The 72,089-nt window shown below is 36.7% G+C and overlaps 2 protein-coding genes, 1 long non-coding RNA gene and 2 pseudogenes across 4 annotated transcripts; 2 read left to right on the top strand and 3 right to left on the bottom strand.

Moving 5' to 3' along the window:
- Positions 1-904: 904 nt before the first annotated feature.
- On the bottom strand, positions 905-3,356 carry LOC147499437 (uncharacterized). The gene is made up of 8 exons (XR_015194476.1): positions 3,091-3,356; positions 2,920-3,017; positions 2,129-2,180; positions 1,883-1,977; positions 1,624-1,793; positions 1,244-1,535; positions 1,062-1,152; positions 905-918 (listed from the first exon to the last, which is right to left on the bottom strand). It is a non-coding gene; the product is annotated as an uncharacterized LOC147499437 (long non-coding RNA).
- An 8,551-nt stretch (positions 3,357-11,907) lies between these two features.
- LOC147499438 (alpha/beta-Hydrolases superfamily protein) lies at positions 11,908-17,628 on the top strand. The gene is made up of 9 exons (XM_086561233.1): positions 11,908-12,266; positions 12,358-12,434; positions 12,511-12,616; positions 13,164-13,256; positions 13,340-13,405; positions 15,532-15,677; positions 16,581-16,689; positions 16,839-16,903; positions 17,159-17,628. Exons 1-9 carry the CDS (start codon positions 12,069-12,071, stop codon positions 17,304-17,306), a joined length of 1,008 nt encoding a protein of 335 aa, XP_086417359.1. The 5' UTR covers positions 11,908-12,068; the 3' UTR covers positions 17,307-17,628.
- Positions 17,629-19,023: 1,395 nt separating this feature from the next.
- On the top strand, positions 19,024-21,276 carry LOC147499439 (uncharacterized). Its single transcript, XM_086561232.1, is given in 3 exon segments — positions 19,024-19,164; positions 19,270-20,842; positions 20,845-21,276. Coding segments are annotated over 2 exon segments (1,863 nt in total). The 5' UTR covers positions 19,024-19,164; positions 19,270-19,273; the 3' UTR covers positions 21,139-21,276.
- Positions 21,277-34,298: 13,022 nt separating this feature from the next.
- On the bottom strand, positions 34,299-49,469 carry LOC147499440 (uncharacterized; annotated as a pseudogene). Its single transcript, XR_015197004.1, has 10 exons — positions 49,389-49,469; positions 48,911-49,087; positions 48,511-48,621; positions 48,182-48,301; positions 47,795-47,953; positions 40,258-40,421; positions 40,092-40,178; positions 39,201-39,533; positions 37,111-37,192; positions 34,299-34,884 (listed from the first exon to the last, which is right to left on the bottom strand). The product of XR_015197004.1 is annotated as an uncharacterized LOC147499440 (transcript).
- A 267-nt stretch (positions 49,470-49,736) lies between these two features.
- On the bottom strand, positions 49,737-50,258 carry LOC147499441 (snRNA-activating protein complex subunit pseudogene; annotated as a pseudogene).
- Between the last annotated feature and the right edge of the window lie 21,831 nt (positions 50,259-72,089).

The following is a 72,089-nucleotide window of genomic DNA, read 5'->3' on the forward strand; positions in this document are numbered from 1 at the left end:
CTTGCAAAAACAACACAAAAATAACTCATGTAGGCTGGTACATAGTAATATATATATAGAGGTGTCTTATTGTCAACTATAAGTACCTGTGAAATATTTTCAAACTCTGGTGGGTCACGCACGTAAACCTCCAACTTTTCCTCCAGAATCTTACGCGCCCTCGACTCTTCATCAAGTCGTTGCATCACTAGTCTGAAGTTTCCATATGTTGTTTCACACTTTCTCTTTTCTTCTTCAGCAATTTGATTGTAAGGAGCTGCGACATGTACAACTGTCTTTGAAACACCAGCTCCTAATCCTCGAACTCAGCCCTTGCCATCACGACCTAAGACCTAACCAAAGAGCAAATAAATGAACAAATTCATACAAGAATTACCCTAACAATACTGCATATAAGATACTGTGCAGTTTAATTAAGCGTGAATCAGTAACATATTCGTCTTTTGATGTTTTGAATATCGATTATAAGGTCCAGTACCAATCCAGTACCAATTTCTCTTGGGAATAGAAGTGGGAATTTGCCCAAGTTCAATGCAACTTCATTTCATTGGTGTAATAGCTTATAGCTATTATACGCCGCTCAGACCTTTAACTTTTTACCTGATCGGATTGGTGTAGTAGCTTATAGCTATTATGTGCAGATTAAGCAGCGTTTAAATTGCTTAGATAAGATACATATACCATGTGATGGGAAAAAGAGTTTATACAAATAACAAGCATCATAGAAATTGAACACATGGACCTAGTGTGCAACAAGTAGGATTTAAGGAACATGTCCCATATGAAAGAAACCAAACAGTGGACTCATTTAAACATTCAAAACCAGACTCATTTAAACATTCAAAAAACTAAAGGTTTAATAGGATATACCTTTGCCACCATTATCAAATCTTTATTTCCCAAGCATTTGATTTCATCCTATAAACAAAAATTATAATCATATACAAATATACAATAATCTAAATGCAAATGACTTCAGTGTAAAGTAAAACAGGAAAACAAGAACCTTCCGAAGTAAAACATGAAAACAGATAAAGAACAATATATAAGGTAAACCTTACTAGACTAGGCTTCACTGCTGGAAAACAGGAACCATCCTCGCTTGTATGTGTAGCGATAAATATCTGCGTCCTTGTGACCTTACCATCCGGACTTTCCTTAATATAAAATGAATAAACAAACCCATAAGCATATAACATTACTGCAGTAAGTCTAGAAGATATTAGTAAATAATAAACAGTACCAAATCATCTTCAATCCTAGCACATCCATGTCTACCAGATGTGTGGCAAACTTCATATGTTCCCTAGAAGACTTGCCTTTTTCTCGCTTAATTTGCTCTTCATCCATCGAGCAAATTTCTATAAATCTTTCCCAATCTTCTTTCTTTATACGCTTTGGTATATTTTCTATACGCTCGGCATTAGTTGAATATGCATCATATACCTTTCAAAGTCTGTATTTCCTCCTTTCCAAGCTATGTTGGCTTTTAGTAAAACCCCAGCTTCCCGATCAGGTGTAAGATCATACTCATCCTTAAATATGATACATGAAAAGAGAAAAATTTCATTAAACTTCATAAGAAAAAAAGACTGGAATTTAGAAATAAAGTATTGAACTTACTGAGACGGTTTCCCAAAGGTGTTTTTTTGTTTCTTTCGTCACAGTGGGCCAATCAGCATAAGTAGGTGGACAATCCCGTCTAGCCATTTTTTCTATAAAACTGACATATTGTGCAGAACCAGGACCAACAGGTTGCCCACTACCATTGAATCGAACTTACTTTTTTGGACCTAAAGATTTAGATATATCCATGGGAGTTCAGAAATTTAAATTACCAAACAATGACAACATGTGAAACAAATGAATATCATATGGTTACCTTTGCGTTGTGACTCGCGTTCTCCAAGTTGTGAGTTGGTTTCCTCAAAGTCACTAGGATGACCAGATCCGCTTTGCGACATGATTGATTCCAAACTAAATAATCAAGTCACCAAGTAACAGACATTACCAAATATAAGTTTAGACATTACCAAATAATCAAGTCACAAGTAAAACATGATTTTAGAACAAATAAAACAACATATCATTCAAGATTATCTATATATTCAAATAAGTTAAGACTTACATGAAACCAAGTAACAGACATTACCAAAACATGATCTTTGCATTTGTACCTCCTAGTAGCAAAAAAGGAGAGAATCGATACAAAAATAGAAAAACGAAAACCAGCAAACAGACAAAAAAAAAGTAAGTTAAGTACTGAATTTGCTCCCTAATATGATTTCGGTTTGACTATCTATGAAATTTCATCGTCTTCCATAATAACAAGAAGTGTTAATCCAACATAAACAACTTTGCAAAAACAGAAAACACAAACCCTACAATTAAAAATAAATCATTTTTCATATATAAAGCATCAAAAGTATGCAAAAATTGAAAAGAAGAATTGGGTTTTAAGAAAGACCAGAAGGCGTAGGAGATAGGGTACAAGTATGCAAATCCCACAACTACTTACGTGCACTATATTTCAACTTGAAAGAAGTATAGCGCTGTTAAAGTCTCAAAATTTGATACCCTTTCATTTTGAATGAGCGAAACACACAAATTAAATTAAGAGTTCCAAAACAACATAAACAACATACCAACACAAGGTTTTCATTATCAAAAGCTTGCCCCCTAATATGCTCAAACACCATTCTAATAGCAACTTCCATAAGTACACAATTCATGGAATAATATTACTACATGATCACTTTGCATGTGCCAACCATTGAAATGGACAAACAGTTCATCCCCTCGTAAACTATATTGTTTGTTCATAACTGATATTAGTTGTATGTTACAATACACAAATTCAAACCTCTATAGTTAAAACTTCCATTATAGAACCAATATAATTCAGTTGTCGTTTATTACCTATTGGATCTGCAGCTACTTTCCCTTTTGTCATAAAAGCCTTTTCAGAATTATGAAGATTTCTTTTCAACAAGTAATCATAAATATACACATCAAGCCTGCCCAAAAACCAAAAAAGAATTATAATTTCAAAACAACAATTCAACATAATAAGTAATTAAGTTCACATACATCTTATCTGCTTCCCAATTACTCTGCACCATGATTTACTCTCAATTCCCACAACAAAACATACAAAAACTATTCTCAATTATTCACTCTTCAATCTTGCAAAATAAATCAAACCACTTCAATTCAATAACCAATTTAACCAATAAAAAAATGAAATTCAAGCTGCATTACACATGCAAACACAATTCCAACACATCAAACATGAATCAAATCAAAAGAAAAAAAGAAAAAATAGTTCAAGATTAAAATTGAAAAAAATTGTCAAATAAAACCCTAGAAAAAAAAAAATGGTGCTTGAAATAATTTTTTTGATTTCATTACCATTTTGAGATGTGAATAAAAAAAAAAAAAAAAAAGGGCCGGAAGTGGCTAAGGAAAAATAGCTTTAAATCCTTTCCCAGAAAAATTAAGCTTGAAAAATTACTTCTCCCAATTTTGGAAAAAAAAAATGTTGCTTGAAATACAATTTTTGCTTCAATACCTTGTTAAGATAAAATAAGAAGATACAGAAAAAAGAAAAAAAAAAAAAAAAAAAAAAAAAAAAAAAAAAAAAAATTGGGGTTGAGTGGCGGTGGGGGACGAAGGCTATGTGGGTGGAGGAAGAAATAGAAGTTAGAACATTCCGTGTCTTTTTTTTTTTTTTCTCCAAGTGTTTTAACTGTTGGGAGCCCTAACCCCACAATCAAAACATGTAGAACAACCGTCATGGTTAAAAAAAATTGTACCCGACGGTTTCGGCGGTGGCTCCACCCACGACCCAATTAAACAGTTAAACCGTGGCTAAAGGTATTGAAGCTACGAAATGAGGAAAAACGTATTTGCTACGATCAAAATTTGTAGGAAACTATGCAAGGGTTTATAACCCTGGCTAAAAATACTGGGAATCTATGGGAAAAAGTCGATTTTCTTGTAGTAAATAATCTTTGCATCTTTCTATAAATATATTGCATGAATATCTATGATTGTTTAGTAGTAAATTTCTGAAATCTAGGCTAGAGTACTTATTCTACAAATTCTGTGAGAATATAGCCTAAAGCCTTATATGAGCGAAACATTTGAGAATGACACAAGGGAGAAGTAAAATCCGGATAGAGAAATCACACGTCCACTTACTTAATCACTATATCATATCCTAAGTGAGAATTTAGGCCCTCTTTGGATCGATATAGCCATAAATTCAAACCTATGAATTATTTTCCGCTAATCGCCCCTTTGAGCCTTTCTTTAGCCTTTCATAAACCGCAAATTCTTTACCCTGTTACAAAAACAAAACAAAATAAAAAATCAACCTACCCATTATAGAATGAGTCTGAGAATAGGATGAGTGAAGAAAAGAGAAAGGAAAAACCTGTGTAAACAAAATTTAGTTAGTTGCTTCAAAAAAAAAAAAAAAAAAAAGTTTTCATCCAAAGAAAATAAAATAAAAATAAAAATAGAAACAAAATAAAAACTCCAAAAATAGAATAAAATGAGTCAAAAAGCCAAAATAAAAAGGTTAAGGATGGAAACAAAGTGTAGAAGCAAAAGAACAAGGGTTTCCCTAGTTACGTAATATGAAGACCCTATTATCTCAGACTTGTCCTTTTTGAATATCTATTTCCTTCCTTCTTAAACCATCTCCTAATCCCCATAACACCTAATAAAGACCTTTAGCTTAATTAGGAATAGGTTAGTGTGATAGTAAGTGGCAAATATGTTTGATCGAACCCGGCTTCCTTGTGTGTCATTGAGATTGTAAGGTAAAATGTGCCCACTGTGCACTGGAGTAGCAAACTTGAGCGGAAAAATCAGAGTGGTTTTTGTCTTGACATTTATGTGAGAACCTAGTTAAAGACACTATTCCAAGTTTTCATAAATAGACCTGCTAATGCATTTCATAGTATTACTCATTATATATATGTTTATTTGTAGATGATTGATTATTATGCATATATTAACTTAGGGTTCGACTTGATTATTTTGTATTCATTGCTAGTGAGATGTATAAATAATTGAGACATAAATAAGGAAACAATAGTTTTATTTCTTAGTGGTTGTAGTATAGATGAAGTTTGTGAGTACCTTCACTAGAAAACTCTCACGAGGCTATAACTCATCCACTAGGGAATTCCTAGTAGTTTAAGGCCTTGTTGCATATGGTCAATGCAATCGCACTCGGCGAAACGAGATTAGTTAGAACTCCATTTTTGGTCACTTATGCTAATTTCTCATATTTGCTTGAGGACAAGCAAAATGCTGTTTGGGGGTGGTTTGATAAGAGCCCAAAACTGTAGTTTTAACCCCTTCACAATAATATTTTTAGACCAATTATGCGAGTAATAAATAAGAGTTAATGTTAATTACGTGTTTTTATATATTTCAGGCATTGGAGTCAATTATGTGTAGAAATATATCACTTTTGCGAGATAAAATAGCAAGGGTTGGTTGCTAAGAAGTTCTGTGATTAAAGGTCAAGATTCAAGGAGAAAAAACCTTTTTAAAGCTCGGTCAAAGCTGAAAAGTCAAAGTCAATGCGGACAGAAACAACGCACAAAAATCAACAGAACTTTCGAAGGCCGTATCTTTGGACTCAGACCTCGGAATTGGGCCTACCTTATGTTAAAACGACCAGCTTGGAAAGAGCTTTCAAATGGTCCAAGTTTTAACCCAATCAGAGGAGAAGAAGTGGACGAAAAATCTACTAAAGTCAAATCCAGCTGAAAAGGGCTCTGTGGACTGAAGAGATTGGGTTTTGGGCTCGATTTTCCGGCCCAAAACATGGCTCCTCATCCCATGCACGAAAATATTGATCTGGTCTCCTCCATTTGAAGACAGAAAAATTAACTCTTAATCATTCTAGTTTTTAGGTAGCCATTAGCCAATAATTTTAGAGCTAGTTTTAGACTCCATTAATTAGTTTTAATAGCTTGTTTTAGATCTAGTTTTTACCTTTCAATTAATTAGTGTTAGAACAAAAGTAGATTATTATTTATAATTATTATTAGTTTTATAATAAAGTATTAGTTTTCATCTCAATTTAGTTTATTTGATTAAATTCTTATTTAGTTTTAGTTGTTTTAAATTCATAAATTAGGTTGTCTTCATTTGATAATTATTTAAATCATAATTATAGTTCAAATTAGTAAATTTACAATCTTTATATCATGTATTGCTTAAATTCATATAGAAATGATAGTTTAATTACTCAAGGCTAAACCTCCATTAGAGGGGTTTGAGGAAGCCTTGGTGAAAACTTGATTTTGTTAGTTTAGAAATCGTCGTAAGAATGTATTTAATTCTATAAAGTAATTAGTTCACCATGAGAATGGGTTTGATTGCTTCACATGCTAGTTATTATTTGGTAGAGATTGTCATGAATAATTAGGGATTAGAAATACCATTTTTGTTATGCGAAAGCATTGAAATTTGGATCACGATGAATCTTCGCTAGTTAATTAAGTCGAGTTAAGGTGGAATCAATCCCCCTAATTCCTTATCATATAGTCAAGTTTAGTATTCAGTAGTCGAATTATCATATCTTGTTAGTATAATTTCTATCGTAGTATAATTTCCATCATACTCTCATTAACTTTGGATAGACCGATAATCTTAGAAAACATTGAATTCTAAAGAACTAAAAGTGGAACGAATTCTCTACTCCAACTCTATTGCGATAGCATTGAGAGTAGAAAATTTTGATAAACCCTTAGCTGAAAATAGCTTAGTTTTATTTGCGTTTGAGTCTCGCAACTTATTCGTAGGTAAAACTATTATTTTTACTTTTATCAATAATGCTACTAACCGTCCGACTACACCCCAAGGTCCTACGGATTATCGGCCAGTCCTAAGGAATTTAGGTGACGAACAGAATAATGGTCGCACTCATGATCAAAACCATCAATTTCGAGAAATACCTCAGTGACACGATTCTTATAATTTTGAAGGATATCATACTGAAGTCACACCATATCGTCCACAATCATCTCGACACAGTCAAGATGAAGCTTCGTCGTTTCCTACTTGTCTTTTTCTTTCTAGCACATTATCTCTTATTCACCAAAAACACTAAAAACAAAAGTGACTAAGTGTCAGGAACTAAGGCAATTTTTGAAACTAAGCCTCTCCTATTCTTTTTTTGAACTGACCTTTCTTTTTTAAGTGTCAGTAGAGGTTTTGTGTTTTCACCAAGGTTATTTACCCCATGTGGCACACGCCATAGATTCTTTGGTTACCATTACTATTCTATTTTAGACCTGATGAACAAGATGGCCCAGTCACATGAGAGGGTGAGCACAATGAAAACACAGCATATATAGGTGATTTACGGAACATACCTTTTCATCCTTTTTGCGAACGTCTATTCATTCTTATTAATTGGTTTGAACATTGTAGTCTCGTCCCTCGCAGCATCATGACTTGTTGCGTCGTTTGTATCCCTTGGTTTTCGTTCGCCCTGTTTCTTGCGAAAGTTTTTCTTTTATAGAATTCACTATTTGTGCTTGGCAAGCCCACGACTAATTCTCGTTTTGTTGAATCCGTTCCATCTTCTGTTTCACTATCGCTATCGCTGCCAAATAATGCATTTTTGAGTTTCTTACTCCTATTCTCCATATCACTGTGTCTCCCTTGACTTATCAGGCCACAATTCAATATCTCCATAGTCTCTGAAATCAACAATATCATCCATGTAGCTCAGATCTAATAATCTTTCGTCAGAACATTCATCAAAGAAAAAACGAAGATTATTCTCTACTTCCTTGTCCAATTCAATTTCTGGTAATATAATCGCGATTTCTGTTCGACACAAAATAATTAATAGTAGTCAATAGGGGTGGGAATTTGGCCCTAACGACCCTAACCCGGCCCTGACTGACCCGACCCTAAGCCCTATAAAGCCCTCACAACTAAAGCCCTCACAGAGTTTAGGGCCCGGCCCTAATGCCTTCTAGGGCAGGGCTAGGGCTAAGATTCTAAAACATAGGCCCGACCCTAACCAAGCCCTAACCGGCCCTGTTTCACACTTTCACTATAAATACACATACCATAATTGTCCAACTCTTTGTTAAATATTTTCAATTAAAATAACATTGTTCTTTGTAATTTATCACTTACACCCAAGGGTACTTCCAATAACTTGTCTTATATAACAAAAACTTGTCAACTTAATGTACCATGAAGAACAATGAGCACTAGCCTAATAAAAAATAAGACTTTATTCCTTTGATCATCAAGTCAAAGTTCATAACTTATTATTCTCAATTTCTTTTCTCACTTATTTCTTATAAATTATATTTTTATTCACATCCAAGCCAAGTCTAAAACTAAAGATTTTCTTCCACACCATTAAAGCAAAATACAGAGCAGACATTTGTAACATAGAAACCAAAAAACAACCTTTGTCAGAAAAATGACATTTGTAATCTCAAACATTTTTCCATCACTTGTTCAAAAGCCAATATTTTCATTTCCATATACAAAGCTTGAATCACTTTTAAATTAGAAGAAAGATAATATTATATTTGTTTGAATCTATTATAGAAATAATTTATGATATTACAAATACTTTAACAACTTTCATGACCCTTAACCAAAACTATTATGTTTTTTCTTTATATCTATTACTTCTTCCTTTAAAATGATAATATAATTATTTGTCTATGTATTTCAATTTAAAATGTAATTTTAGTGATGTTTGAGTATAAGGAAGAACAAATTCCGAACTCTCAATGTACTTCAGTTCATTAGATTGTGGATGTGCATTTAAAATTTTTGGACTTATACAAAATTATTACTAGATTGGTTGGACTTTGAGTTTGTAGATTATTATACATTTTTGTAATATAAATGAGTTTTAAAACTGATGTAGTTAAAAAAAAGAAAATATATAGGCCCGGCCCTAAAGCCTTTAAAGAGGGCTTAGGGTAGGGTAAGGGCTTGAGGTTTAGACTTGTGACCCGGCCCGCTGACTTTAGGGCCGGGCCGACCCAGCCCTAATATTTAAAGGGCTTTAAATGTTTAGGGCCGGGCTAGCCCGACCCGGCCCATTGCCCACCCCTAGTAGTCAACAAGTTACACGTGGAATAATTTTATATACTAATTTTTTTTCTTACCTCGAAAATTATTCGGCACTTTGAACTCTGTCGGATTCCAATTCTCTCATAAATGATACAAAAATCTATCCCATCCGGTATATATTTTCAAGAACCCTTTAAATCTTCTGTCCGGATTCTTAAATTCAACTTCAAATTTTATATATCCTTTAGTCAATACGGTTTTCAGATGTATCAATGCGAATAATTTTTGAGTCCCCAACCTTTTGTTAAATTCATCTTGTAAACGGTCTTCTCTCGTAAAAATTAACCAGAACGAAATTGGTAGTTGTCCCGGTACAATTTGTCACCACTCCAATAATTGCGCAATTTCTTTGATCAACGGTATTGCCCTCACGCACATTAATGGGGAATGTGCCATTATAACTTCATCTTTTTCTACATTCGTTTCAAAATCATCGACTTCGTCCATCTCAAATTTATCAAGCACTAATAGTTGTTGTATCTCCTCAATTGAGGATCACCGCGGCCTTGTGTCTTCGCTATATTTTTCATCTTCTTTTCATCTCTTAAATTCTATCCTCGTCATATCTCTATACTTAGTTTCTTTTGTGTACTATCAGATTATTGCTTTATGTTGTTTTACTCTTGTTTAGAACGCTTCGTGGCCCTCGTGTCAGAAGCAACTGCCTTCCATTTACCCAGATCAGGGATTCCAAGATCTAGAACGGTCCTAGAATGTGTGGTCCTAATCCCCTTCCTGCCAGTTCGCTCGGGTTTGGTACCAGAACACCCACCAGTGGACCAGGCCACGATCTTTGCCAGCTTGGCAACCCGATGATCAGATTCATCCCCCTTCCGCTTCGATAGAACGCTCGGTCGACGAACCTCAAACCCGATCTCATCCAGTTCGCCTTACAGAGCAACTTGATTACTATTACCACCACCACCGGACAAAGCCTTTTACGCACCTCCTCCAAACCGCACACCACACCTCCCCGTGGGGATTCCATGAGTCCCATAACGGTTTTTATTCCTCTCCTCCCTCATGACAAGATCACTGTTCCCTCTCTCCATCACAGACTCAATTGAAGATTCACTATCAATTACCCCCCTAGCTCGCTTCTTCTAGTTCCTCCGCTTCAGACGAATCTCCCTACCTCCCCTCTCCACAAAGTAGTTCGCTACTTCTGGCAACAATGACTTCTTCTGAGGTCGGCTAAATTTCGCGAACTTCTCAATCACCCCACGACTAGTTCTTTGGGATATAACAACCTCTGCAAAATAGTAAGGTAACAGGTCAATTCCATACAACAGTTGTGCTTTAAACACGCAATAAAGAAAACAGGAACATACCAGAAAAATTACAAACCCTAGTGCTAATACTAAACCCAGGGGCACAATAATTCCAAGCCACCAGCAATGGCCTCTTCTCCCAGGGTTCGTTACTAACCCCATCTAGAATGCTAAACTTCTTAGTCAAGGTCTGTAAACTAAAGTTTTTTGCCCTAGATCACTTCACAACAAAATGTTCCAAAATATGAGCAACCTCAATCTTATACCAACCAAATTCATTCAACAAATAAAAAACCCTTAACAAACGCCACATATTGCCAACGAACTGGCAAGGCGCCTTCTCACAAAAATTCAATAAATCACAAGTTAACCTAGAAAAAGGTAACCTCATCCCAGCTCCCAACTGTCCCTCACAAACTACAACACCGTACTTCCGAGGAACGAACTCGGTGCTAAGCACATTCTTCACATGCCCTAAGTCGTAAATAGCCCGTTCGCTCACCGTTATCCCGCAAGCTTCCCTCAACTCTACGAAGCTTTCTACAACATCTCTATCTACAAGCTTAGGACCAGAGCTACTCACTACAGCCACAATAGAGTCAAATTTCATAAACTCGTCACTCTCAAACCCTACATACTCCACCATTACTTCGTTAGATCGTGTATCGTCTGAATCAGACATTCTTCGTCCTCTCTTCAAACCCACAACAACAACCAAACCAAGACTAAAACTAGCACATCCAATGGATATCAAGCATGTGTTTAGCACAAATATGAATGCAGATCGACTCTCGATCCTTGTCCTCGTAGCTCGCTTCATAGCAACTTAACTATGGTGATCGATCTGACTAATCAGTAGTCAACCGACCTGAAGTCTTCGTCACACGAGCTCGCTTCATAGTAACTCGCTACACACGAACGACCTCTCTCAAACAGTGATCTCCCAGATTCTCACTCGCACCAACGGTCAGTAACGTAAGTCTTAAATACCAACACATCAAGACCGTAGCTTCAAGCACGCTTCACCATAAATGTCCTTAACTTGTCATCATGGCGCGCGAGTAACGTGAAGACCTGGATCTGATTGGATGCACGAGAGCCGGAGGCACGAACCCCTTGCCTATATAAAGAGGATGAGGAACTACGTCAGACCTGATTCAAGTTCCTCTAGAGAGAGAACTTGATACGTAGGCAGTTTGTCCATATCAACCATTCCATTCCTCCAAATTAACCATTCCTCCAAATTACCTACACCTGTAAAGTTAGATGAAATATAACATTTACAATGCCCCACTGCTATAGTATACTAGCATAGGTGGGCATCCGATTCTGAATCACCTCACATTTTGTTTTGCAACTTTCACTTGGATAGTTGGATTTCTGATTAACTCAGTGTTTATGGATATATGGCCCCAATTCGGCCCAATATAGAAATAAGTCCAAGAACTCGTCCACGTGGCAGATTAAAACCAAACTTTGCTGTCCCAGCTGTACCTCTTTCTTTCTTCTTCCTTGATATCTCATTTGTCACAATATTTTAAACAATCCCAAATTCACCCCTGAAAAAACCTTAAATTCTCTTAAAAACCCTTTAAAAAAAAATTACCCAGTTTTAATTAATGGGGATTTAATGGACAATTCAGATTCATTGCCATGAATCTACCATCATCTTTATTTTCAAGTATAGTTTCAGTTGGTAGTAAACTTAGTAGTAGTAGTAGTAGTAATTCTAGTAACAAAATGACTAATACTTCAAATGCAAGTGATGTCAGTAGCGGTGGTGGTTCTGTTAATCCTAAGAAGAATCAGTTCCGTGGTCTTCTTTTCAAGTATGGGCCCAAATCTATTCAGGTGATCTCGTTTTCTTTTTTTCTTCATTTAGTCATCTTATATATCATTTTTATTGACATTATATGTACGGGAATTTTTTCCCATTGTGCAGGTTGCATTCAAAACTGGTGATTTTAAACAACAAGTAATTTTTCTTGGCGGATTGACTGATGGTTTTCTGGCAACGGAGTATGTTCTGTTCTTACTCAAGTAACATGCACATAATGATGAATTGTCTTAACACGAGGCTTTCTTTATTTTCCAGATATTTAGAACCTCTATCTGTTGCTCTGGAAAAGGAAAAATGGTCACTGGTGCAATTTTTACTGTCATCTTCTTATACTGGATATGGAACCTCAAGCTTGAAACAAGTAATTTATTATCTGTTATTTCTGGTAGAGTAAACTTAAAAAGGTTTCCACTTTTTGTTGCTCTATTCATTCCTACATATAGTGTAAATCATACTTTATTGCCTTTGAACATTTTACTTTTGTTATGTTTATTGTACTGACTTCAAGGTTAAGAAAGTGGAAAACAGTCAAACCACAGATACCGCACACAATGACACGATGTAAACAGAGGAACTGGAAACTATAAGGAGAATTAGTATCTCCTATCTACTTTTTCCTCTCCACATACTATCCATAGAATACCAGAATTGAGATAGAAAAGAAGGAAACACACTCATTGTCACAGAGAAGTTGTAGTCTATGTATAACTAGAGGTGTCTCATGACTATTATATTGAATGCTAGAGAGTCATGTACTTATTATCTGTCACCATAGATCACATAGTAAATATTCTTGGTTTAGTATATTATTTTGGAGATGTTTGTAGGAGTTTTGATAGGTTATGTGTTATTTTTTTTCAAATATCAGTGGTATGCTGCTTTTAAGACGTTTATTATATTTCCTCCAGGATGCTATGGAGCTTGATCAGCTAATCAGTTACCTAATCAACAAGGAAGATTCTGAGGGTGTAGTGCTGGTTGGGCACAGTACCGGCTGTCAAGTGAGTGCCTTAAGTAATTTATTTATAGAAAATTTACCAAAGTTGGATTTCAAAATCCTAAATTAGTACCCATCTTCGTTTAGGTTATTGTGCACTACATGAGCACAAATGCAGCATGCTCCAGAGCAGTACGTGCAGCCATTTTGCAGGTAATTCATCCGTGACATGAATTATTCACCCGTTTCATCATATATAAAATGTTTCAGTTCTTTAATCTATGCACAAGCTCAGTCTGTGATTTTTTTTCTCTCTCTTTATATACATTAGAGTCAGGCTACCTTGACATCTTATTTTGATATCCAAAACCAAAAAGTGGACTTGCACATTGAGCTAAGGGCTGATTTTTGGTAGAGTGCTAAAGTTGGATATATCTAGCCTTATCAAAAAGAGTGCTAAAATTGTAGACCGTTGAATAAATATCGAACTTGACCACAACTTTTGACAAGGTTTGGCATGTACAAATGAGCAGATTTTTTTTGGAGATCATCTCCATTGTATGGAAAACATAATCTCAGAAAATCAGCTCTTAGTTCATTGTGTAGGTTGTGGATGTCAAAATAGGTAGCCTGACTCATGTATATGACTCGACTCTGTTTCTTGACCTATTTTTATTCACACGGGGTGAAATAGTAGAGGTTTATTGGTGAGATGATCTCAGTTCTCATTAAGCCAGAATATAAAGGTCTTTCATTGATTAGTAGAATAACCTGTGTTTGGAGGCAACTTAGTTACTTCCTGATAATTTATAATTGATACTTTTTATTTACGAATTAATTCTACTAAAAAAAATAGCTTTTAAATGCTTTAAAGACTTTCCATTACCACATATAGTATTCAGAGTGAATATATAACTGTATAATAGATGATTGTAAGAGAGTTCAATTCTTGACAAACTTTCCCTTTTCTCCCCAAACGGTCCCATTGTAGTGTTGAAGAATCCATCATAGATGAGAGTAGGGCCATAAACTGTGCAGTATGCAATAAGCATTGGGCATGGGAAAGAAATTAAAGAAGGATATGTAATATATTTTCCTGCAATCAGATTGAAATGGAAATTGAAGAAAAAACTCTTCTTAGGTTGTCCGATGTTATATATGCACTCTTGGGATTTTCTTTTTATGTAGTTTCTTGAATAAAAGAAGTGAGATGAATGATTAAGTTATTATCGTACCATACCCAGTTGCTAAAAAGATGGACTAGAGTCCAGGTTACGACAAGCATCCCCGCCCTTGTCATTATTTGTTACTTTACCATACACAGTGTCTTATAACTTAATACACTCCTTTCAAGTTTTTGGATGTAGAAAGTTGGTCATATCTTGTACCTTGAAGATCTCATTGCCACCATTACTGCCTTCGTTGCTGGGCTTATCTGGCTGTTTTCCACCTTGATTCGCGTGTTTCTTGGGTGTGTCTGGGACAGGGTGTTGTACTTGCTTAAAAGCGGGTCTTGGTCCCTTCTGATCCTCTGGTTGCCACCTTGGGATATTATAACCTTTTCAGACTGTTTTCCACCTAGAGTCTAGTGTTTCTTGGGTGTGTCTATACGGGTAATTGACTTGCTTAACAGTTGAGGTCTTATCCCTTTCTGATCCTCTGGTTACCACTGTTGGAATTTGTTACCTTTCACGATCTTGTAAGGCATCTCGTTGGAGTAGAACTGCGTGAGTTGGAGGGTATCTCAGTTACACAAGAGGATCTTAGTTCTATTGATAGAGGCCTTTGTTTTCTATTGGTCCAAAGTGCTCAAGGCATTTAGATGGTGCTCATATTATTCAGTTCTTTCTTGTCCAAGTGAAAGTTGAAACCCGCATAAAACTACCTACCTAACCCGCATAAAACTACCTACCTCACAGTGTTCTCTCCACCCCCTAGGCGAAAGAGTAGTGTTTCAGGATTTCTTGTGTTGTGTTACCCATTCCCACGTATCCTATATATTCAATCAAGGTTGTCACTGCGAAGCTATAATCAAGGTGCAGAGGGTCTTACCATCTAGATTCTTTTGTTGCTAGGTGGGATCGACTTTTAGTTTATATTCGTGGGTACGAGGTGTATCTGTGTATGTTTGGGTTTTCTTTGGATGACTTGTTCTCTTGTAGCTGTAGTCCTTTCTTAGCCTTCTAGCTTTATTAATTTAAATTTGACTTTTACTTAACACCCAAGAAAAAAAATCAAAACAAAAGAAAACAAGAATGTTTGAGCTCATGATTTCACATGCGTGATCTCTTAAAGTTTATTTGCAGCTAAGATAACAACACAATTATAATGGTTTTCAGGCTCCAGTTAGTGATCGGGAATATAGAGCAACCCTTCCGGAAACAGCATCTATGATTGATTTGGCATCAACTATGATAGGTGAAGGTCGAGGGATGGATCTAATGCCTAGGGAAGCAGATCCAGAGGCACCAATGACTGCCTATAGGTTTGGATCCTACATTGTCTTTTGTTACCCACCCCTCACAGGCAATGCAAATTGAAGATAAATAAAGAAAAGAAATCAAACTTCTATTTTAATTACTTAGTTTTTTCGTAGAATGTTTTCGGTCTATTAGTCAGATAGCCTAAAATCGAAAAATGCTGTTAATTTGTTATCACAGGCAATGCAAATTGAAGATAAATAAAGAAAAGAAATCAAAATTCTATTTTAATTACTTAGTTTTTTCGTAGAATGTTTTCGGTCTATTAGTCAGATAGCCTAAAATCGAAAAATGCTGTTAATTTGTTATGTAGTAGTATAATTCTGTTTGTGTTTAGAATTGTACAAAATATGGGTGGATTTACTAACAACTATGAGCTTTATGAGGATGTTATTTTGCTATTTTACTAGTAGGCCCATCCCCAATACCCACCCACCCCCCACCCCCAAAAAAAAAAAACGAAACCTGTATGGAACTATTCTTGTTAGCATCACCGATCAGCGTTGAATCATTTTTCTGTTCGGACTGATCATGTCGTACAATATCAAGATGATAACAGTGAAAAGGGGTCTAAAACTTTATATTAGTTAAATATGGTGTTTAGGGAGCAGAATGGCCTTACTGAAACTCAGGGTCAGTTAGTAAAATTTGAAAGATGCATGTGGTAGGCTGTGCCTCCCTGTGTACTTCAGTGCCTTGCCAAGATTGCAGTCGCTCAGCGTTAAGCTTGTAATACTTGAATATTTAATGTTAAGAACTTAAGATTATGGACAAGACTTCATTGGCCTTCTTTTTTCAAATATGCAAAAAGGTAGTATAACTAGATGAATGGTAGATAGGCCATTGTTACACCTTCTGTGTGCATGTGTAGTCCTGGCTTCCTGACTGAAATCGTGGGTGAAATATAGGTATCACTCCCTCTGTGCTTATATGGGAGATGACGATATGTTCAGTTCTGATCATAGTGATGACCAATTGAGAACAAGACTTGGGCATATGTCAAGCACGCCTTGTCAGGTATGTGAATTTGCACGTTCTCCTCTTCCTTGTGTTTGTGCCTGTGTATTCGTGTGTTATGAGAATGCAATTGGGCTCCAGTTAAGTTTATTTCCTTCATTTTTGCTGGGTGAATGATTCTAAATTCTACTACTGTGTGCTAACTGCAGGTTATATTTTCCATGGCTGATGAGTATGTGCCTGAATACGCTGATAAGAAAGCCTTAGTTGAAAGGTATGGACGCTTTTAGCTGATCATGTTTATCCAAACAGAAGAGCTAGAAAATTTAGTTTATGTACTATACTTTCGATGTCTCCACCAAATGTTATCCGGTTATCCGGACCTCAGTAGATACTAGACAGTGAATGCACGCACAGGAAAACAACAAAAGTATTTTTAGTCATAACTGCAAATTCATGATCTGCTTGTATGTCCTCTCCTTGTGTATCTCGACAAGTAATGATTAGTTTGATTGTTGGTCATTTGTAGATTGTGTAGAGCTCTGGGAGGAGCAGAGAAAGTTGAGATCGAGTGGGGAAATCATTCTCTATCTAATAGAGTTGAAGAAGCAGTGAAGGTCATAGTAAACTTCATTAAAACTGAGGGACCAAAAGGTTGGGATGATCCATGGAGCTAGCTCGATGTGCCGTTTTATTCTTCTGTATTATCACGTATTTTGTCATTTCCAATCATATTGATTAAATTCTATGCCTTCCGTGTATCATTTTTCATAAGGAGCTCGTGTGCGTTTGGGTTCGTGGTCTGATAATTCATTTTTTGATGTCTGCTACAGATTTTATATTTTTTTTTGCTTTCAAAGAGTGGTATTAATAGGATACATGGTCATTTGATTGGTGTAAATATTACCTGACAATGACCACAACTATCGGCTAAGCTCCGAATATGTATTTTTTTCATTATTTTGATATTTTTTATTTAATTCTATTTTTCGGGTAAAAGCTAAGCTCTAAGATAGGTTTGGACTTTGGACGTTTGGTATACATTGCACTCTACTAAGATTTATATTGTTTTGTCACTTTAACACTGTTTTGAATGTAATATGGGTTGCCTTTGATAATCGATTTGGTACTTTGGTAGTACGACAGTAGGACCTTTAACAAGATACAAGCAAGAGCTCTCCAAACATTTGTTTATAAATCTTACATTTTTAGTCGGGAAACTTTTGCTTCAAACGAGTGAAACGACAGCCTTAAGGATTATAGTAAATTGAAGTATTGAACCAAATGTTTGTCTTCAAATGCCTTGGATTTGGTTGGCGTAGATCGAATTTCCAAATATCAGGCTGGACCAGCTCACCAACTTACTATCCAACAATCCAATCAAACCTGCTCCGAGTCTCCAACAAGAGCTGGTGAAAGTTGCTTTCTTATTTATTTTGTACGTGAAATCATGAATAAAGAGTATGTAGGCCCATTTGAAGACAAAATCGTGAAATCATGAAAATGCTCTCTTAGATTCTGCTAAGTGCTAACTATCTTCTCATTCCAATTAATATAATCATTACAACGTCGAAAAAAGTAGGCCAATAATTGAATTAAACAGGATTTTAATTGTTAATCACACGAAACATTGCAGTGTGTAAGGACTGGTAAACTTTTGAAATATAAACCAAATGATTTGTTTTCACATAACTAGCCAATCACTTTTTCACTCTGCATTATATTTTCTACTTTCGAAGTGGAACAATTCTTTGACTCTACTTTCTCATTATGGAATGTGGATTGATTGACTTCCAAATTCTACACGTGTACACTTCTAATACATATTATTTCGGGGCATTTTTGTTTATTGCTACATGAAAGTATGAAACCATCACCACCAATAAGTGTGGAGTTTGGACTATTTAAAGCAGTGTGAGTGTATGCAGTGTTAAAATTATTTGTGTATACTTGTATTCCAGCTCCTCAACAGCTTTATCACAATCTTATTATCACAACCAACAACAACGAAATAAACACACATGGTATGGCTAAAATAGTTGGCGGGTTATGCATTAAAAGCACCTCTCTGACAAAATACCATAAATATCCGTGTCGGTGCTTTTTTTCTTATTCTTGTTTTTTCTTGGATAACACAGTCATTCTAAATTCCAAATAGAGGACATTCTCGTAATTTAACACTATCCTCCTTCCCTCCTGTCTCTCTAAACTCATGCCAGATATTGCTAACTTTAGACTTCGGTTAAAAAGCTAAAAAAAAATAAATAAAAAAAAAAATTGGATATTTTGAAGCTTTTGGTCTGGAAAAAAACTTACATGTTGTGTTTTTGTACAAATTGTATTCAAGGTGTGAAAAAAGTTGATGAAAAGTGTTGTGAATTAAAACAGTAGCTGTAATACAAGGAGAGAAAGAGAAGTACAACCTCTTCACCCTTCGTTCAAAACATTACCCTTTAGCTTCAAAACGAGACAAACAAAAGGAGAAGATTGGGAAGTGAAACATTGGTGAAAGAGATTCCACTTTGTAGCAAACCAGTAAGTGTTTTTCTTTTTTTTGTTAGAATAATTTGTGTAGTTTTGACAATGTTATAGAAATTTGGAGTGTTTTTTTATGATGGGCTTTGTTGAATAATGATACAGATCGATGCCAGAAAAAGGAGCGAATCCCATTACATTATACATTTCGCGGTCGAATTCATGGTTTACGAGGGGGTTTCCAATCATTACGCTTGTTATATTTCTTGGTATGTTGATTATTTGGAGCATTGATGGAAGTACTATTAGAAGTAGTTTGAATGCATGGAGAAATGGTAGAGATTATATTTCTTTTAAGCTTCACAAACCTGTAAATTTTACCCAGTATGGTTCTCCTACACCGATAAATTCGACAAAATTTGAGCTTAGTTTTATCAATTCTACGCGACAAAATCTGAATACTTCCAAGTTAGAGGGGAATTTTACCACCCAAGAGAGCTTACCTTCATTAGTGAATGTGAGTGAAGTTGAGCCTGTTTTTCCTAGCAAGTTGAGTTCTATTGTTGATGAATCGAAGTCCTTATTAGGAACTAGTTTGAGTTGGATCTCAGCGGAATTAGAACCAAACTATTCGTCGAATCTGCTGTCTAGATGGTTAGCTCCTGGGGGTGAACCATGTCGTGATTCTAAGACAGTGGAAATCTCAATCCCAGCTTTTGATGTAGACAATTCAAAAGAATTGAGTACTGGAGAAATTCATGAGATTGTTATTCAAGCTTTGGATGATTCTGGGAATCGTCATTGCTTGGGTGGGGACTACTTTGAGATTGATTTGTCAGGAGAGTCATGGAAAACTCGCCCACCCTTAATTGATCCTGGTGATGGATCTTACTCTTTCAAGCTTCAAGTTCATCCAGATTTTGCTGGAGAATATAACTTAACAATAGTCCTTCTGTTTCAACATTTTGGAGGGCTCAGGTTTTCACCAACGCGATTTGTCTATTGGAAGGAACTCCGCCGAATTCCGATCAAGTTCTATAAAAACTCAGTTCAGCTACCTGAGTTGTCTATTTGCCAGAAATCCGATTTTCTCCAAGATGTCTGGTCAGGTAGGTGGACTCGGCATGGCAGAAATGATGAGTGTGAAATTGATAATGATGGGCGTTACCGATGCTTACAGGCTGATTTTCCTTGTCAGAACTCTTGGTGTACTGGTTCGTTAGGATTGTTAGAGAGCAATGGTTGGGTTTATTCAGCTCATTGTTCATTTAAGATCTTCTCTGCTGATTCTGCTTGGGAATGCTTGCAAAACAGATGGATATTCTTCTGGGGTGATTCAAACCATGTCGACTCCATCAGAAACCTCCTCAATTTTGTCCTTGGATTGCCTGATATCCAATCAGTACCTAGACGATTTGATATGAACTTCACCAACCCAAGCAACACTTCTCAATCTGTTCGAATTACAAGCATTTTCAATGGGCACTGGAATGAAACTCTGAATTATCAAGGCTTGAATTCTCTTCAAAATGAAGACTACAGGAATCTATTGAAAGGGTACTTCCTTGAACAGACAGTGCCTGATACAATTATCATGAATTCAGGACTTCATGACGGTGTCTACTGGAAAAATATAAGAGCATTCATCAAAGGTGCTGAGTTTGCAACCAAGTTTTGGGGGGAGGTTCTTGAATCAGTTAAGCAAAGAGGATTTCAAGTTCCACGATTACTGTATCGCATAAACGATTGCAAACTGGAGGATATGCAAGGAGCTTAGCATTCAATCCAAACAAAATGGAGGCATTCAATGGAGTAGTTTTGGATAAATTGAAAAGTGCTGGTATACTATCTGGTGCTATCGACGACTTTGACATGACGTTCCCATGGCATTACGATAACAGGTGCAATGATGGAGTGCATTATGGAAGAGCACCAGCTAAGGCGAAATGGAGGGATGGCAAAATTGGGCATCAGTACTTTGTCGATCTCATGCTTGGGCATGTGCTTCTCAATGCCCTCTGTGCAAGACACTGATAGTGGTTAGTAGTTAATATGGGTTTGGATCAATTTCGTTTTAAAACCACAGCGGAGTTTGGCAAAGCACTGCTTCAGAGCCAATCCGTTTTGCACTGGCATCAACAAAGGCAAGTGAGCGCCCTGAAATATACATGCAGAGCCTCAAAACAGACCCAAGCTCTGTGCCTTAGTTGTGAAAGCGTTTCTTGCTTGATTTCGAAGGGACAAAGTCACAAAATGTTTGAACTATTAATCTAGCATGACAGCTTAAGTTTTGAAGGTACACGGAAGAGGACATGTGAGTAGGATTTCGTTATTTGTTAATAGAATTTATTATTGATTGCAGTGTTGAACAAATGTAGTTACATTGCTTTTGATCATTACAATTTTAAAGTGCGTATAACTCAAAATAAGCTAGTGAGGTGTAATTATATGAAGACCGCCCAATGATCCCATGACTCCTTTATTACAAAAGTTCTTTATTGCTGAATTTAGACCATGCTTGTCTAGAGCTATATACACTTCGCAAATTTTGGAACTCAAGTTTGAAAAAAGTACACTTTGCAAAATTTGGAACTCAAGTTTGAAAAAAGTTTTGAAATTTTTGATGGTTAGAAACCTTGTTCTCTATAACATTTCTAAGAAAGTGTGTTTAATTTTTTTTCCTAATTTTTTTTCACTCTAAATGGACAGAAGTTGTTGTTGTAAAGTTAGTGTTTCAATCATATGAGTAAAACTTCAATTCCCTCCAATATTTCAAGATTTCAATCATCTTTGTTAGTGATGACTTTAGATTTTCTTTTGAGAGCATTTGCATTTAGTTTTCTTCTAGAAAATAAATAGAGCTCAGGCCTGTATTTACCATGAAAAAGAACACAATATCCGTGACAAAAATTGTCATACCAAAAAGGAGGACAAATTTAAAATGGCCTCAAACCAGAATGACATGTAAATGGTTTCCGTGTGGCTATCTAAAGTTCTTGTTTAGCTGTTAAGATAATAAAGCAAGAGGTAGACCCTGTTGGTGTATACATAGATTTGGATGTTTTCAAATCAGTTTAGGAAACAAGCACCGCAAGTCCACACCAATTGGATTTAGGAAATGAAACGAATTCCTTCTCCCTTGGCGTGGTTTTGATAATTTCAATTTGTAGTAACCAAAAAACAAGATAATTTCAATTTGTGAGAGAAAATTTTATTAGTAATTCATTAGTTTAATTCTCCTCTATTGTATTAGTAATTTAGAAAAGATAAACAAATATAACACCACATAAAACAGTAGCACGCAAACTATAACACAACAAAAGATAACTCACTCCAAACAGAACGAACCCAAACGCCAGGGTATCAAATTCTAATTCTGTCAAAGAACTGTCCAACTTGGAACTTGAAAACCAAACTATCTAGTCACCAAGGGAAGACACATCTTAAACCTCAATTTTTTACTGTTTTATTTTAATCTCCAACAAGTAGCAAAAAATAAAATCAAAAGTGAAATAAGAACACATCAAGAACAAGAGGTGGCCAACAAGGCCATTGGTAAGGAAAGTAGTTAAACTCCTTAGTATGCAGACCAAAAAGGCCTCACAATCAACTCCACTCTTTTGTTTTTCATATCAAACAACATAAGCTCTCCTTTGGCATATAGCAATACCAGTGCTGAATTCATTGGGTGGAATCAAAATCACGTTCAGTGCACGACGGAAACATCTCAGGCATGCTGATAGTGTAGTTCAAACACCATCTCCAACGACCATCTCTATTGAGCTCCCAAATCTCAAACGTTAACAAGTTGTATCTCATAAATTGAATGAATCCCTGAGACTGACCCAAGTATCTTCAGATCCTGGAGGTAATAATACCTGTTGTTGCTTGATGTTCAGGTTTACATCAAATAGTAGTAAGAAGGGCATTCCAAAATTAGTAATTGCACCCAAGTATATCGTTCCTCTTTCACTAATGACTGACTTCTCAGACACTTCAAAACGAATCGGGGCAGTGACTGGGAAATTCTCCTTTTAGACATCGTACAATACGGTAGTTCACACGTTCTAAGAAGGGTAACAGATAACTTGACAAGGAAATCTTATATTATTTTCCCGCGAACTCACCATGGCGGGCACAGAGAGTGTGTGGGTTTCGTTCCAAAAATGTGTGGGTTTCGTTGACTACTTGACTCATGGCGTTTTACTACACGGCACCGAGAAGTGAATGGATTATAATTTATAAAGGAAGTATACCCCCAAAAATGTGTCTCATCCACCAAGTTGCAAGGTATTGGGTGTACTGGTGTAGTCGAGACTAGAGAGTAGAGTGTAGAGAGTAGATGGGAGTGAGTCATGCACAATTTTGGAAGGTTTCATTGAAACAGTTAGGCGTATACATCCACAATAAGAGATGGGATATATAACCCATTGAAATTAAGCATCCACGGGTGAAACCCTTAAAAGCAATGGGATAGTATTGGTGGGTTAGCATTTTGACGCACTATTGGATCAGAATTTCCGTGATATTTGGTGTTTTGCCGCTACAAACAATGGGATATAAAACCCATTATTACATCACATAAACCAGTAGGAAGCAAAATCATAAAATAATTCTGTCAAACAACTGTCCAATACACCAACTGACCAACCTGCAATTCGAATATCAAACTATCAACTCACCTAGGATAGACACATCATAAACCTCCTCAACTTGAACTGTTTTATTTTAATCACCAACAAGAAACAGAAAAAAAATGAAATTAGCACACATCAGAGAAAAGAGGTGGCCAACAAGGCCATAGGTAAGGAAAGTAGTTAAACGGCGCAGTATCCGTCAGTGACCAAAATGGCTTTACAAGTACTCCACCCTGTTGTTTTGCATATCAAACAGTATAATCTTTTCTTTGGCATTTAGCAATACGAGTGCCGAATTCAATGGGTGAAAAGCGAGAAAGTAGAAATCATCTTCAGCGCACGATGGAAACATCTCAGGCGTGCTGATGGTGTATTTCAAATACCATCTCATACAACCATCTTCGTTGAGTTCCCAACTCTGAAACACTAACGAGGTGTATCTCATAAGTTGAATGAATCCCTGAGACTGACCAAGCAAGTATCTAATGCTAATCCAGCTTCAGCTTCACCTTCTGGAGGTAATAATACTTTCTGTTGCTTAATGTTCGGGTTTAGATCAAATAGTGCACAGAACGGCGTCCCAGAATAAGTAGCTGCACCAAAGTAAAGCGTTCCTCTTGCACTAATTACTGACTTTTCATACACACGAAAAGGAATGGTGCAAGTGATTCGCAGCTGAACCCACGGACCTGTCTGCGACGAGAATATCTCAACATCTAAACAACTGGTGCAAAGCTTGGGGTACTCTGCTTGTAGACATCGAACAACTTTGTGAACAACTTTGTAGTTGGCGCACTCTAAGAATGGGTAGCTGCCGACTTGACATAAGAATCCCTCTACAACGCAATGCAATTCAGTCGTCCTCTTTGGCGGGTTCTCAAAGAGTGACAGATTGTTTTGTGATTGGATTGCAAACTGTAAAACTAAACACCTAATTAAAGAGACAAAACACAATGATTTATAGTGGTTCGGTGCCAATGCGGCGACCTACGTCCACGGGAGAAGAAAAAGATATTATTGCTTGGTTGGTTTTGTTTTTGTGTTACAGAGATGTTTATATAGCACAACATGAGTGCATATTCGTGTCTATAGTTTCCAAAATGATTGGAGACTTTCCTTTATAGAAAACATACGAATCTGGCAAATCTCTGTCAAAACCGACTAGGGCACGCCCCGCGCTCGACTTGGGTGCGACCCACGCTCTTGCCTTGGTCGACCTCCAGTACTTTCAGCGCGACCCGCGCTCTTCTCTTTCTTCTCCCACACTCCCCCTCAAGTTGGTGTGAAAATATCCAGCGAACCCAACTTGGAGAGAATATCATGGAACTTGGAAGCTGGAAGTCCCTTGGTAAAAATGTCTGCAAGTTGTTGGTCACTTCAAACAAAGGAGGTAGTGATAATGTTAGACTGTATTTTTTCACGCACAAAATAACAGTCAATTTCGATATGCTTAGTTCTCTCATGAAACACCGGATTTGCAGCAATGTGCATAGCGGCTTTGATTATCACAAGAAAGTGTAGTTGGCGGATGCAACCCAAAACACAAATCCTTCGTAAGAGCGAACCCATATGATTTCACTCGGTGGTGGAAGCCATAGCCTCAATACTTTCGGCTTAGACTAGAACGAGCCACTACATTCTCGTTTCTTGCTCTTCCGAAAGTGACTAAATTACCTCCCACAAAGGTACAATAACCGAAGTAGACCTCCGATCAACCGGACATCCCCTTGTAATCAATCATCATTGTAAGCGATAATAGATGTATGCCCATTTTTCCGCATCCAAATATTACGCACGGTGACCGCTTCGGATCTTCCTAAAGATTCTAGAAACCGCATTCATATGTGGAGTCCTTGGAGCATGCATAAAACGACTAACCAAGCTCACTACATAAGAAATATATGGTCGGGTAATAGTTAAATATATTAGTTTACCAACTAATCACCGATAATTGACCAATGTCGATAAAGAAGATCACCAAGTGTTATCCAACTTGGCTCCAATCGTTAGTTGGAGAATCGGATGGTTTTACCCCCACTTTCTGCTCACTCAAAAATATCCAACACATACTTTCTTTGATTTAGAAATATACCCTTTTTGAATAAGCAATTTCGATCCCAAGAAAGTACTTCATAATACCCGGATCCTTGATGGCAAACTTCTTGTGCAAGAACTCCTCGAGCTTAGAAATCTCGATAAGGTCATCACTTATGATAACTATGTCATCAACATAAATAAGAACAATAACCAAGCCTAACCTCGCTAGATTTAACAAATAAGGAAGGATCGATCACTTCGTTTAAGGTTTGGTCATAGCTAGAATGAATCGAAGCTTGGCATACCACGCTCGTGGAGATTGTTTAAGTCCATAGATAGCCTTTTTTAACTTGCATACTAATCCGACCTTAGTCTCCTTCGATGTCCGTGGAATGCTCATATACACTTCTTCTTTAAGATCTCCGTGATAAGAATGCATTTTTCACATCCATCCGAAATAATTTCCAGTCTTAATTCACAGCCTAGAGATACAAGAACTCTAAACGTATTCATCTTTGCAACCGGTGCAAAAGTCTCCTTGTAGTCCCTCGGCCCATAAGTTTGGATGAATCCCTTGCAACAAGTCGAGCTTTAGACCTCTCTAAGGAACCATCATCGCTTGAACTTGTTTCAACACCCACCGACAATCAACAATTTTTTCTTTCCATACGGTAGCATAACAATATCCCAAGTGTTATTCTCGCCTAGAGCACGGTTCTTCTTGCATCGCCTTTCTCCATAATGGGACGAGAGTTCGCTTCTAAAGTTCTTGGGTTCTTGCACGCCATCGACCGTACTTAAGAAAACATGATGAGATAAAGTGATATTGGCATACATTATATACTCCTCAGAGGATATGTGACATCATGCAGAGAATAAAAATTCATGTGAGTCACTGGAGGATGCCTTTCTCTATCAGATTTATAGTAATCCTTGAGAATTTCTGGAGGTCGTTTCTCTCGTTCAGATTGTCTAGAAACTGGAGGAGTTGGAGAATCACCGAGGCGCCGCAGTTCGGCTTCGACCTGCAAAGCGCCCTCGCGCCCATCTCATTGGAAGTTGTGGATCACCGTGAGCCCAGCACCAGTTGCTTCGACCGCAAAGCGCCCTACTCCCCTTTACTTCAAGCGCCCAGCTCTTCAAAGGGAACTATACCTTCACCAACTATTGGGACAGGAACAATGCCTTCACCAACAGCTGGGAGAGGTGCCAAATCTGCCAAACACTCCCCACGACCGATTCGAACAAATTGAATCATGAAAGAAAGCTTCAGATTCCACAAATCGGACATCACGAGAGACAACCAATTTCCTTGTCACAGGATTGTAACATATGTAGCCTTTCTGTGTGGTAGAATACCCAACAAACACACATTGAATAGCCCGAGCATTAAATTTATCTCGATGAATAGCTGGCTGATGCACATAACATACACACCCAAACACTCGCAAGTGAGAGAGATCCAGCGGCCTGGCTTTTAGCACTTCCAATGGGGATTTAAAACCAAGGACCCGACTGGGAAGACAATTAATCAAATATGCGCAGCTTAAGACACCATGAAACCAAAAGTAGTGCTTAGGAACATTCATGCCCAACATAAAAGCACGAAAGTGGTCTCCAAAAGGTGTCCGCTCTTTCTTCACCATGCCATTCTCACGAGGTGTGCCAACACAAATAGTTTGATGAATTATCTCACCTCGCTACTTAAGATAATCGTGTAACATACCTTTACAAAACTTCGGTGCCATTGTCGATCTAAACATCTTGATATTAGCACCAAATTGGTTAGTAATCATAGTATGAAAATCCTTGAATACTACAACCTCAGTTTTTATTTCAATAAATATAACCATGTAGCACGAGATTTATCATCAATGAACAACACAAAATACTTATAGCCATCATAGGAATTAATCGGAGCAGTCCCCATAAATCGAATGAATTAACTCAAACAATTTATTTAACACAGAATTCGAGTTTGGAAATGATAAACGAGTTTGTTTAGAAAATTGACAAACATCATCAGAGTTTAAAGAAGCATGCGGAAACAAATTTGACAAGACATGACTAGATGGATGCCCAAGTCTTTTATGCAAAATACGACTCTCAAGTAAATCACTAGCTTGATACGCCTTTTTATGCGACTTCAACAAATAGAGTCCATTAGAATAAATTCCTTCACCAATCGTCCTTTTCGACTTTCGATCCTGAAAGACGACAGAGTTAGGAGACAAAAATGACATCACAATTTAAAGAATTGATAAGTTTTCCAACAGATAGAAGTTGAACAGGGAATGAAGGAACAACTAGAGCATCACTCTTGAGATTTTTATCAAAAAAATTTACTTGACCACTACCTAAAATGGGAACGGTAGAACCATTTGCTATGGAAATATTATGATTTTCAGGTTTGGACACAAAATTATGGATGAGGGGGGCAATTAGCCATATGATCGGAGCCCCCGAATCAATTATCCATGAGTTACTGTTTTCTGGCATAGTAAAATAGGCATGTAAATTACCTGACACATGAGTTGAGGCAAACTAACCTTTGCTAGAAGACATGGACTTAGTGAGTTGTTGGAGAATTTGACTTAACTGATGACTAATATCCGAGTTGGACATTGATGTCTCGCAACAAAAAGAAGCTTTCTTTCTTGGGCGCTCCTTTTCCTTCTTAAGATGTGGATATAATTCCCAACAATGGTCCCTGGTGTGCCAGTTCTTTCCACAATGATCACAGTGAGATGGTTCCCTTTTTCCCTTACCCTTTTCAAATCCCTGTGACTTCTTCCTAAAATAGTTTTCTGCAAGTAATAATGATGGATTCGAGATTGAGGACTTTACCTTGGAGTTCATGGTTTTCTTTCTTGTTTCCTCCCTCTGAATAGTTGCACAAACGGCAGCAAGTGATGGAAGAGTGTTTTCCATTAGAATGTTGCTTTCCAGATTTTCATATTCTGGTTTAAGACTACGAAATACGGTGAAGATTTTATCCTCTTCACCGCTTCAACAGAGTCTTAGCATCGATGGTGTGTGGGACGATATATATTTAACTCATCCCACAATTTCTTCAAATTCCCAAGGTGTTCTGTAAAAGTTTTCTCACTTTGTTGCAAAGCACCAATTGCGAGGTGAAGTTCAAACACACGGGCAGAATTGTTCTGGTTTCCGTATAAATCTTCAATTGAATCCCACATCTCCTTTGCAGAATCAGAAAAAGTAAAAATCCCAGCAATAGTAGACTCCATAGAATTGAGTAACCACGATCGAACAAGCTGATCATTGGAAACCCAATTCTCATATTCGGCATCATCAATGGCAAGACATACATTTGCACCATTAATGAACCCTAATTTCCTCTTTCCACCAAGCGATAGCGAAACCCCCCTAGACCAAGGTATATAGTTCGTTCCATTCAAGAGAACTGATGACAGCTTCCAACCAGGATTAGAATCAATCTCGTTGTAACAGCAGACTTTGGGTTTGGATTTGGATCTGACATAATGTATTGTGTTTATCTAGATTGATTTAGAGAGAGATTAAGCGATCCGCTCTGATACCATGTAGAATTAAACACCTAATTAAATAGACAAAACACAATGATTTATAGTGGTTCGGTGCCAATACGGCGACCTACGTCCACGGGAGAAGAAAGAGATATTATTGCTTGGTTGGTTATATTTTTGTGTTACAGAGATATTTATATAGCATAACATGAGTGCATATTCGTGTCTATAGTTTTCAAAAGGATTGGAGACTTTCCTTTATAGAAAACATACGAATCTGGCAAATCTCTGTCAAAACCGACTAGGGCGCTACCAAGACTTCGACTTCTGTGCGACCAGCTCTTGCCTTGGTCGATCACCAAGATTTTTTCAAAGACGACCAGCCGTCGACTTGGCCTTGCCCAAGGCGCGACCCGCGCTCTTCTCTTTCTTCTCCCACATAAACATAATAATAAACTTTGGAGAGCTCATCATCTGCTGCTTGATATATCATTGCATTCAGTAGGAATCCATTGGAAGATCAGGTACCGTATTCCAGTGGCTAAGATTATCTGGAAGAATAGTGGGGGTACTAGCACTTAAAAAACTAAGATGGTATTCGTTGATGTCGTTGACTACCAAAACAATGACAAATGATTGTTTCCAATAACAAGTTACCAATTTTGGATAAGAACAGAGAGCGATACCTGAAGATTTAATCTGCAAATTGAAATGCATTGTGCTTGTGCCGTATTATGCGGACCTGCTTGTGACTAGACTATACAGTACTTGACCAATGGAATGGTTAGCAGACCCTGGCTCAACTTGGGGTCTGTACTTATTTATGTTGGGCGCTACACACGGTCCAGTACACCCCCTACCTAATAAATCGGAGCTCACAAAAAAAAACGATAAACCGGTTACAGCCAGTTTTGGCGAAATTAGTAGTTCATATGAGTTCGGATCAAATTCGTTCCAAAACCACAACATGTTAGAAGTAATTATTAAGCCAGATTCCTTAATTAAGTGATGATACGGTTCATTTGTATACAGTAACGTGGTTAAAGACCATATATATGTTTCATGAGATGTAATAATTGTATTAATGTATGAGTTAAACATTAGTGGGGATGTGACATATAAATAGGGAGCGTAATCACATTTCTAATTATCGAATGAATTAAACAATTTTTTCTTTCACTATTCGTAATCATTATTTGTTAGTTTTTATTTAAAAGAACAAGTTTCTTCTCTTAATCATTTGTTATCTAGTTACTCTTGTTGATAATAGAGTGGTATCAGAGCCTTGTTAAGATCCATGGCTAATTCTAACAACAATATGTTACCACCCCAACTCCCAAAGTTTAGTGGAAAAAATTATAGTCGATTAGCATACAAATGAAAGTCTTGTATGCGCCTCAAGATTTTGCGGAAATTGTTGAGTCCGGTTTTGTAGAGTCGAGAGAGTCTCATCGCTAACAACTCACCGAGTTGAAAGAAAGGCATAAGAAAGACAAAAAGACGTTGTTCTTTATCTACCAAGTTGTGGATGAAGCTATATTCGAAAGAATCTCAGCTGCTACATCATCAAAGCAAGCATGAAATATCTTTCATACTTCCTACAAAAGTGAAGAGAAAGTGAAAATGGCAAGACTACAAACTTTGCGTGGCGAGTTTGATATGTTGCGGATGAATGAAAGAGTCTGAATCAATTGAAGATTACTTCAACCGTGTAATCTCTCTTGTTAATCAACTGAGATTAAATGGAGAAAATATTGAAGATCAAAGGGTTCTTGAATAAATCCTTAAAAGCATGACTTGCAAGTATGAATACATATATCTAAAGACTTGTCTACCTTGTTTTTGGATGGTCTTATTGACTCTCTTCAATCTCATGAGTTACGATTGAAGAAGTTTGACTCTTCTCCAGTTGAGCAAGCATTTCAATCACAAACTTATTTTAGAGGGAGTTCTAGAGGAAGAAGAGGAGGATATAATCGTGGAAAAGAAAGGAGTTCATCATGGGTTGATAGAGTAGAAAGATCACTAACTAGTACCGATGCCTTTTCGAATAAAACCTCACACTCATTGCCAAGTTGTGGCCCAATCTCAATGTGTGGTTAGTGGAGGACAATATCGATACTAGTTATCCCATGGGCTTGAAGGGCAGCCCCCGGGATGATGTCCCGTGTCCTAACAAACTGGTTCTATTCGTGAAGATGAAGACTTTGATGGGACTTAAAAAAGTCTACCTTAAAGGAGGCTGTTAGAAGTAATTATTAAGCTAGATTCTTTAAGTGATGATGCGGTTCATTTGTGCATGGTAATGTGGTTAAAGACCATATGTTTCATGAGATGTAATAAGTTGCATTAATGTAGGAATTAAACATTAATGGGGATGTTGCAACAAACAATATATAAAGTGAGTGTAATCACATTTCTAATTATCGAATGAATTAAACAATTATTTCTTTCACCATTAGTAATCATTATTTGTTAGTTTGTATTTAAGAGAACAACTTCTCTTAATCATTTGATGTCTAGTTATCCTTGTTGGTAACAAAACAGGCCAAAGCCCTGTGCCTCAGTTGTGAAAGCATTTCTTGCGCAATTTCAAAAGGACAGTCACAAAGTAGATTCTTGGCAACATTCTTGCATGTTTGAACTATTAATCTAGCATGACAGGCTAAAGTTTTGGAGGTACCCGGAAGTAGACATATGAGTAAGTAGGAATTCGTTATTTGTTCATAAAAGTTTTTATTGACTGTTGAACGTGCTATTACATTGCTTTTGATCATTACATTTTTATAGTGATTTACTTATGGTGACTTATGAGTTTCTAATTGGAATTTAATAGTTTAGAAAAGGTTATAAACTATTTTAAGACAAAAATGTTTAATACATTAACATGAATCCTTTATTGCTGAAAATTTAGGCAATGCTTGCCCTAGCAATCAAGTACCCTTTGAGTTTGAAGAGTTAGGAGCTTTAGAAAATTGCTTCCAACATGTTTAATTTTTTTCCACGGTAAATGCACAAAACTTGAGGTAGTAGTTATTATTTCAGATGAATAAAACTTCAATTTCCTCCAATATTTCAAGATAGATTTCAATAATCTTTGTTATTGCTGATTTTAGCTTTTCTTTTGGAAGCATTTGCATTTAGTTTTCTTCCTGAAAGTAATCAAGGCCTCAGGGGGCTGTATTTACCATGAAAAAGATTACAATATCCATGACAAAATTTGTCATACAAAAAATGAGGACAAATTTAAAATGGCCTTAAACCAGAATGACAAAGGTAAATTGTTTGTGTGTGGCTATCTAAAGATCACGCTGAGATCGAGACACTAAGTATGTACCAACTCTCTCGTTGAGTCGTTGGTAGTTCACGTGTAATTCGAGAATTAAACACACATACCGCATTGTTGGGGAGATTTGTGTCTTCGTGACTCGTGAGCTAAAATTCTATAGCGAGCTGATGGCTATTTGAACATTTGGGCTTTAACACCAAAGAAGCGTTTGTAGGGAATATGTAAAGACTCTCGTGAGCATGTTACCTTTTGAGTACCTGTTTTACTACTTTTACTCGGGATTCAATGATTCATTGACCATAAGCAATGTTGCTGGCTTTTCTAGCTTACTGATATTCTGATCGACTTAAATTAGATATCTTGTTGATGGGATTCATGTTAATTATGTGATTAGATCAATCAGAATCAGCTCCAAATCCTAGCCGATTAGGACAATAGTTTCTAAGTTTGTCTAGTAAGTAATATCTGAGTATATTATGAATGTATAGTGATCACAAAAACCTAAGGCCCCTAATTAAGGTCTCATAAAATATGTGGTACATTTTGATTTGTAAATGTCATTAGCACTCCTTAGATTTGGGATTTCATAAAACAAAGAACACCTTTTAATTATTTGCTCATAATTTGCTTTTTGTTTCCAAAGCCTTCAAATAAAATCTATTTCTTGACCAAAAGCTATCAAAGACGTCAAAGTTATGGTGAACAGCCACTAAACTTCAGCAATATTCGATCTATCGCTGCTGTGTTTCCAGTTAGAGTTTAGACATCAGAAATTGTGACCGACGACTTTTACATGATGCCGCTCCCAATTGAATTATGATAAAAACTAAAATAATGAGCAGTATCTCAGTAAATTGGGGGAATTGTACGACCATATGTGCAAAATGGAGTAATAGTGTAATTGGATATTAGTACTTTGTTAAATGCTTGGACATGTGCTTTTCAATGCCCTCCATGCCAGATGGTGAGGTTATACAGAGTTTGATTCAAGTTTGTTTCCAAACCACACTGGATAGCAATACTTCGGACCCAAATGCTTGCTTCAAAAAGTGGTTAAAATTCGTCCTTTTTGACGGCGTAGTAGCATTGCTTTAAGAATTACTCATCTTGCCACCAAATTTTAGGGGGAGGTTCTCCAATCAGTTAAGCGAAGAGAGTTGAGGAGTTCCACACTCGATTACATTATTGGACTACGATTGTAACTGGAGGAAATGCAAGGAGCTTAGTATTCAATCCAAACAAAATGGAGTAGTCTTGGACAAATTCATGAGGTGCTGGTGTGCTCGACGACTTTGGCATAACGATCCCATGGTATTATACGACAACAGGTGCCTGTTAGACCAAATCAAGATCACTTCCATACTATATGTACATCAATTGGCATGCTAAACACACATGACCTTTTCCCTTTGGACATGGTGGAGGAATGATCAAGGCAAGGTCCATACAGACCACCTTCACTGTACGTCCGAAGTGTTCAAAATGCTTAAGCTTAGTTGTGTGGGGTCAATAAATTAACTTCATATATACGGAGATATTTTCTATGTAAGAGTGTATACATAGTTCAGGTTCACCGAAACTTGAACATTTTAATGTTGGTCAATTTACGTTGAAGACTGTTGTATCCTAGGCGAGAAATGTTAGAATCATCAGCACCAGGGGAAGAATTTGCCTTTAGGTTGTTAGAAAATGTCATTCACATTGGTGGGTGACGGTTTGCAGTGACGGCAAGATAACATAATTACGGTGTAATAACTAGGTACCTTGTCCACTGTGATGAAGTGAACACACGATTTCCATTTACAAAGGTTACATACTTCGACATCTCTTGGAAAGGTGCAATGTCCTTTAAAAGAGTTCTGTCATAAAGATACTAATGGTGCTCTAATTCCGTTTCCCAAATTTACTTTGGATGTAGTAGTCCTTCGCCAAAACTAAAAATGGTCTTTTGACTTTGTCCAAACTTAAAGGTAACCTCTTTTCCATTCAATTTTCCAAGAGTAACACAACAATTTAAGATGGCTAGGTATAATGAAAACCTACCTGAAACCAAGCCACAAAAGATGGAACAAACATGAGAACCGCAAGAAGGTGCAACATAAGCAGACCATGCCTGTGATTGAAGGTTTCGATTTGGGTGTCACCGTAGCTTCTTGTCGAGTTTGGGCTATTGGGAGACTTCTCCTCTAGAGGAAGAAGTGGATCAAAACCACTGTTAGGTTTGAAATTCGACTTCCCAAGATCAACCTTAGTTTTGGAATCAAACTCCCTTTTTCATGCATGACTGCGAAACGAAGCCGCCAAGAAACTGTTACAGAATAACCAGAAGCAACTCTTAGGCTCAACATCCAACAGGATTACTTTTAACAAAATTTTTATAACTTGGTACATTTAACAAATTCAGAGTTATGCAATGGAAGTTAATGGCATCAGTTAGACATCAGTTATCATATTATTGTCTGTAATGCATGATCAACATTGTCAAAAGACGTTGACATCAATTAGTTTCCTATAAAAACTAAATATCTTGTTTTCATTCCAAAACAATGAACACCGACAGCTACCAAGAACTATTGTAAATCCATTATTCCTAATATCAATTAAGAAGTATGTAAGAACCCATGATGACGTTGACATCAAAATGTGCAGAAACCTGTTTTTTAGTTCTAGCGAGATTCCAAATCCTCCAACACATATTCTCCAGTATTAATTGTCTATAGTATAATGAATAATCAATGTAAATAAAATAGAGGAAGCACCTTAGAATTGCATCAAGCCCCTTCTTCCTCACTCCAACCCCTTCTTCTTATTCTTCCAGCTCAAAACACATGAACACCGATATCACCCAAGAACTAGACAAAAAACGCATAAAAACTTTAATTTTATAACTTTTTGAACAATAACTTCACCCAAAGTAATGTTTTTTCTTAGTATAACAGAATTGGGTTGAGAGAAGTATACCTTTTATACATTACTCGTTTAATCTTTTTTTGTCATCAATGTCGAGTAGCGTTGTTGCTGGTCAAAACAGGCGCTTTACCCCGACAGTGGTGTCAATATATGGAGAGAGAGAGAGCTGCGATGGTGATATTATTTCTCAAGAAGCTGAAGTGTAAGGTTTCTAAAGGCTAAAAACAGAGAGGAAGAAGAGTAAAAAAACTACGTGGGGGTTTTTTTCTTTCTTGGCTTGGGCTAGGGAACAGAGAGGAAGAAGAGTAAAAAAACTACGTGGGGTTTTTTTTTTCTTCTCGGCTTGGGCTGGAGCCGTTCCCACACACTTTTTTCACGCTAAATGAGTGCCAGCTCACACAAATTTAAAACCGTTAGATTTTTAGTTGTGTTCGGTCCTGATCTATTGTAAGAAGTATTGTACCAAATCTATTGTAAACGGAACCCCCTCGATATATATATATATATATATATATATATATATATATATATATATATATATCGGCCTGGCTATGTCGACATACAGAAATGACATACGCAATCCTACCTACCTAAGAGCTGATTTTCTGGAGATGTTATCATCTCTGAAAAAAATCAGCTCCTTTGAACATGTCTAACCCTACCAAAAATTGAGTTCAAGTTCGAAATTTATCCGACGGTCTAAAATTTTAACACTCTTTTGACAAGACTAGACATATCCGATTGAGCTGATTTTTTGTGGAGATACCATCCATAGTAGGGAGGTAATATCTACCAAAAATCAGCCCTTAGAGCAATGTGCAAATCCACTTTTGGATTGCGTATGCCAATTCCGTATGTCATTTCTGTATGTCGACGTAGCCAGCCCGATATATATTATATATATACACACACACCCAAGAATAACAGTGAAAATAAAATTGCATTGTGAAAAGTCCTTGATAGAACATATAGTAAGAGGAACTGTCAGGTGACAAATACTCCCAAGATTAGGAATGGTCCAACCAGTTGGCACTTAAAAGATATTCATTGTTTCCAAAAATAAATGTTTTCAACCTGAGTTTTTATTTGACTGAATGGTTAAATTATTCAGTCAATTATATGAGAGGAACGTAACATCAAATATAAGTGGCTCATTGATGTGATAGTAAGTGGATGATGCATCCAGGAGTCACATTTAGCTAAAAGGAAACATATATAACTAGTGCTTGGACAACCATCACATTGATCAATCGGATGAAGCAACGTGTTAAAAGAAATTTGAAATTTGAAAATTATTACGTACAAATAAAATAAGAAAACAACCTGCAGAGAGCAGTGTGAGAATGTAACGCATGAGACAGGAGCAGAATTAGCATACCCAGCGCCGGATGAACAAAGCAGACCAAGATAACTGAAACCAATGCTATAGTAACAGTCAGATTGCCTCTAAATTATCCTCAGTACCTGTTTCACATACGAATCACAGCTTCAAGAACGAATGATTGGCATCAGTTGACTGAACAGCCCAAACTTCTCTTGTTTGCTGTTAGATGGTGAACCACCCCAAATTTTCAACTTAATATGTACAATATGTGCAACTTTATGTATGTTGGATGAGAATTACCTTGAGTGAAAAGAAATTGGAGAAAAGATTGAGAAACTGACTGAAAAAAGTAGGTCGGACATTTTCTTCCCAAACTTGCCACCTGCAAAATACCAGACATTTTTCAGTTGATAAAAAGAATGAGATATTCGAAATTTTCTATCTGTAATATTGATTTTAGATAATTAAGGACTTCAGTCGAAGATCCAACATCCCAATAGAACTTGGTTGATTTCCATTTTTGCCATTTACTAAGCTGTGGTTATCAAGAAAACTATCTTATAAGTAAAGAGCTTGTAGTAAGCTGTAAGCTTCAAAGTGTTTGCCGAAGGTTTTGCTAGATTGGCTTGTGCAAGCAAAGTCTATGGTTTCGGTAAATACCCTGGTTCAAATTCACTCGTTTAATTAAATCCTTGAGCAGATTTCTTTGTTGAAGATTACCCCATTGATAGTTCACATTAACATCTAGATTAGATCATCAGAAAACCTATAATGTTTAGAGAATCATTATATTACGATGAGGAGTGTAGGAAGTTTTGCTGCTGCTGCCTAGCTGTTTTGGTGTTGCACCTCCCCAAGGTATTCATGATTTTGCTCAGATACATTACCCCTGACGCTATGATTGGTGTTAATTATTGATTCTTGTACCCAACTCAGTATGTGTTCTTGTTGATCAAGCTCTTCCATTGTTCGTTGCACCCAATTCTCAAGCTACCTCTAGATGAGGAGCATTTGTTCTTGGAGCTGTCGTGGCGTATGTGCCTGGAGCCTTTTGGAGCTACCAACACCTTCAAGCCCAGAGCCTTTCATTTTGTTTGTTAATGTTGTTGCGGGTGCTTGTTTGAGGATGATGCTTGCGGCTGGAGCTTGGATTTAATATTATCTTAGTATTTGTGATTAGGCGTAAGGGGAGGGGAGATGATGTCTGTATTTTGTTGTTTTACTCATTGTAGTTTCAATTTGTATATTTCAGCTTGAGGGAGAGTGTTGGAAAAGTAGTATACTAGAATGTGTTGTCAGTAGCACTAGTAGTATGTCCAGGGGCGGCGCTATACGTAACGTCGAAACAGGGCCTCAACCACAAAAGCAAAAAACACAAAAAAAAATTGTCAAAGTAACCACACAAGCCAAAAAAAAAATTTGTTAATGTAATACAAAAGAAATCATAAACCGAGACATATACTTTTTGTTAAAGTGTTGCTGCAAAATAAGAAAGACTATTGTTTGTCAAAAAAAGTAGGAAAGAAGTAAGATAAAGAATGGAAAATTCAAAAGCAGTAGCTATCCTCAAGCTTGAACACCCTCTCTTTTCTTTGATAAATCTGATAGCATTTTCTCATCTCTCTGGTCCTTATTTAAATCAATGCCCTCAAACATAATCTTGGATGTTCGATATTGATTGCCAAAGGCAGTACCAAAGCCCCAATCAAAGCCAAGTCCTACACCACAACCTCCACCTACGCCAAGACCCAAGAAACTCAAGGACACACCTCCAAAACTCCATCCGATTCCAAAACCGCAACCAATGCCAAAACCATTGTATGAAATTGTTGGAAAGAGTTCCAAAACCGCAACCAATGCCAAAACCGTTGTATGAAATTGTTGGAAAGAAAAAAAATAGAGAAGGAGACGGATTTTTTATTTTTTATTTTTTTTAGTTGCCATGTTGTAGCCGTTGTCTACATTAATTGATTGGAGAATTAAAGTTTTATTTTGGAAACATAACTTAATTAGTTAGAAGGTAAATATTTAATTCCAATTTTAATGGAGAGAATATAAGAATTAAGAGAATAATCTATGTGAAATTTTCAGATTAATTAGATTTGTTAGATTAGTTTTGGATTTTTTCACGTACGTGTCAACACTTAATAGGTGAGTTTGGGGCCCTCAAGATTCGGGGCCCTGTGCGGTCACACACTACGCACATGCTCAGCGCCGCCCCTGAGTATGTCTACTCTCCTTATATTATGAGAGTCGCCCGGCGGCCCCTATGTAAGAAATAACTTTGCTTATTCAATGTATTTAAGAAGTTCTACTATAATTATTTGGCTTTTGACAACAGAAACTTCTTCAGTCACTCAGCTTATATAACTAAAGTGAGAAACACTAACCGTATTTTGATAAAGGCGTGCACATTTGCAGTGAAGTAGATGATCAATTGGGGAGGTCAAGATCAGAATGATCAAAGACCCATTTGCAAATGCATAGCAAATTATGGAGACAATAAAGAAGCTGCTTAGTGGAGGAAACGATTCTGATATTATTAGCAGGGAGGATACCAATGAAACCACAATGGGCAATATAGCTAGGAGCAAGAAAGCCAGTGGCATTCTCAGATTTAACTCCACAGCAGCCAAAAGAGATGGCAGAGGCAGATCAAGTTCCCATGTGCGTGCTTGTCGCATCAGAGGGAAAAAGATAATGGCTATGGAGAAACCAACTATCTGCACATATCAACAAATGAAACAAAGCAACTTAACAAAAACTGAGAGTACTAACTTCCAGTACGAGTACATGAACTGTAAGTATGCACATGATCGAAATAACTAGCATTCTATCACCATGAAAAGTAGTAGTAATTACTAGTACGCGAATATCTGAGCACATGCACTCTTTTTATGTATACATTTACATTTGGACGTATAAGAATTTATCATCTCCACGAAAATATGTAACAATGCCTTATGTGAGATTATGGCCAATGTGTATCGTCAAGCACCCCATGTGTGCAACTTTGATGGAGTTGGTGGGAATCTTAATTTGTGGGTTGCGAGCTAGAAAGGGGGATTGCTTCTCGTGCACTATGCCTCAATGTGGCCAATTTTTCAAACATATTTCACAGATAAGGAAAATTTTCAAATCATTTGATACCACATTAGGATTCACATATGAAAAATGGTGTATAATATTCACAAGTTTGGTGCAGCAGAAATGTACAAGTAGGGGATTAACTAGTGTCAATACATGTATCAAGTAATACCGAATCAAGATTTTAAAATTACCTCTGAACAGTATAAAAGCAAAAATCTGCCAGCAGCAGTAGTGACAGAAACGCCAGCACCAATCGTAAATGAGCAATGTGGATCTAACTGCATAAGGATGAAAAACAATAATAAAATAAAAGTGACTCCAACAGATCTGGTGGAAAAAAAGGACTTCACTTCTTACCAGTAACAAAACTGTAGTCATGTCAGACTCTTGAGTTGAATCCCAAAAAGCTGGTGATGAATCCACTGAAATAGTCTCAGAATAGAGATTAGGAATTACATGCAGACCTGAAGTAGAATACCAAGCAATAGCTACTGGAGGAAAACAATGCAATCTGCACAGCCCTGCAATATTAAGAAAGACCGGTCACCAATAGAAGATAGTTACTTGAAAACAAAACAAAAAAGTTCAAAGGAATCTACCAGAAACATGACACAACTTTGCAATACTATGAAAGACCAACAACTCAATTTATCACATAACCTTGAAGATTGTCGACTATTTACCTTGAAGATTGTCACCTAATTTGCCTGCTCAAAATAATGTAGAATACACTTTAAATGCTTAATTTGCAATCTCGAATTACTGATTTCCATTTATGTCAAAAACCTACTTTTTTGGCAGCCAGCAGAAAAAACCCAATCACACATCTTTCCAAATGTGTGTGTATTCATGGGCTTGCAGTTTCACACTCACATTATGTCATTTGGAGGTAAAACCACAAAGTGCCAGGATGTTTTAGTGAATAGGTTAGGAGTACTCCTTGTGATTGCTTTGTAAAGTTCCCCACTTTCTCCCTAAAAAGAATGTTTAATGTTTACTAGTGTATAAATCAAGATCCAGGGATCGAGTCATAGCATGGTTGGCTGTCAACACAAGTGTCATGGGATCAAGAAGAAAAACCAAAAAAGTGTATAAATCAAGAAGCTGCTTGCCAAATGGGTCCCCAAATAAAGCTAAACTTTGACCAAGAGACCAAAGTTACATGCCATTTAGTTGAAGGGAATTGATTAAGGCTCTGAAACACAAACCCTAGAGTGACCTACCTAGCTGCACTGCAGGTAGTGTAACTCAAAAATTCTTCACCTTTCATCCTAATGGAGGACTTGCAGCAGTGGCAAGAAAGGGAGCGGTGCTAGATTGATTGACGGAGAAGGTGATAAAAAACGCAGAATAAGTAACGAAAATTTTGGAATTTCAGAGTCTCTCTTTTTAATATATAATAACAAATCAGCCAAGAAATTCAACGTGGTAGAAGCCTTGAAAACTGTCTCCGATTCCACTTTGATGCAATAGCAACTGCTGATCAAAATCAATTTTCAGCTACAGCAGTTCACATAAATGACGCTGCCACCTGGCAGTGCATATTTAAAACTTGCATAAATAACCACATGTCAGCCTTTGCTTTAAAATTGCATAACTACACGTGAAATGATCGAAATGCCCTAAAAAATGGTCAAACAACTTAAGTTGTCTCATCTCATAATCCGTATTTCAATTTTCCACAGACTTGCATTACTATTGGAACGAGACTAAAGGTTTTTAAACCCATTTCCGTGTAAAACTAATTAAGAAACTAATCTATACCAACTAACCCTAATTAAAACCATGCTGCATCAATATCAAAATGGTCAAACAACTTAAGTTGTCTCACCTCATAATGCGTATTTCAATTTTCCACAGACTTACTGTAGAGAAAAAACGAGATTTTTTCTGCTTTTCACGGTCGAGCCCCGCCAGCTAAAGGCGACCAGCGCCATGGTCCGATGTTTTGGCGACCAGCTTCGAAAAGCGCGACACCACCAGGCCTTCGGGTCTTTTGTTTGTGGGCTTCATTCTGAATCGCTAGCGATTTTGGTTTTTGGTATAAAAACAAAATCAGTTTTTTTGGAAAACCAAAACTTTTCCAAAACCAAGAAAGAGAGATTACAAGAGAAGCAATTCTTTTCGTGAGTTGAGTGTTCATTCTTTGTGAGTGAATTGAGAGACTTGTAATCCGTTACTCCTGACTTGTAGTAAAGCTTGGATCTCGCCAGGTGTGGGCGTGAGGCAAATTCTTAGAACCACGATATATCCTTGTCTTGTGGTTGGTTCTCTTTTGCATTATTATATTTACTTTATATGCTTGTTAAATTGTTAATGAGAAGCGTTGGGATATTACTTGGAGGGTGTTGAAGTCTTGTCTAGTGTGAAGGATCGATCTTTGTGTAGGATTGATCCGTTTGTTGTGGGTAACGTTGTTTCCGCAGTTAATTATTCATAACAATTGGTATCAGAGCGAGGTATACGACCTAGGATTTTGAGTTTTGGTAAAGAACCATAGTGCTCGAAATTTAATGTAGACAAGGTGTTCGATAAAATTCCTGAGTGAGAAAAAAAATTTTGGGTTATTGTGTGTGACTTGAAAAAAGGGACTCCCAAGATGTCAAATGCTAGATTTAAAGTAGAGAAGTTTGATAAAGAAGCAAAAGAAAAGATGGCAAGGGTGATGTCGAATGAGATGACTTCCACAAGCAAGTGGAAGGGTAGTTCAAGAAGCCTTTAAAACATGTCTGCGGTCTTCTGATTGCAAAGAAAAGGGCATTATCTATATGATTGCTCTGGCAGAAAAAGAGTAACAAGATGAGTGGTAAGTTTGAGAATGAGGATGTTAGTGAAGCAAGTCTTGCTTCCGGCTTCGATGGGGATGATGTAAGTCTTTCGGTGTCTACACAAGACGACCACATGACCGATACGTGGATTCTTGATTCCGGGTGTTCCTACCACATGTGTCCAAATAGGAAGTGGTTTGCTACCTATGAGAACTTGAGTGGAGGTTCCGTTTTGATGGGCAATGACGTTGCTTGTAAGACGGTTGGGATTGGAACTATACGGGTCAAGATGCATGATGGTGTAGTGAGGACTTTAACCGATGTGAGGCATGTTCCTGAGTTAAAGAAGAACCTTATTTCTCTGGGTACCTTGATTCCAAAGGCCACAATTTTGTGGGAAATGGTGGAGTCCTAAAGATCCTTAGTGGCTCTTTAGTCATTATGAATGGTCAAAGACATGGAAACTTGTATACTTTGTTGGGTAGTACAGTGATAGGTGATGTAGCAGTGGGTACATGTAGTGATGATTCTGAGTGCACAAAATTGTGGCATATGCGCCTTGGGCATATGAGCCACAAGGGATTGTCTGAGTTGTGCAAGCGAGGGCTACTGAAAGACTTGGAGAAACCAAGTATGGAATTCTGCGAGCATTGTGTCTATGGCAAGCAGTGCAGAGTCAAGTTTGGTACAAGCAAGCACAAGACGAGAGGCATCCTGGATTATGTGCATACGGATGTTTGGGGACCTTCTAGAGTGGCTTCTAAGGGAGGTAACCGGTATTATGTCTCTTTCATTTATGATTATACACGCTATGTGTGGGTATATATCTTGAAGTCCAAGGATGAAGTTTTCGATACATTTAAGAAGTGGAAGGCAAGGGTTGAGAATCGCACAAATAGGAAGGTGAAGACTCCCCGATTAAACAATGGTACCGAAAGTATACCTATAGGCCTTTCCAAGAGTTTTGTACGCAAATGCCGAATGCTTTGCCGGACGGATGAAAGGGCACGCCACGCCAGAATGGGTTAGCGAGAGAATGAATCGCGACGCCGCTGGAGAAAGCTAGGTGTTTGCTTTCAATGCCAATCTTGGCAAAGAGTTCCGGAATCATGCAAGGCCATGGCGTGTTACTTGTATAATAGATCACCGGTTCCGCAATAGACCGCAAAACACCTTATGAGGTGTGGACGGGAAACCAAATGATTATGGTAATTTTGGCGAGTGTTTGGATCTAGTGCTTACTACCACATGAATGATAGTAAACTTGATTCTAAAGCTAAGAAAGCAATATTCTTGGGCTATGCAAAGGGGGAAAGGGATACGGATTGTGGTGTCTTGAGAACCACAAGTTCTGGGTCGCCGATGAGGTTACCTTTGATGAGACTTCGGTGCTATTTTTTAGCGGCCGGAGAAGGTCGGAAATAGTGGTGATTCTATACAATCTCCAGTGATTGAGATAGAAGCGTCGAGGATGCTAAAGAGAGTGAGGTTCTTAGTGAAAAGAACTATTCAACAAGAAGTAGAGTTACAACAACAACTGAAGCGACAAACTTTGGCTAGATCAAAGCCAAAGAGAAGTGTGAAACAAGTTATGAAGCACGGGCATGATAAGCCGCTGAAGCATTATGGTCAACCGGACTTCGGTTTACGACTGACCGAATATTGCGGATGATGAACCGGATAGCTTCAAGGAAGTCGTTAGAGATGCTCATTACGAGATTGGTCGGTGGATATCACGAGAAAATGGTGGAGGCTCGTGACAAGTTTTGTACTTGGCAATTTGTTTCATTGCCTAAGGCGGCAAGGGTTTTGGGTTGTAGAAGGTTCTCTATGGAGTTGAGTTCCAACATTGGTTGGAGGTACTCCACAAAATGGTGGAGGCTCATGCATTGTTGATTGATGCCTTTTCAGTGGGCATGGCCGCTTTGTGGCGTGATTGCTCTTTGTGAGCATGACTCTCTGTGAAGAAGGCTCTTTGTTTGTGAGCGACACTCTTTGTGGGTGGCTCTTTGTGAGCAAGACACTCTTTGTGGGTGGCTCTTTTGTGAGCAAGACACTCTTTGTGGGTGGCCCTTTGTGGGCATGGCGTGCTCTTCGTGGGCATGACTCTTTGTGGGTGGCTCTTTGTGAGCATGACACTCTTTGTGGGTGGCTCTTTTGTGAGCAAGACACTCTTTTCATGGGTGGCCCTTTGTGGGCATGGCCCTTCCGCTGGTTAATCGCGAAGTTCGGATGGATGTGTTCTTCTTTGGATGTGTTATTTCGGTTTTATGTGTTAAAACCTCACCGAGGTGGAGAATGTAGAAAAAACGAGATTTTTCTGCTTTTCACGGTCGAGCGCCGCGCCAGCGGCCAAAGAAGCGACCAGCCATGGTCCATGTTTTTGTGCGACCAGCGCTTCGAAAGAAGCGCGACCAGCATTGACCACCGGCTCAAAGGAAGCGCCAGCGCTTCAGTCTTTTGTTTGTGGGCTTTCATTACAAGAATCGCGATTTTTGGTTTTTTGGTATAAAAACAAAATCAGTTTTTTTGGAAAACCAAAACTTTTCCAAAACCAAGAAAGAGAGTGATTACAAGAGAGCAATTCTTTGTGAGTTGAGTGTTCATTCTTTGTGAGTGAATTGAGAGACTTGTAATCTGTTACTCCGGACTTGTAGTAAAGCTTGGATCTCGCCCGGTGTGGGCGTAGAAGCAAATTCGTCGAACCACGATATATCCTTGTCTTGTGGTTGGTTCTCTTTTGCATTATTATATTTACTTTATATGCTTGTTAAATTGTTAATGAGAAGCGTTGGGATATTACTTGGAGGGTGTTGAAGTCTTGTCTAGTGTGAAGGATCGATCTTTGTGTAGGATTGATCCGTTTGTTGTGGGTAACGTTGTTTCCGCAGTTAATTATTCATAACACTTACATTACTATAGGAACGAGACTAAAGGTTTTTAAACCCATTTCCGTGTAAAACTAATTAAGAAACTAATCTATACCAACTAACCCTAATTAAAACCATGCTGCATCAATATCAAAATTAAACACATTTTCAAAAATACCTTTCTAGTTTTTACCCATGATTTGAACTGTTCCTACATTTACTTTGATGGGTCATTAAGGTACTTGAGTAATCAAGAAAACAGTCCCCAAATTTTGAGATTATTTAGATTTCTCTCCACTTAAAGTGAGTCTAGACATGTACTCATCATTGAGATTGTCCAATATTAGTAGTTTAGTACTTCAATGATACCACCATAGCACTATCCAAGTATATCATTACTTGTAGTTGATCTTCACCATTATCTGAAATTACTACCTTGAAATTGCCTAAACTTGCCAGTGGAGGTATTCTATCTCCCAGACATCTCATGTGCTTCCATATGCCATACCTTCATCTTGGTACGATCACAAATCATCATAGTATCTTCTTTAGCAGTGCCTTTCTTCAAGAGACTCAGACCACCATTTTAGTGTCTTTGATCTCTTCCAACATTCCATGCGTTGTCCTTAGAATCTCTTTCTTCATGATGTCAACAAGTGCATGCAGTTTCATCCCGAGGGCACAAATTGTCAGCACAAAGTTAACTTAGTTTCAACCACTAGATACTTGATGGAGTCCCCATTTCTTATTATTCTCGCTATCAACTATTCAACCTCCTCTTGTCCATCTGCAAGAGTAAATGCTGTGTCACTGAGCATGCCTTGATAGCCTAAAACTGTCACTCCGAAGTATCACCCTCGACTCCACAGACTTGTTCCTTTTCCTTTTACTGCACTTGTTGTGCTTCCTACTAACACCTTTTGAATCAATATGGTTACTTGTGCACTATCCATTTACACTGACACAGTTCACTGTTAAGAATGCACTGCCAACACCTTCCACCGATAATAAGGCTTTTAACCACACTTTGATACCACTTGTCAGGGGCCAAGCATCAACTTGCTACCAACCATGCGGTACTCGAGCTAAGTTGCTAACCGACCATCTACTAAATTCAACCTTCTCATAGTGGCTTCAAAAATCCACACACACAGACTCACACAAAAACAACAACAGCAAAAAATATAAAATAAAGTTATGCGATGAGATATATCATATATAACAGAAAGGAATGCAAAGTAATACGATGAGATATCCGATCAGAGAAAAATAAAAGCAACATAAAGCAGAAACAAGTACACTAAAACTCGCGAAGCAAGTCCCATCAAATATCCCCATCTAAACACAAAAGCCTCCAAAAGTAGTAGCACGCAAGTCCTCCCATATCTTTTACCAAAGGAAGATACGTCTTACAAGCTCACACAACATAACACAAGAACAACAGAAAATCACATGTTCAAAATATTATGATGTTTGAATTCCTTCATATTACTTCAACGAATATGCCCCTAGTTTTACTGTGAAATAGGACCTTTAAAGGGCAGGAATTGTGCGGACCGTGCCAAGATGTACTACTTTGAAAAATAAAATAAAGGTAAGTGAGTTCCATAGAGCAGTTGTGGACTTGTGGCAGGGATATTTCTATGGTTATAGAGATATCAAAATCAGTGACCAATAACACCAAGCCTAGGCTTATCTAATATCAAACCACAGCAAGCAGACATGGTATATTTAGTTTTCTAGATAAGCAACCAATGCAGCTATTTATAGTCCGAAATGACCGTATGCTTCTGTAGAACTTAGAATTTCGCGTAGGATCCCAACATCAGATGATCAATCGGGATGATGCACAGCAATGATTAACACAAACACAAGAACATACAATCAGTTCAAAATTCAAACACGTAATGTTACATGGACACGCCATATTTTGAAAGAAACCCGTGTCGGATACATATCCACGTGTCCGTGTCGGACACATATTAGACACATATTGTATGTGATTTACCTCAAATTTTTATATTTCGCCATGTCAAACACTATGCATCCGTGTCCGATACGGACACACCTATCTGTGTCAATGTAACTTATCCTTTTGAACAAATTACAATGATATAAATAGTAAAAGCATCGAATTTTGACTTTATATTTTTATTTAAGTAGTGCATAGAGAACCAAAACCAATGTACTGATCTACATCTAAACTAATTATCATGAGAATAAGAAAGACTAGCTAAACTTGCTAAAAATCCTTACTGCTATGTTCGACATCTCCAGCTTCTTCAACTGGAAGTTCGGAACTTTTTATTCCGCATCCTGTTGTTTTTAGAGACATCGCAACCGGCAAAAGACCTAAAAGCTTATAGAAAATGATAGGTTTAAAACAAGAGGGTGATCCTCCTTTAGAGATATTTCCTGCACCATTAAAGATCGCATATTGGTCAAATTTGCAACAGCTAATATCTTCAAAAAAAAGTAATAAATGTTAACAGAGACAGATTGCTGCCATTCTTTTTCTTCACTGAATGAATTCCTACATCTCAAAAAGGGCAGGCCAGACCGCCAGACAGAAACAGAGACCTGTCTAGACACATTAAATTTCAAGAATTAATGAACAGACTGGCAAGTTAGTAAAATAATAACCTTCTCAGAATAGAAAGAAAGTAGCAGCGACGCAGGGGAAAACTTTCTCTTCCCATCATCCGGATTAAAAAATTGTCCAACTGCCATGGAAGCTGCTGGTGGAGGCCTACCTGACACAGTCTGGGCTTCAAAAGTTGAGTTACACGTTTATAACAAAAGAGGGAGATGTAAGCTTCATAAAATGAGTACAAAGTAATGCCACAATATTATGTCCTTGACTCCTGCCCAGGCTCAGAAAGAAGTTCCAACCAACTAGGCTTTTGAGTATCATGCAAAATTATCACAACTAATATCAGTACTCCTTGTCCAATGGATAAAGAGAAAAATACCGGACGAGGTGAAACTGAGATAGTTAAAAAATGGAAACCGCGCATATCCTCAGGGCCTAACTGAAGTACTGCAGAAGGAGGTGGTTGTTCTGTTTGGCTCCCTGGCTCAATCTGATAAATAAACAGCACAAATACATAAATCGGCATAACATCCCGATACAATTTTGAATTTTCGTATAATTATCGGGCTTAGAGAACTACAGATTTTAATGGAACCAGCTATTGTTTCTAGGAATGGTAGCACTTTCTTTCATCACTACTATACCAATGAAACAGTAAAAGAAGACTCCTCAAGTGAAGAAACAATTGCAGAAATTGTTGGCACAAATACTTATATCCAAAGAGCATCTGTTCCTTGCAAGATAGTAAGAATATACTTGAAGATTCCAAAGTTCAATACCTGTATTGGAGCTGGTCCTGCAGGAATCTCAACCATCTTTGATGTCACCTCCACTACTCCTTTACTTGGACTTGTGTCTGAGGCCATTTTGCTCTTTTCAGGCCAAAGATGAAGCCTGACCCCAGAACATGGAGCAAGGTTTGTAACAAATGCAAAGTAGTTTTTTCCATCTGATCCCTAGGCACAGAATTCATATTGTGAACAACATAATAGTTGAGAAAGAACACAATGGAACAGAAACAATTTAGAGCCTATAGGACCAGACATTCAGTTAATGAGCAAGATTCAAATAATATTTGCGTCAACATGTAATTTGAACTTTGGATGAATGGACAATATATGAAGCATGGGCATGAACACGCAATTCCTAATACCAAATGCATCTAAGATTAACAATAAAATCAACGTAGAAAGAAAAATGAACCAAAAGAAAATCCTAAGAAACTAAAAAAGTTAAAAAGGTATTAGTGGAGCTAACCAGTTTTAGGATGTCTAACCACCGCCGTCTCCCATCCATTGCTAGAACAGTGACAGTGGTCGATATTGTAGCAATGACAATTATTCATGGTGAATTGGTGATAATCATAGACTGTGAACTCGTGATATAAAAGGGATCCATTTTCTGTGTAGTGCAACAGGTAATAGCAATTGTCACAAAAGTAACAGGGATTTTCCTGAGCCCACTTATCATCAACTGTTACCTTCGTAGCTCGATAGACCTTACAAACAGAACATTTTCGGAAACGGTTTTTATGTTGAAATGTAAGTACCGGATAGGCTACCCAGTTTTGCACATCCTCAGGGTGAATCAATCTCATGTCTCTAATCACAATAATATGCTTGCAATCTCCCTGATGGCAACTCGAAACGACAAGTCACAAAATCGAATCTTATGCATGTCAACAGCTTTGAACTGAGGTAAGTGGGGAGTGGTCGCGTGACCTAACAATGCCCTTTGCTTCTGCTGCAATTCACCCGATAGTATGCACTCCCATTTAGATTTCCTAAGCCACTCAAATATCGGATCACTATAATCTATAGCAGAAGGATCTCTCTTATCATTACAAAAAACATCTTCTATAACAAAATAACCGGAATGATCAGTCAAACAATATATTTGATCTCTCCACTCACTTAACATTTGACTACCAAGTACCCATATTTTCGACATCTTATACACTTGAACACAAAGAATAACTTGAGGATAAGGAATAGGAATATGTTCATTTACATTGGACAGCTTTCTAATCTTCGTTATAAATTTAAGTGATGTCATCTTCCCAATGTTCTCTAATAAAGGAACTGACACCTCATTGCCACTACTAAACGAATGTAATTTCACAGCCATTCTATCTTCATCTTGTTTCTCCTTTATCTTAACTACTTCCTCTATCTTTCCAACAAAACTAGGATTCTCTAATTCAACAGCCCTTTTTGTACCCTTGTTCTTTTTTTTTTTTATTTGTTGTTGTTTGTAAAGATGTATGAATTTGTAATGCATCTTTTGAAGCTATTTCGACTAGATCTTCTTCTGAGAGAATCTTTAGTTCATTGACTGAAATATCCTCGTCCTGATAATCGTTGTGAAAATAAATTTTGTAATTCTATGACGACTGAGGTTTCGAATTCAACTGCTCCATCCTCCATCTGGTATCACAAATTTGAAAGTTTAATCCAGTAAAAGGAGCGATGGATCAACTCGTCTTCAGATTTATAGTTATCATTCATAACTCATCAACATATATGAGAAACCCTACCCATCCCACGTGTTGAGACTTAAGCGAGAAGAAAAAATGGAATGGAAGACTAAAAAATAGCGGAGTGATGGAGGACTGCTAGTGGGAAATACATTAACTTCACTTTTAATTTTAATAGGGTATTCAACGTGCGTTTGGATCAATTCATTTTTGGCCCCAATTCTATCAGACTCAACTTTAACCGTTCGTATGTTTTGCTCCTTATGATTTCAAAATCCCCACACACACACGGTTAGCATCCAAGGGTTATTAGCTACTGGCCATTGGAGTTTTGAATGTTGCTCCCATAGCCCTTTAATAAAAGAGGAGTTAAAAGCTTAAAAAGTTTTGTTAAAATAGAGGCCAAAAATAAAAATATTTTTAAATTGAATATTTTTTTTTAAATATACTAAAATCTCCCAATTCAATAGACTTCATAGTATTTATTTTGCAAAATATAATCCTAATTGGATAAAACTCCTAATTTGTTACGTGTAATTAGGGCCAATTTATCTTTAATAATATACACAGTATAACCTTAATTTGACGAAAGCCTCTATTTGTGTACATGTAATTGGGGCCAATTTATGCACAATATACACAATATAAATCTAATTTGACAAAAGCCCCAATGTATATAGTATAATTTGGGCCAATTTATATTCAATTTTACAAATAAATTATAATTGGAAAAAACCCCCCAAATTTTATAAGTAATCTTAAACCCTAGTTGTTAGGGTAATTGTTAATTAGTCATTTTAGTACCCTAATTATAAACTAATTCCTTCTTGACTTCTTGTAATATGTAAAAACTAACATCCAACCCGGCGATTTTTAATTTAGATGGTCATTTAAATTGAAATCAACTAAAATGAAATTGTATTAGAATCCAAGATTGAAATAAATCGAAAACTGAAATTTACAAGTTCCATGTGCAAGTCACATGAAAGGTAAAATTGTCATTTTAAAATATGATACGGAACAGTTAAAGTTGACTCAGTCAACTAATGCAATGGGCCAAAAACGAATTAAAGAAACTTACGCGAACCAAACGCTGAATAATAATTCTATTAAAAATGGGGCCAAAATCGAATAAACTCTATTTTTGTTTGTTTATATGGAATACTTTTATACTAAGGCACGTGTTTTTGTCCACTTCCAAAGTTTCAGACTTTCAGCCGATATCTTTAACTGTTGATTGCTGAAATAGATTATAGAATACTTAAATGTCCAATTTATCCTTCACATTTTATTTTATATATTAAACATATAGGGATATATGTGTAAATAGCCAAAATTAAATATATATTATAATATATTAGTATATAAGTCGGATTAGGTCGGTTATTTTCAGTTATCACAAATCAAAACCTAGCACCGAACCGACCTAGTCGGTTTTAGCATATTTACAACCGATCCGAACCGATCTAAATGGATAACCGACCTGTATGGCACGGTTCGGATCGGGTTGATCGGTTTTGTCGGGTTGAACAGATTTTTGCACACTCCTAGAGAACACAAAGAATTTAGAGCAGTTTATGGCGGCACTCCCTGGCCAGGTTAACAAATTGAAGACTTTAGGCCTACTTTTTCGGTTTTTTCAACCCGTGGAGCAAAAAAAAGAGACCAAACCCGAAACAATTGTTCTAATTAAAACTCATAAAACAGGCCCGTAGGACAAAATTGCGTTTTAATTTTGCTTCTAGTTTGGTTCCGCAAATAATTAAGGCTCAAGGACAAATCAGGTTGACCACTGCTGAAAAACAATATTACCCTTATTTAAGTTGTTATCAGTTAAATCAAAATCAAAATATTGTGGCTATTGGGGAAAACTCTCACGTGACTTTTCAAGCACACTCACATTTTATGTTAGGACTAACATGAAAATTTTAATTTATTTCATATTGTACACATGCATAGTGGTGTTTGCATGTTTATTGAACACATGCATATTGGTGGGTGTGTGCATGTGTGGTAGTAATGTTTGCATGTTTGTCACACACACGATAATGGTGTGTGCATGTGTGGTATACACACGCATAGTAAGTTGTTGCATGTTTGTTATGCACATGTATACACATATATACTGTTTGCATATGTGTTATACACATGCATAATGATGTTTGCATGTGTGTTATACACATGTACAATAATTAAGAGCTAATGTTGATTACGTGTTTTTATGTATTTCAGGCAGTAAAGTCAATTATGTGCAGAAATGTGCCACTTTGGCGAAATAAAGGAGCAAGGGTTGGTTACTAAGAAGTTATGTGATAAAGGCCAAGATTCAAGGAGACAAAGCCTTTGTAAAACCCAATCAAAAGCTGAAAAGTCAACACGGGCAGAAATAGAGCACAAGTCAGCAGAATTTCCGAAGACCATATCTTTGGACTCAGACCTCGGATTTGGGCCTACCTTACATCAAAAAGACCGGCTTGGAAAGAGCTTTCCAATGGTCCAAGCCTTGACCTGATCAGAGGAGCAAAAGTGGATGAAAAATCTGATGAAGTCAAAGCCAGCTGAAACGGGCTTTATAGACTGAAGAAATCGGGCTTTGGCTCGATTTTCGGCCCAAAACATGGCTCCTCAAAGACATGCATGAAATTGTGGATCTGGTCTCCTCCCTTACAATAAAGAAGGCTTAGCTCTTAAGTTAGAGTTGGTAGATAATCTAGAATAGAAAAGTAGCCATTAAAATAGCTTGTAGATCTAGTTTTCCGAATTCAATTAGTTAATTAATTAGTTTCATACATTGTTCTAGATTAGTTATTTGAATCATTATCCTTCATTAGATAAATAAAATAGTTTATTCTTGATCATTTCGATTTTTGTCATTTAAATTTGTTTAGATCTAATTTCAATTGTTATTATTCAATTCTTAGTTATTAATTTAGATTTCAATTATTGTTTAGTTAAATTTAATAAAATTATAATCTTTATATTACGTCTAGTTTTAATTCATATCGTAGTATAATTCTCACCATTGCTCTCATTAGACTTTGGATAGACTAGTCAATTGTAGAAAACTTGAATGCTAAAGAACTAAGAGTGGAACGAACTTTTTACTCCACTCTATTTCGATAGAATTGAGAGTAGATATCTTTGATAATCGAGCATCTAGTTCAGTTTAGTTTTACTTGCGTTTTGAGTTTCATTGTTCAATTCGTAGGTAAACTATTCATTTTACGTTTATCAGCTAGTCTAGCAAGATCCTATAGTATGAGGCATAAGTACATTCTTATGCCTGTTTTGGTTTGCCGCATCATGTGCTGTTTTTTCCCTGATTTCTGTACCCGCTACACGGATTGGGTTGGGGTTGAAATTATGAGACCCACCAATTGCGTTGTTCATTCGTTTCGTGTTATGACTTGGCCGGGATGGAGGCTGCAACCTCAATGGGTTGCTCTTTACACCCCATCAGACCGAGTAACGCTTGACAGGTTAGCACGGGTTAATGAAACATGGAGAAAGTCTTGACAAGTTATCATGGTGTGGCAGGACGCAAAAGAACCTCGATTCTATATAGAAGAGGAGGATAACCCCTAAATGCTGGATATGTGGTAAGTTTTATTTTTTTTGTTCGTGGCTGCTTATGTCCAAAGCAATTTGATTTTTGTTATCCCCATAACAGGTGGAACTCATATAGAGTTGTGTCTGTTTTTATTTATCTCTATTAGTATGTTCTAATTTGTTTTGCAAGTGTTCCAAAATTTCACGCGTTTCCATGGTATTTCCTATCCTTCTTATTTTGAATTACTTTGAGGACAAAACATGCTTTTGTTTGGGGGGTGGCATTGAAACACACGTAATTTAAGGCACTTATTAGTATATATATGTATAATATGCACTTGTTTTCTAGTAAAAAAAATTCAAAAAAATTCAAAAATATAAAAAAAAATAAAAGTTTATGCTATACACTTAGAAATACTGGTATTGTTTCTTTTTCTATGATGATAATAGTCTAGAAGTTTCACGTTAGCTCTAAATTAGAATAGTTTTTAGAAACTTAGGTTAATACATAGGTAATAATCATTGCATATTTCTATAAATATATTGTATGAGCATCTATGTTTGTATTGGCAGTAAGTTTCTGAAATCTAGGCTAGTATACTTATTCTACAAATCCGGTGAGAATATAGCCTAAAAACCTTATATGAGTTAAATGTTTGAGAAATGACATAAGGGAGAAGTAAATTCCGAATAGAGAAATCACACGTCCACTTACTTGATCACTATGCCATGTCTTAAGAGAGAGTTTAGGCCCTTTTTGGATCGATATAGCTAAAAATTCAAACCTATATGAAATTATTTTCCGCTAGTTGCCCCTCTGAGCCTTTATTTAGCCTTTCATAAACCACAATTCCTTGACCCTTTTACAAAAAACAAAACAAAATAAAAATCAGCCTACCCATATTTGAATGAGTCTGAGAATATAGATGAAGAAAAGAAAAGAGAAAAACCGGTGAAACCAATAATTTGTTAATTGCTTCAAATAAGAAAAGAAAAGAAAGTTTTTATCCAAAGAAAAGAAAAAATATATATATAAATAAATAAAATAAAAAGTTAGAACTCCAAAAAATAGAATCAAAGGAGTTAAAAGCCAAAGAAAAAGAAAAAAAATGGCTAATGATGAAAACAAAGTATAGAAGCAAAGTAAGAACAAGGTTTTCTCTAGTTACATAATATGAAGACTCTATTATCTCATACTCGTCCTTTTAAATATCCATTTCCTTCATTCTTAAAACCATCACCTAATCCCCGCAACACCTAATAAAGACATCTAGCTCAATTAGGAATAGGTTAGTGTGATAGTAAGTGGCAGATGTGTTTGATCGACTTCGGCTTCCTTGTGTGTCATTGATTAAGGTAAAGTGTGCCTTACCGCACACTTGAGTGTTTAAACTTGAGTGGAAAAATCGAGTGGTTTTGTCTTGACATTTATGTGAGGACCTACTTAAGGACGCTATTCCAAAGTTTCAGAAATGGACCTGTAGTGCATTTCATAGCATAGTTCATTATATATATGTTTATCTATAGATGATTGATTATTATGCACATATTAGCTCAGGTTTCGACTTGATTATTCTAGATTCATCATAAGTTGAGATGTATAGATATCCGAGAATAAATAAATAAATAATAGTTATATTTCTTAGTCGTTTGTAGTATAGATAAAGTTTGTGAGTATCTTCACTGGAAAACTCTCACGAGACTATAACTCGTCCACTAGGGAATTCCTAGTGGTTTAAGGCCTTGTTACATATGGTCAATGCAATCACATTAGGCGAAACGAGATTAGTTAGAACTTTATTTTTTGGTCATTTATTTTAATTTCTCATATTTGCTTGAGGCCAAGCATAATGCTGTTTGGGGGTGGTTTGATAAGAGCCCAAAACTGTAGTTTTAACCCCTTAACAATATTACTTTTAGACCAATTATGTGATTAATAAATAAGAGTTAGTGCTATTTACGTGTTTTTGTATATTTCAGGCATTGGAGTCGAATATGTGAAGAAATATGTCCCTTTCGCGAGATAAAGAAGCAAAGGTTGGTTACTAAGAAGTTCTATGATTAAAGGCCAAGATTCAAGAAGAAAAAGCCTTTTTAAAGCCCGGTCAAAGCTGAAAAGTCAAAGTCAACGCATACAGAAATAGCGCATAAAAGTCAACAACTTCCTTCCGCGCCGATCTTTGGACTCGCACTTAATTGGGCCTACCATATGTGAAAACGACCGGCTCGGAAAGAGCTTTCTAATGGTCTAGGCCTTGACCCAATCAAAGGAGCAAAAGTAGACAAAAAGGCTATTTCAGTAATTTCTAACAGAGAAACCTTTTTTGGACCGAAGTAATCAAATTTTGGGCTCGATTTTATGGTCGAAAACTTAGATTTTAATACTTAGACTTAGTTTATAATTCAGTACTTAGTTTACACTCCTTGATTAGATTCATAATATAGATTAGACTTAATTATTTTAGTCAGTACTTAGTTTTTAATACAGTTTTGAATCATTAGACTCTTTTCCATTAGATAAATAAAATCCAAGTTATTGTTCTTTATTATGTCTTCTTCTTATTTCTATATTAATGATAGTTTGATGAATCGAAGTTAAACCTCCATTATAGGGGTTTGGTGAAGCTTTAATAAAAACTTAATGTGTTAGTGTAGAAATAGTTGTAATAATCTATTCCACTCTAGAAGGTAGTTAATTCACATACTAATTATTAGTTGGTAGAGATTGTCATGAATAATTAGGGATTAGAAAGACACAATCTTTATGTGAAAACATAAAGATTACAACAAATCTATATTAGTTTATCAAGGTGGAATCAAATTCCCCTAATTCCTCTCTCCATATTCACATCTTAGTATTAAATTACCGTAGTATAAGTTAGAACATTTTAATTAGTATTCAATCACCACATTAGCATAATCTCATTTCATTACTCTCAACGATTTGGTTAGAATTAATTAACTAGGAAACCTTACATCTAAACAAGCTAGGAGTGGAACGAATTCTCTACTCCACATATTGTATTGATATAACGAGAGTAGAACTTTGATCACTGAGTAAATTGTTGTGTTTTACTTCTGTTTAAGTTTAATTAGTTAAGTAGGAGTAAACTATACTTTTTATGTTTTATCATTATGTGTACTCCAACAAGTTGGGTACACAACACACAATACTAGCCTATACTTACAAATTTGCTATATTGGTTTTCCCATCGGATAAGCCATGAAGGCTTTCCTTCAGTGATGATCGAAGAATTTTCTTGCAAGCTTGCACCTATTTTTGACAAGATATCACCGCATCCGCCTCTCTCCATGTGTGAGTAATGGAGAGGATTGAAGTTTTTTAGCGACATGCTTTCCATCTTGCTTGTAGTTCCCAAATGATTTCTCCACTAGTGAAAGAAGCCACCGCTGCAAAGAGAATCGGACTCTACCCAAATTTTTAACCAACCTCGCAAAATCGCCGCTTTTCACGCCCAAAACGATAGCATGACACTGCTTTTGTAACCGGTGTCGACACCTAAGTTCTTATGAAGAGTAATAAGAAAATCACCAAAAAGTTTCAAGGTTGCACCTATACCCGAAAGACTAGGATTGCCAAAAGAGGCACCATCAGTTTCTGAAGGTTACACCTATACATGGGCCCCTCTCATTAGGTCATGCTATGAGAGAATCATCTGACGAGAGTAATAATATGACTCGTGTATTATGGGTTGTAACATATTTAATATTTAATGTTATCTTGTATTGAATTGAATTAAAGTCTTTGAATCGGCAAATCAATCCTTGAATTGAATTGAAGTCTTTGAATCGGCAAGTCAAACCTTGAATTGAATTGAAGTCTTTGAATCAACAAGTCAATCCTTGAATTGAATTGAAATCTTTGAATCGGCAAGTCAATCCTTGAATTGAATTGAATTAATGATAAACTACTATATATGAGTAATACTAAATCGACTTCGGAGACTCCTCCGTAACCCCTAGTTTGAAGTTTTATTGACTTGAATTGAAGTCTTGATAGGTCGATACTTGGATAAGGTCTTCGACATGACAAAATATTGAATTGAATTAAAGTCTTGGCAGGTCGATCCTTGGATAAGGTCTTCATCCTGACAAGATATTGACTGGTAACGACTCGCTAACTGCAATAGCTCTATAAAATATGTGAGTAGGACATAGCAGAAACCCTAAGTTGGAATTTGATCATTATGATCTGTTGGTTGTTGCTGCAGTTGGTCATTTCAATAATGCAAGTGGAGATGAAGTTAGGTGAAAGCTTGGTCTAAAGCAACTCCTATTGCAACATGGAGCAATAGCATCCTACCTCGATTGGAATAAATATCCTACTACAGTAGGTGCTAATTGTCATTATGTACCAAGACTTGGAGCTAGAAACTTATGAACGAATCATCGATTGTTTTGGTAGTTTTTCTACCAGTACGTCTTTTGTAAATCCAGAATCTCTCATGTAAGACTTTCACCATTCTTGAAATCCGAAGATCTTAAGCATTTGAACTACTGTGATGTAGTCAGTACCGTACCCAATGCAAAACCATAAGAGTCTAATAAGACTACGAAGTGTTTCTACTGCAACAATTGGGTGAACTAGTTAGTAATCTTGCACATACTGATTTATGCACAAAAAAAATTTGGTTGGGTGACCTGCTAAGGAGGGAGTTGTAATGTACGAAAAGAAATAAGTAATATCGATTTGCATGGATCATTGAGCTTAAATCACAAATGAATCGAACATGCACGCATAGATGACAATATCTAACCCCAATTTGGAGATGGTTGTCGCTAGCCCCAGCCTGTTCGGAGTGTAAGCAACCTACAGGTCAACCTGTGAAGGAACGAGATGTACATAAAGAAAATAGTATCAAGGAGTGTACTTAAGCTGAATATATAAGCTGTTTTTCTTTTCACATGCTTTTAAAAATAATCGGGAAAAAATGAGGCACTCCATTGCTCTCTCAAGATTTTTTAAACTATAAGCTATTAGGCTGTGGCGATGATGTAGAACGTGCAGCTAGATAGCATTACCATGGAAGCAGAACAGTATTCAATAGCAACTAGAACTAGTATTTTCCATAATGAAATATTGATTTTATGTCAACTTTTGTTGTTTGGTTACTTTGGTGTTTAGCTGGGCGCTTGCCTAAAGACAACAATGTGTCATAGATAGGGGATTCTGGACTTTCAGACGGGAACGTGAAGGGTGGACTCGTAGGCGGATAGAGTTAATGACTATTTAGTACCACGAACTTTCACATTTTTCCTAAATGGTACCGAACTTTGTTTCTTGCCTATTAAGTACCACAAAGTTTCAATTTTTTTCAATTTAGTACCTCAGTTAATTTTCCATCCAATTCCGTCCAATTTCACTAACGGCGTTAGCACTATTCACACAGCACTATTCATGTTAATACTATTCACACAGTACTATTCAAGCGAACAGTGTTTTCACTATTCACGTTAACATTGTTTTTTTTTTTAATTCAAATTTTGAAAAACACTATTTACGTGAATAGTAAAAACACTGTTCACATGTTTTTTTAAAAAAAAATCTTTAATCAATCTTAAAAATTAATTCTTTAATAAAAAATAATAATAATAAAAAACACTATTCAAGTGAGCAGTGTTTTTGCTATTCACGTGAATAGTGTTTTTTTTGTAATAATCTAATTTTTAAGATTGATTAAAGATTATTAAAAAAAGCATTGTTCACGTGAATAGTATTTTTTTTTCATTAAAGAATTAATTTTTAAGATTGATTAAAGATTTTTTTTTGAAAAAAAACTGTTCACATGAAAAGTGAAAACACTGTTCATGTGAATAGTGTTTTTTTGAAAAAACAATGGTCACGTGAATAGTGAAAATTGTTCACATGAATAGTGCTGATGTGAATAGTGTTAACGCCATTAGTGAAATTAGACGGAATTGGATGAAAAATTAACTGATGTACTAAATTGAAACAAATTGAAACTTCGTGGTACGAATAGGCGAGAAACAAAGTTCGGGTACTATTTAGGAAAAAAAACGAAAGTTTGTGGTACTAAATAGTCATAAACTCTAGACGGATATTATGAAGTAGGGGAAAACTCAAAGCTCCATTTTCCAATGGCTTTCTCCATGACCATGCTCAGTTGGAGTGTGATTGAATACGGAAAAAAAAAATATAAAGCGATAGACGAGTATGATCATGTGAGGGAGCTTATCAAATGGGGAATAAATTACTTACTGCTGCCCTTTAATTTCTCTGCTACAATCATCGACCAAATTTATAGTCAGGTACCATGACCAACAGTTTATATAGATGTACTTAGTTACTTTAAATCACATCTACCTAACATTTATTATACTCTCTAACTTTAAATCACATCTATAGTTTGATCATGTTGTTATATATAACGGTTTCAAAATCAATCAAAGTGATAAATGTATTTATTATAAAAATATGGATGGAATTTATGTTATGATATGTTTACACAACTTCATAGTTGTCACTAGATTGGCTAATTTAACTCGACTTAATTATCAAAATGCCACCTATGCCACTAATGATCAAAATATTTTAATATTTTTGTGTGTCCAAGTTGGTGGAGCTCAAAATCACGACAAAAATGGTGGCGACCCGAAATGTTGGCGGCGAATCAGAAGATATGCGGTATGAGCCCAGGCCTAAATAACTACATAGAATTAGCGACTTTGGCAACCGCTTTCCTTTGTCTTTAAGACGATATTGAGTATTCAAAGAAACTCTTGAATGGTGTCGGTTCCTCTATAGCTTTTGCTAATGACAAAGGCAAGCGTTGTTCTTATAGTCGCGATAATTAAAATATCCCCGGCAGCGGCGCCATTTGACATTTGTAAAAAGTGGGATTGGGTTTTGTTGTTCATCTTAGACCATTTGTTAGGAGGAATGGTTTTGATGGTTGGAAAATCTCTTTCTAAACTTTTCTAACCTTTTTTTAACTTGTTCTTGATGTTAAATGGTGGAAACACAATTAAAACTATGGATTGAAATAAAAAAACATGTATGGAAAGGGTTGGTAAGATGGCAGGGCAGCTGCTTCCATTGTCTTTCAAGACGATATTGAGTATTCAAAGAAACTCTTGGATGGTGCTAGTGCCCTATATAGCTTTGCTAATGACAAAAACAAGCGTCGTTCTTATAGTTGTGATAATTCAAATATTGCACGATACTATAATTCAGCGGGCTATTGGGACGAAATCATTTGGAGTGTGGCATGGATGTTTTTTGCGAGTGGAAATGTTAGTTATTTGGAACGTGCAACCGAAGATACTGTAGCAACTTATGCGAAGGCATTTAGTCGTATTCTGATCCGAGTGTGTTGAGTTGGGACAACAAGTTGCTCGCCCAGCTTAACTCTTGCTAACAAGATTGAGGATATTTTTGGACCCTGGTTACACTTATGAGGGCCTATTGAGAAGATATCACAATGAGGCTGACCGTAACATGTGTTCTTATCTTCGACAATTCAATGTCTTCAACTGGAAAAAAAAAGTACGTAGAAAATTATATTTTCGCTGAAAAATGACATAAACAACTAACATTTAAAGTTCAATGGATTTGTTTTCACTGTTGAACCACCACCTGTCAAGGCAATCGTAGCTATGGAACCACCTAGGTTTAGTGTAAATTTCAAAATTAAAGATTTCATATCTGCCACTTTCTATCCATCATCATGACCCCCATCACATGCCTTTTTCAACCTCTTCGAAATCATGTGATTTTGTTTCATATCTATTCAAATAGTGATTGTTAATTACTTTTTCATTATAATTTTTTTTTTCTAAGTTAGGAATATTTTTCTCGACTTTTATAAACTAATTATATGAATTGTGTTCATTTTTATAAACTAAAACTTATATATCATATAGTTCTAAAACCTATAGTAAATTATTAGCATTAATGTGCTTTTGTGGTTAAACTAAATGTGCCCTCCCTCTCTCTCTCAACGCGTTTTGGTTTTTAGAAGACTTCTATAACACCCCGTGTTTTTTATCGTGATTTTTATATTTATTAATTAATTAAATTATTTATTTAAAATTAGGCCGGATTGGACTCGGGGATACGGCTTTGGTTTTGGGCCGGTCGGTGTTGAAACTGGGTTTGGACCCAAAGATATAAACACTTTTCTGTAAAAATAGGTTCGTAAGATGATATAATATATTAAAAATGAAAGCGAGAGAAGTTTGGTTTCTTTGGAGCGTTAGATGGACGAATTTTAATTTAGGAGGATTCGTCGAAATTGTTCATACAGGTGAGTAATTATTTTGCTATTTCACCAGATTTATGATTTTCCGTGTATCGGAGCATACCGACTAAGGTTTCGGCCTATTAATACTGTTCATCATACTGTTGTGTTGGAATTCGTATAACTTGTTTTGTTAAAATTTATTAAATTTCGAATTTGGAATTAAACTGTCGAACTGGGGTACTGTGGCTATACTGTCGACCTTGATTTTGAGTCAATACTTTTTGTCGAACTGTGGATTTGGAGAATTTGTTGGTTGAAATTCGTTGGTTGATGTCGGGCTTTCGAAGCTCTGTCGAAGCTTCGACAGACGATAATGGCGTCAGCCACAGAAATCGTTTTGTATAGTTTAACTCCTTGTTGGTTTGTAAACTCCTATTGTTGAAGTGTTGGGTATCTTGTATTGGATGTGGATGGTTGAATTGATGATTAGAGGGTGCTGTTGGAGCTGGAGAAGCTTTAATGGCGCCGACCGTCCATTACTGGGTTACTGAAAGATTTGTTTTGATGCGTTTTTAAAATTTGTTTAAACTGTTTTGTTGTTGTGGGTTGGTTGAATGAGGTTTGGTGGTAGTGGGGATGGTTGGGGGCTGCCGAATTGAGCTTGGAACAAGCTCTAATGGTGGCCGAAAATTTAGATCTAGGTTGATGAATATATGGGGATTGAATGATTTGAGGTTTTGTATTTATTAAAGTGGTTTGGTTTTTCCAAATGAGTCAAACCGGCTTGATGGAGAGGTGAGATGGTGGCGGCGCGTGAGCTGCTGGTGGTGGAGCTGCTGGAGGAAGAAGATGACACTGTTCATCTTAGTTGGGCCTTTTGTTGGGCCTTTGTTAGTTTAGATTGTTTTGGGCCGGTTTAGTTAGTTTGTGTTGGGCCCATTTCTATTTTAAGTTGTTGGGCCGAAATGTTTTATGGCTTGGCCGAAATTTCAATGGTGGTTGGACCGAAATTTCAGATTTAAGTGGTTGGGCCCTTTTCTATTTGTTTTGTAATTTTGGATCGGTTTAATTAAGTTTAGTTTGGGCCGTTTAAGTTAAGTTTTGGGGACGGTTTTTAACTTTTGTTTTGGTAGAACTTCGGTTGTGTTTTGGGTAGGTCATATAATTTAATATAGATCCAATTGGGCCGGATTAGAATAAATAAGTGAACTTTAGACTTCCTTCCGCTTTGGGGCCAATTAGGTCCGGCCATTACCTTACCAATCCAGCGTGAACCGTGACCTGACCTTAGCCACGAACCACTACATGACTCAACCCATCAAACACCTGAAACGCCATTGACTTTGTTAGTTGACTTTGACTGGTAGACAAATTGACTTTGGACCACGACATGTTGAGTTTGACCTTGACCACGAGGTGTTGACCTTTGACCGCCGACTTTGATCATTGACCGCCGACTTTGACCTTTGACCATGGACGGTTGACTTTCACATTTGACTTTGACTTGGACGGTTTGACTTTGTTAGTTTGACTTTGGACTCAGACAGATTTGACTTTGACCATGACATGTTGAGTTTGACCTTGACCATGAGGTGTTGACCTTTGACCGTTGACTTTGACTGTTGACCGTTGACTTTGACCTTTGACCATGGACGGTTGACTTTCACATTTGACTTTGACTTGACAAATTTGACTTTGTCGGTTTGACTTTGACTAGAACATTTGACTTTGACCACGACATGTTGAGTTTGACTCCGACCACGAGGTGTTGACCTTTGACCGCTGACTTTTGTCGATTGACCGCCGACTTTGACCTTTGATCATTGATCGCGAATGTTGACCGTTCCAGTTTTCATATGTTTCATTATATGGATATATTTATAGTAATAAAATAATTGTGATATCAGATAACTTGGTTGGTAAATTATCTAATTTAGATTTGACGCGAAGTAGTGTGTAAAAAGATATCGGGCTTTGATTGTGATTTATTGGATTGTTTAATCAGACTACGCTTTACGCCAGATATTATATGACACATATAAGAATAAAATGTTGTGGAAGGTTCAGATAACTTTGGTTGTCATTATATCCAAGAAAGATTTGACCTCGATGATTGGATTTTTTAAACACGAAAAGATATCTAAATACCTTGGTTTTAAATAATTAAGTTACACGTCATTCGGATGAATGTAGGAAAACCCAAGATTGATTATGTGGTGATAAGAACTACTTATGCGCGATTCCAATCTTGAAAGATTTGATATCGTCGCAAACTTTGAAAGTGCGACCCACTACACTATATCTATAATATATATATTAGTTTGTGTGATAACCATAACTACGGTGATTATGTTAAAATTAATCGTTGTTTGAGGCGACATAAATATATATGGGGAGATAGAAGTTGTATATGAATATGACTTTAAGTATATGGGGATATGTTTTGACATTAGTGTGTGTGGACTTGAATTTGGGCTAACGAACCATTTGTTTACTTATATCAGATATATATGAAGCATGGTTATATAAATCAGATTTGTTTGATTATAAACCGCTTTACATTTAACGATATTTAAGTCATTGATTTGCCTCGACGACGAAAAGTGACTCTTTCAGACGTGGTGGTCTATTTTGACATGGGTAATGCCAAGATAATTATAAGTGATAATAATGTTTTAATGTAGTCGCCCACATCTTTAACTCTCCACCGTGATTTGGTAATGAAAAGAAATGTTTATGACTTGTGATGTCACGCGATAGATGGTATTCATCGAATGCGCTACGAATGAATCGGTATTCATCAACGAATGCCATGAATGACCCAATCGTTTGGACCGCCTCTGTGAGAGGGAATCCAAGGTATTCGCCATGGGTTGGTCGATTCCTCGAATGTATCTGAAATGTAGGTTTGGGTATTCCTCGAATGTGGCGAATGACTCGGGGCATTTATCAATGTGCCATGAATGGCCGTTAAGTGTTATGATGGGTATTCCTCGAATGTGGCGAATGACCAAGGTATTCATCGAATGTCTTATTAATGACCGATATTTTGTTATGCCCAAAAGAGGCTTTGGATTATGTGTATGGAAAGCCCGTAGATGGTCGCGACTCACAAGTTACGAAGTTTACAAGATGAAAGTATGTTTCCGAAGCGATATCCCGCCGGGGCGTATGTCTCAGAAATTGGTAATTTCGTGTGAGCGAGGCGATACGATATGCCGTGTGATTCGGCAAATGCGCCAGAAGGTGAAATCGTGAAGAGAACTAAAGGTTGGGCCGTGTCTTTGAATAAACGAGTCAACGAGATAAGTAATAAGCAAAGTAAAATATTGATTTTACGTGTGATGGAGTTATCAGATATGATGTATATGATTTCTTATGATAAATGTTTACGGTTTGTATGAGTTGATACTCATGAGGATGAATGTACTCTCTTGGTTGTGACTTTTCCTCGCTCTCATAAGTTAGGACGAGCGATACTAAAGTAAAAGTATATGAATTGTATGATGTTATGGATATGAAGTGTGTGATGAATAATATTAGTAAATGATTGTAATTTCAATGCTGACCGCGAAAACGACTATAACTTGATATGTTATTACGAAAATATTAACGACTTGTGATAGTCCGAGATCTACGGTTATGACGCTAAAACTTTATGGACGAATGACGTCATATGAATGACTATCATCGATATAGGTATTATGATAAGTGGTATTCCCCAAAGATACCTGACGAACCAAAGTTATATCAATTGAGACTTCAATGTCTTAAAATGAGGTTGGTCATTAATAGAATTTTGGACCTACCGAGATAAATCAATTTATCATGATGTCTAACTCCGCTTTTGCGCGAGGGTAGGATCTATTAATCTTTTCTCAAGCAGGACGAATATCCTACCCTAAGACGACGTGTCGGGCTTAAAGGCAAGGTATACCAAACTCATATTTAATTAGGTTATCATACGCGCAGCTAATAAAACGAAATGCGAGTGGTATTGTATTGTGAGTTATTTTTGAAGAAAGTGGGAATGACGAAGTAATATTATATGAGATTCTTGGAATTTGTATGTTGGGGGGTGAAATCTTTTACTCGGGAAGAAACTACACCGCTTTTGGAAATCCGAACTATATCATTGTCTCCAAGTTGAAATTGTTTTCAGAATGTTATATTATTCATTTGAAAGATTATTATATATATATTTTGTTGTTAATTCCTACTTCATACCAAAGAAATTCATTCTTGTCGACCCACGTTTCATTTGTTTTGAACGTGGGTGTGTTTTAGAACATAGATGGTGGAGTCACGATGGATGAAGACATTGACTTGGATTTGCTCTTGAGTCTTACGGTTTAAGTTTTTCGAAAGTGTATGGTTTTGAATTGAAACAAAGGTAATAGAGTTGGTTAGTAAAATTTTATTTGTAAATGAAGCGTAGTTCTTTCGGTTTAATTTGATCTCGGTTTTAAATATTGTAGTTGATAATATGTTAATGGGTTTTGTTTCAACCCTTTCGTGATGATTGAATATCGCTTTTTAATTTTTCCTGAAATTTGGGGTGTGACATTTTTTATCTGAGCTGGGATTAGCCTAGAACGGTAGGTCCAGGTGATCCCCGATTGTGGTAATGGGTGGTAAGAGATTTTTTGTGTTAAGCTTTAGTGTTGTTTTCACGTTTGTTTTGTTCTCATTTTTGGATTTTGGTTTTATACATCGTTTTAAAGGGTGGTGATCTCATTACGTGGTTTGTATTCACGATGTCTACACGTAAATTATACCGATATTGTATAATGTATTCCTTTTTTTAAGATACTGGGGTATACACTTATATTTTTTATATATTTGTTTACAACCTTTGGGTGCAAAGCTATAAATAACACGTTTAATTAATTTTGATGGCATGTTTTAGATTATTTCTCGAAGCTTAAAGTGGTTTGGGATATAATCCATTAACTTTAGAGCTTTTGAAGATTTATTGTTTGGCGAGTGTTTGCTTTGGTTGATCTACTTTCACCTTGAATCTCTGACGAGATCCTTTTAAAGGTGTGTATATTATAACACCTCGTTTTTATAATGATTTTTATATTTATTAATTAATTAAATTATTTATTTAAAATTCGGCCGGATTGGATTTCGGATACGCTGGGAACGGTTTTGGGCTTTAAATTATTGTTGAGCGGGGTTTCGGACCCAAGATATAAACACTTTTCTAGTAAATAGGGTTCGTAAGATGATATAATATATTAAAACGGAGCAATGAGAGAGTTCTGGTTTTCTTTGAAAGATTGGAAATGACAATTTTAATCGGCTTTGAGGATTCGTCGAAATTGTTCATCTGAGTGAAAGTAGCTATTTTGCTATTTCACCAGATTTATGATTTTCCGTGTATCGGAGCATACCGACTAAGGTTTCGGCCTATTAATACTGTTCATCATACTGTTGTGTTGGAATTCGTATAACTTGTTTTATTAAAATTTATTAAATTTCGAATTTGGAATTAAACTGTCGAACTGGGGTACTGTGGCTATACTGTCGACCTTGATTTTGAGTCAATACTTTTTGTCGAACTGTGGATTTGGAGAATTTGTTGGTTGAAATTCGTTGGTTGATGTCGGGCTTTCGAAGCTCTGTCGAAGCTTCGACAGACGATAATGGCGTCAGCCACAGAAATCGTTTTGTATAGTTTAACTCCTTGTTGGTTTGTAAACTCCTATTGTTGAAGTGTTGGGTATCTTGTATTGGATGTGGATGGTTGAATTGATGATTAGAGGGTGCTGTTGGAGCTGGAGAAGCTTTAATGGCGCCGACCGTCCATTACTGGGTTACTGAAAAGATTTGTTTTGATGCGTTTTTAAAATTTGTTTAAACTGTTTTGTTGTTGTGGGTTGGTTGAATGAGGTTTGGTGGTAGTGGGGATGGTTGGGGCTGCCGAATTGAGCTTGGAACAAGCTCTAATGGTGGCCGAAAATTTAGATCTAGGTTGATGAATATATGGGGATTGAATGATTTGAGGTTTTTGTATTTATTAAAGTGGTTTGGTTTTTCCAAATGAGTCAAACCGGCTTGATGGAGAGGTGAGATGGTGGCGGCGCGTGAGCTGCTGGTGGTGGAGCTGCTGGAGGAAGAAGATGACACTGTTCATCTTAGTTGGGCCTTTTGTTGGGCCTTTGTTAGTTTAGATTGTTTTGGGCCGGTTTAGTTAGTTTGTGTTGGGCCCATTTCTATTTTAAGTTGTTGGGCCGAAATGTTTTATTGGCTTGGCCGAAATTTCAATGGTGGTTGGACCGAAATTTCAGATTTAAGTGGTTGGGCCCTTTTCTATTTGTTTTGTAATTTTTGGATCAGTTTAATTAAGTTTAGTTTGGGCCCAGTTTAAGTTAAGTTTTGGGACAGTTTTCTTTGTTTGTTTTCGGGCTACTCTTGTGTTTTGTAGCGGTCCATATAATTTAATATAGATCCAATCGGTCGCGTAGAATAAATAAGTTGACTTTTTAGACTCCTGGGTTAAGGTTTGGGCCATGGTCCGAAGGTTACCAATTACACTTAGTCGCGAACCACGCCTTTCTGACTTTGATTTTGGAACTACTATGGCATGACTAACCCACCTTAACACTAAACGCCATTGACTTTGTTAGTTTGACTTTATTGCGACAAATTGACTTTGACCATGACATGTTGAGTTTGACCTCGACCACGAGGTGTTGACCTTTGACCGCCGACTTTGACCGGCCGACCGTTGACTTTGACCTTTTGACCACGGACGGTTGACTTTCACATTTGACTTTGACTTGGACGGTTTGACTTTGTTAGTTTGACTTTGACTAGGGCATGCTTTGACTTTGACCATGACATGTTGAGTTTGACCTTGACCATGAGGTGTTGACCTTTTGACCGCCGACTTTGGATCATTGACCGTTGACTTTGACCTTTGACCATGGACGGTTGACTTTCACATTTGACTTTGATTGACGTTTGACTTTGTCGGTTTGACTTTGATCAGACGGTTTGACTTTGACCATGACATGTTGAGTTTGACCTTGACCATGAGGCGCCGACTTGACCGTTGACTTCGAATCGATTGACCGCCGACTTTGACCTTTGACCGTCATTGATCGCTGTTGTCGACCGCTCCAGGTTTTCATATGTTTTATATATGGATATATTTATAAGAATAAAATAATCGGCCTGGATATCAGATAACTTGGTTGGTAAATTATCTAATTTAGATTCGACGCGAAGAATAGTGTGTAAAAGATATTGGGGCTTTGATTGTGGACCGGATTGTTTAATTAGACTACGCTTTTACGCCAGATATTATATGGAATAATATAGTAATAATAAAACGTGGAAGTTTCAGATAACTTTGGTTGTCATTATCCCAAGAAAGATTTGACCTTGATGATTGTATTTTTTTTTAAACACGAAAAGATATCTAAATACCTTTAGTTTACAAATAATTAAGTTACACGTCATTTGGATGAATGTAGGAAAAACCCAAGATCGATTATGTGGGCCGATAAGAACCACGAAGCTCGATTCCAATCTTGAAAGATTTGGATACGTTAGGCTTTTTTGAAGCGAAAGTCATTCCACTACACTATATCTATAATATATATATTAGTTTGTGATAACCATGTGATTATGTTAAATTATCGTTGTTTTGAGGCGACATAAATATATATGGGGAGATAGAAGTTGTATATAATAACATGAGACTTTAAGTATATGGGGATATGTTTTAGACATTAGTGTGTATGGGACTTGACTTTGAATTAACGAACCATTTGTTTACGATATCAGATATACGAAGTATGGTTATATAAATCAGTATTTGTTTGATTATAAGTCCGCTTTTACATTTAATGATATTTAAGTCATTGATTTGCCCTCTGACGCCGAAAGTGACTTTTCAGACGCATCTATTTTGACACTGGTAATGCTAAAGATAATTATAAGTGATAATAATGTTTTAACGTCACCACATCTTTAAACCTCCACCGAGGATTTGGTAATGAAAAGAAATGTTTATGACTTGTGATGTCATGTGATAGATGGGTATTCATCGAATGTCACTTAATGACCTCGTATTCATCGAATGTCTTACGAATGACCCAATCGTTTGATTTGGCCTCCCAGAGGAACTAAGGTATTCGCCATGGCCTGGTTGGTGATTCCTCGAATGTACTTGAATGTAGGTTTGGGTATTCCTCGAATGCTGGCTGAATGACTCAGCAGATTTATCGAATGCGCCATGAATGGCCCGTTGTTATGATGGGTATTCCTCAAATGTGGCGGGAATGACCCAAGGTATTCATCGAATGAATGTCGAATGACCGATATTTTGTTATGCCCAAAAGGCTTTGTGATTATGTGTATGGAAAGCCCGATGATGGGCCGTGACTCACAAGTTACGAGTTTACAAGATGAAAGTATGTTTCCTGAGGCGATATCCCGCTTGGGGATATGTCTTGTAGTGGTACTTTCGGTGTGAGTGGATACGGATATGTGATACGATTTGGCAAATGTGTGCCAGAAATAAAAATCGAAAGAGAACTAAGGTTCACCGTTTTGAATAAACGAAATCAACCAGATAAGTAATAAGCAAAGTAAAATATTGATTTTACGTGTGATGGAGTTATCGCATATGATGTATATGATTTCTTATGATAAATGTTTACGTGGTTTGTATGAGTTGATACTTTCGCCAGGATGAATGTACTCTTTGGTTGTGACTTTTCCTCGCCTCATAAGTAGGCGAGTGATACTAAAAGTAAAAGTATATGAATTGTATGATGTTATGGATATGAAGTGTGGCGATTGAATAATATTAGTAAATGATTGAATTTCAACGCCGATCGAAAAACGACTATAACTCGATATGTTATTACGAAAATATTAATGACTTGTGATAGTCCGAGATCTATATGGTTACGCCTTAAACTTTATGACGAATGACGCCATATGAAACGACTATCATTGATATAGGTATTATGATAAAGTGGTATTCCTCAAAGATACCGGATCTAACCGGGTTATATCAATTAGACTTCAATGTCTTAAAATGAGGTTGGGTCATGAATAGAATTTTGGCCGAGATAAATCAATTTATTGTGATGTCTAACTCTCGCTTTGCGGAGGGTAGGATCTATTAATCTTTTCTCAAGCAGGACGAAATATCCTACCCTAAGGCGACGGTCGGCTTAAAGGTAAGGTATACCAAACTCATATTTAATTAGGTTATCATACGTGCAGCTTAATAAATGAAATGCGAGTGGTATTGTATTGTGAGTTATTTTGGAAAGTGGGAATGACGAAGTAATATTATACGAGATTCTTGGAATTTGTATGTTGGGGAAATCTTACTTGGGAAGAAACTACACCGCTTTTTTGGAAAACCGGAACTATATTGTCTTCAAGTTGAAATTGTTTGTAATGTTATATTATTCATTTGAAAGATTATTATATATATATTTTGTTGTTAGTCTACTCATACCAAAGAAATTCAATTTGTCGACCCATGTTTGCTTTGTTTTGCAACGTGGGTGTGTTTTTTAGGAACATAGATGGTGGAGTCGCGATGGATGAAGACACGTGACTTGGATTTGCTCTTGGAGTCTTCTGGTTTAAGTTTTTCGAAAGTGTATGGTTTTGAATTGAAACAAAGGTAATAGAGTTGGTTAGTAAAAATTTTATTTGTAAATGAAGCGT

This window comes from Coptis chinensis, chromosome 5, assembly GCF_015680905.1.
Source record: "Coptis chinensis isolate HL-2020 chromosome 5, ASM1568090v1, whole genome shotgun sequence".
Classification (NCBI taxonomy): domain Eukaryota; kingdom Viridiplantae; phylum Streptophyta; class Magnoliopsida; order Ranunculales; family Ranunculaceae; genus Coptis; species Coptis chinensis.

What these genes read in the sequence shown, in the direction of transcription:
- LOC147499438 (XM_086561233.1), top strand. Translation starts at nt 12,069, where the DNA reads ATGAATCTACCATCATCTTTATTTTCAAGTATAGTTTCAGTTGGTAGT. An exon ending in GAACCTCAAGCTTGAAACAA is followed by an intron (nt 12,617 to 13,163) that starts GTAATTTATTAT and finishes TATTTCCTCCAG; the next exon opens with GATGCTATGGAGCTTGATCA. An exon ending in GGCACAGTACCGGCTGTCAA is followed by an intron (nt 13,257 to 13,339) that starts GTGAGTGCCTTA and finishes ATCTTCGTTTAG; the next exon opens with GTTATTGTGCACTACATGAG.